The sequence below is a fragment of the Primulina tabacum genome, chromosome 10 (genome assembly GCF_025594145.1).
Source record: "Primulina tabacum isolate GXHZ01 chromosome 10, ASM2559414v2, whole genome shotgun sequence".
Taxonomy (NCBI): domain Eukaryota; kingdom Viridiplantae; phylum Streptophyta; class Magnoliopsida; order Lamiales; family Gesneriaceae; genus Primulina; species Primulina tabacum.
Window position 1 is genome coordinate 24,650,020 of NC_134559.1, and position 72,089 is coordinate 24,722,108.

The following is a 72,089-nucleotide window of genomic DNA, read 5'->3' on the forward strand; positions in this document are numbered from 1 at the left end:
GTGTTGTTTGGACAAACGACAACGGTTTTAGAAAACCGTTGTCGATTAGCGTGTTTTTTGGATAAACGACAACGGTTTTAGCTAACTGTTGTGAATTAGCGTGTTTTTTTTTTTGGAGAAATGACAACGGATTTAGCGAAGTGACTGATTTAGATAATATTTTCAAAATAGCGACGATTAAAAAAGAAACTGTCGCTAATAGCGACGGTTTCATATACAACTGTCGTTAATAGTGACGGTTTAATAAACAGAAAAACCGTCGCAAATTGTCTATAAATTATCCGTTTTACGTCCATTTTCCTCTACACCGTCCACATCTACGATAATTTTTTATCTCTTAGAAGATTTTAGTTTTGATTTAGGGTAAGTTTTTTCGCTTCAATTCTTGGTAAATTCCTAAGTGTTAGTTAAGATCATAGATATTATTTTAACTTAGTTAGATTGTAAGTTTTTTGGTAGATTTATTAAATTATAAAAGTAAATTTTTTTATTTTACATAAAAAAATTAGCGACGGATTAGCGACGGTGTTTCCCTAAACTGTCGCTAATTAGCGTTGCTAATTTTAGCGACTGTATATTTTAAACCGTCGCTAATTAGCGACAACTTTGTCAAAAACCGTTGCTAATTTTAACGACGGTATATCTAAACTAATTAGGAAAAACCGTCGCAATATGAAGCTACGACAACGGATAAAAATCTTCGTCGTTGAGCGCACTTTCAACAACACAGTCAGTTACAACGGTTTTCTGGAAGCTACGAAATATCCGTTGTCGTTTTGCGTTTTTGTTGTAGTGTTTAAAAATAAAATCCTAATTTTGCATAAGATACAAAATTTAAATCAAGTCCATTAAAAGGAAAAATAAAAGAAAATTTAATATTTTCTTGCTTTACATCAACGGTGGTTGCATGATGTACGCTACCAGCAATCAGTGTCTGGCTCGTAAAATTGGTGAGGCCTGGACGCCAGAAAACTGTGACTTCCACTGACATATTTGATGTTAACTACGTGGAACTCCCATGACTTCGACTCGTAAAATTGGGGGATCTGATGACAGGCCATGTATGAAATATCGACAATGATGGGTCAGGCTCGACATGTGAAGCAAAAGTGGATCATATTATTTGACCCTCCTCAAACGTCAGGCAAAATTAAATGAGGGTTTCAATGAGTTACAATTGGGCTCTACCTTTTAGAAATTGTGATTGACTGATATTATTTGAGATCATAATGTCGCAATTGGGCCTTGCATACTCACTAAAAAATTGGATTTCTCGTTTTCCTCAGAGGGTGGTGAAAATGTCAAAATAGTGAGAGGCAAATAAAAATAAAAGTCCATATTTTACGTCTTACAAAATATTTTAAAATAGTTAGTAAAGTTTTTCTGTTCATGTCGAAATCCATTGTTTGTTATTTTCGATCAAAACAAGTTAACTGGACCTAAATACCACAATTGGCTAAGGAATTTAAAACAATTTTAAATTCCCAAAAATTAGCATATGTGCTCAAGAAAGCTCCTCCAAAATAGGCAGCTCCCAATGCTCCCACTAAGAAATTGGCCCGGCATGATAAATAATGGGACCATGATATTCAAGCTAAGAACTACATGCTAGCTTCTATGTCAAACGAGCTGCAGAGGCGGTTTAAGGAAGCTGTGAATATTGCTGACATTTACGACCACCTACAAGAGTTGTACGGTGAGCAAATGTGCCCACTGAGGTATGCTACTATCAAGGAGTTCATGACATCGCATTTGCGAGAAAGGGCCTCGGTCCATGAGCTTGGCTGTGAGTATAATTGGGCTTATTGAAAAGCTAGTGGGCTTGGACCTTATTATCCCCAATGAATTCTCCACGGACATTCTACTGTTGTCACTACCATCGTTATTTGATGGGTTTGTGGAGAACTTCAAATTGATCAAGTTGGAGGCGAACCTTGAAGAGTTGGTCAACATGTTGGCTAGTTATGAAGCCACGATTAAGAAGGAAAAACATGTTTTCTTTGTCGGCTCTTCGTCTGAGACAAAGAAAGAGCCAAAAGAGAAGGGTAAGAAGCGTTCTCATCTTTACAAGAAAAACAAACCCAGTAAGAAGCAATCTGCAAACACTTATAAAGGGCCCAAAAAGCCTAAGAAAGTAGAAGACGTTTGCTTTCACTGTAAGAAGCCTGGACACTCGAAGCGCAATTGCAAGGAGTATCTTGCCCAGAAGGTTTCTGGCAACAATATGTTTTATTTCAATATTGTAATAAATGTCTCAACTAGTTCAATTTCTTGGGTATTGGATACCGGATGTGGATCTATATATGCAATAATTTGTAGAAAATGACAAGAAGTAGAGGGCTACGGAAAGATGAGACCTTCCTAAGGATGTACAATAGAGCAAGGGTTGCTGCACTGGCCATATGAGATATTTATTTAATATTAAACAACAATCTTAAGTTACTATTGAGATATGTTTTTTTTGTTCCAGATTTGATTAAAAACATTATTTCTACTTCTATACTTGATAAATTTGGATTTTCTTGTTTATTTAGCAAAGATTTTTGCAATATTTACAAGAATGAATGTTTGATTGAAACGGATAAAATATAAAACGGTCTCTATGACTTAAAAATAATATATATTCCAAGCAATCATGTCCAAGTAAACGCGATATCGACAACAATGAACAAAAGAAAACAAGATATTGTAAATCAAGAACACTTGTGGCACGTTAGGCTATGACATATTTCACAAAAAAGGATGCACAATCTAGTGGAATAATGCATGTTTAATTCATCAGACACAAATTCTAGAGACATGTGAGTCATTTCTGAAAGGAAAGATGAACAAAGTCCCTATCATAGGGAAAGTGAAACATACACATGATCTGTTGGATTTGATACATACAGATGTGTGTGACCCGCTAAGTGTTAGCACGATATATGTCCAATCCTACTTCATTACTTTTACTAATGACTGTTCGGGATATGAGTATGTGTATTTAATGAAATACAAGTCTGAAGCCTTTGAAAAGTCCAAAGAATTTATAGCACAAGTAGATAAACAATTAGGAAATAGTATTAAAATATTTCGATCAGATCGAGATGGGGAATACTTGATTGTTGAGTTTCAAAACTAGAATAAAGAAAATGAGATTCTTTCACATTGGAATCCACCTGCCACACCTCAGTTGAATGGTGTGCCTGAACGTCATAATCGAGCATTGATAGATACGGTTCGATCTATGATGAGATTCATTTTTAAATAGTTTATTCACCCCCTCTAAACTCTTTCTTGATCCCAACATTCAAAATATTGTTTTACTATATATTATTTTTTAATTATTATATTATTTTGTGTGTGTGTGTATATATTCTAAATTAATTTTTGAATTACGTGAATATATGTATATTTTTTTTCATTTTTTTAATGATGTTATGATTAAATCTGAAAATAAATTATTAGTAACTTTTTGAAATATTTATACCTAAAGATCAGGAGGTATCCTACTAATTTTTTTTAAAGGAAAAAATACAGTTATTATTTTGTATTTTTCTGATTAATTATTTTTCCTCCCTAATAAAAAATATCTGTATGGATCCCTTATATCGAGAGAGTTTTTGTTTATATTACCAGCTCTTGAATTTTCGTGTATTTTCTCCTAATTTTTATATCAAATAATTATATCAATAATTTTAAAATTATTAAGAAGACCACTAGGAAAAAAAAACATGCAAGCATCAAAGAGAATAAATAAAATCAAATCCGACGACAAAAAAAACATGAAAATTAGATATGATAATATGATTGTCTAATTTAATAAAAAAAAGGCAAAAAATAAAAATAAAACAAGATTAAAAATATACTAAAAGATTCAAAAATGTAGAACGAAGAAACTAACTGTTTAAAATGATAGATAAGTTGTGGAATAATATTTGTTATTGAATAATTTGTGAAAAAATTATGTGTCGACGTTCATTTGCAAATTTATGATCAATATATATTTAGATTCGTGTTGCACATACTCTGATACTAGTATATATATATATCGATTTCAATTATAATTTCTTTGGACAATTGGTACTTTGAGCTTTGAATCACTCTCTTATCTCATGCTTGATCTTTATATACCATACTTTCCAGTATTTTACTCAACTATCAAATGTTTTTTTCCTAGTTCTCAACCTGGCTTGGCATGCTTGATTTTCCTACAATTCTAAGCAACATTTAAAGAAGATACCAAAATTATTGCGCTCTATGAATCACCACCTTGTCACTTCCTAAATCTCTGAGTTGGGTTTTTATTTTCATATGTGTACTTTCACCAATTGAAAAATATTCTTGAAATGTTTTATTTCCTTGAACAGGTTGATTGTTTCAGTGGCTTGGGTTGCACATATTGTGATATATTTGCTGATTGATCCCCCTCTTTCCCCGTTTCTCAATGAGGTCGTCTTCATCAAGTTGGATGATGTTTGGGGTACACCAAGAAATTTCTTTGCATTGTATCTCTGTATTTTCTTTTAAATACTACTGTTAATTGTTGGAATATTTTTACTACTTTTAAGTCTACTGGGAACTGCAGCATTTGCATTTTGTTTGCTTCTATCTCTTAATATCTATGATTTCTGGGGTATTGATGATCGGCATGAAATTAGTTTTCATTACGATCCATCCTATGAAGTACGCTTAGCTATGACTTTTTTTTCCTTTTCAATATTTGTCTCTCTCTCACATTGCAGTTGATAATATTCCCCGATATTTTGACCAGTTTTAGTAGGTGGAGTGCCACACTTATGAAGTAATTTCTTTTTAACGTGGGGCTCATTCTTCTAAGCTCAATCAGGTAATTATCGTAAAATTTTGTTCTTCAGGTGTAAGCAATGCTTGAGGTGTGCATGCGAACAAATCAATGGGAGGACCATGCATTCTGTAATCATCCTTCAATTATGTTTGTTCAGAATTGACCTTTTAAAGCATGATGACCTTATTATCCTCTTCTTCGTGACCAACAAATTGTTGGGATATCAGGGAAATAAACGAGGTAACATCGCAGCGGAACATCATAAGTGATATCAACAATGAATAAGATGAACACCAATATTTATAGTGGTTCACCCCAAGATTGGGCTACGTCCACTCTAAACCTCTCAAGGAGATCACTTCTTTATTAATAACGAAGAAGACAAGAGAATTGAGAATTCAAAGTATTTCAATCAGAACACTCTGATTTTAACACTCACTTTCTCTCCACTAATCCTATTCCTTCCAAGGATAAACACCCCTTAAGAAATCTCACACTAAATCATTTGTCTCACTTCTACACTTATGATTGTAGATGAGAGGATTTTGTGCTTTGGTGTGTTTTTGAAATGAAGAATGGATATGTATTTATAGGTGAAGTTTAGGGAAAAAAACAAAAATTAAAACCTCATTCCTTACATAACCAAACCAACCAGTTTTTGACTAACTTAAACCATGTGTTAATTGTGTTGTTGAATTCGAAATTGGTGTTCTTTGAATTCAAATTTAGGTGGCTTTGAATTCAAAGATTGCTTGATTGATTTCTTAGCAATTCTCCCCCTCAAGCCCATTTTGTGAATTCGATGAAACCTGCAATAGTTCTACAGTATTCCAACTTCCATTTCGGCAATGTCTTGGTCATCATATCAGATCCATTTTCATCCGTGTTAATCTTCTCAAGCTTCAAAAACTTCTTCTCCAATACATCTCGTATCCAATGATAACGAACATCAATAGGCTTTGATCTAGAATGCATTGAATTATTCTTTCCAAGATGAATTGCACTCTGACTGTCACAGAACAACTTGTATTGATCTTGTACAAAACTTAGTTCCTTCAAAAACCCTTTCATCCATAACATTTCCTTGCATGCCTCAGTTGCAGCAATTAACTCCGCTTAAGTGGTTGATAATGATACACACTTTTGCAACTTTGACTGTCATGACACAGCTCCCCCTGCAAATGTAATCATGTATCCTGATATAGATTTTCGGGAGTCAACGTCTCCTGTCATATCTGCATCTGTGTAGCCTACAAGCTCAAGTCTAGATCCTCCAAAACTCAATCTATGTTTAGAGGTTCCCCGTAGATATCTGAATATCCATTTTACTGCAGTCCAATGTTCCTTTCCCGATCTTGAAAGGAATTTGCTCACTACTCCTACAGAATGAGCTAAATCTGGCCGAGTACATACCATGACATACATCAGACTTCCAACAGCTGAAGCATATGGAACACCTTTCATTTCTTCTTCCTCATCCTCTGTAATAGGACTCTGCTTTGAATTCAACTTGAAGTGGTTGGCAAGAGGACATCCAACCGCTTTGGCCTGGTCCATGTTGAATCTCTGAAGTAACTTCTCAATATACTTCTTTTGCGACAACCAGGTCTTCTTGGCATACCTGTCTCGATGGATTTCCATGCCAATAATTCTTTTTTCTGGCCCAAGTCTTTCATAGAAAAAAATCTTGCTTAATTGCTTCTTTAGGCCTTTGATATCAGAATCATCTTTGCCAACAATCAACATGTCATCTACATAGAGTAGAAGCACCATCAAATCATCATCAGAGGTATCTTAGACAAAAACACAATGGTCTGCAGTGGTTTTCTTGAATCCCTGTTGAGTTATCACCAATTCAAACTTCTTGTACCACTCTCTTTGTGCTTGCTTGAGACTGTACAAACTTTTCTTTAATCTGCATATGAGGTCCTCTTTCCCTTTCTCTGCAAACCCCTCTGGTTGCTCCATTTAGATTTCTTCCTCCAACTCCCCATGAAGGAATGCGGTCTTGACATCCATTTGTTCCACCTCCAGATCAAGCTCAGCTGCTAACCCAAGCACAATCCGGATGGATGTCATCTTCACCACAGGTAAAAATATTTCGTCAAATTCGACCCCATGTTTCTGTCCGAAACCTTTAACGACAATCCTAGCTTTGAATGTTGGTTGACTACTGTGTTCTTCGTGCTTCAATCTGAACACCCACTTATTCTTCAAAGCTTTCTTGCCTTTCGGCAACTTCACCAGCTCAAATGTCTCATTCTCATGCAATGATTGCATTTCATCTTGCATAGCCTCCATCCACTTATCTTTGTGTTCACTGGTAATAGCTTCCTCGAAGCTCTCTGGTTCTGCCCCGTCAGTTAGAATGATATATTCATTTGAGGAATATCTGGTTGAGGGTCGCACTTGTCTTCCAGAACATGTGGTCATTGTACCACGAGAACTTTCTGCTGGTGGTTCACTGTGAACACAGATCTCATTATCATCCTCATGACCGTTCTGCAATTCTTCATCTTCAACCGGTTGTGGATTTACCGTTGAAGGCCACCATTCCAGATCTTGTTCAGATCCAGAATTCTCCTTTTCCGCAGTCTCCAAAAATATATTCTCCTGAAATATGGCATCACGACTTCTTATAGGCTTTTTGAGATCTGTATTATAAAACTTGTAACCAAGTAGATTCTCGCCATAGCCTATAAATATGCACTTTCTTGTTTTGACATCCAACTTCTGTCTTTCATCATTTGGTATATGAACATAAGCAACACAGCCAAATACCCAAAAATGATTATAGGAAACTTCTTTGCCTTGCCACACCTGCTCCGGGACATCATAATTGAGAGGAACACAAGGTGAGCGATTCAATATATATGCAGCAGCAACCACTGACCTCACCCCAAAATTCCTTAGTCAGCTTTGCATGTGAGAGCATGCTTCTGACTCTTTCTGCCAAAGTTCTATTCATCCTCTCAGCTAATCCATTGATTTGTGGTGTCTTTGGTGATGTTGTTTGATGTCTGATTCCGTTCCTTTTGCATATCTCATCAAAGGTTCCAATGTACTCCATTATCTGTTCGAATACATTTGAGTTTAATGCATTTTTGCCGTTCAACCAAGTTTAGAAAATTGTTGAACATTTCCGCAACTTGGTCCTTGGTTTTGAGTGTCCACACCCAAATTTTTTGAGAATGATCATCGATAAAAGTTACCCAGTACCTCGCTCCTCCGAGCGACAATGGCATTGAACCACATAGATCTGAGTGCACCAGATCTATAATTTTATCGGCTCTGCTAGGAAGTGAACTTTTGAATGATATTCTGTTTTGTTTTCCGGCTAAGCAGTTTGTGCATTGTTTCATATGAACCTGCTTTATACCGGGCAGAACTTGCTTGCTCACAAGGCGTGTAAGATTATTTTCACTTATGTGACCAAGACGTCGGTGCCACAACTCTGTTGAGTTCTCTTCCTCTGCGTAGTTCACTCCTTCAGAATGATTTTCCTGAACTACATATAGCTTTGACATCTTTAATCCCTTTGCCACCACAAGTGATCCTCTTGAAATCTTACATACCCCATTTCGGAAAGTTGTACAGAAACCTTCTTCATCGAGTCTTTCGATCGATATCAGACTTAGGTGAATATCTGGCACATGCCTGACGTCTTTCAGGATCAGTGTAGAACCATCCACGGTAGTCAAGCTCACATCTCCTTTTCCCACGACTCTGGATAAGTCGTTATTCCCCATCCTCACCACATCAAAGTCCCCTTGTGTGTAGGATGTAAAGAATTCTCTTCGAGATATAACGTGGACTGTTGCTCCACTGTCGATTACCCAACTAGTTACTTGAGTTGCCAAATTTACGGACTCCTGCTCTAGCTCGTGAACAACATTGAATTCGTCAATGACTGTTTGTTTGCTCATCATTGGTTTCATGTTTGTCTTTCAGTTTTCGGCAGTATTTTTTAATATGTCCTTTTTCTCCACAGCGATAACACTTTACGTTGGCATATCTCCCCGAGGACTTGTTTCTTCTTGGTTTCTGATTTGTGTTTTTCTTGATCTTGCTTCTACCCCTTGACTCAGCAGCCAAAACATCTGACTATGAGGTAGAGTAACCCTGAGATCTCCGCCTCATCTCTTCATTCAAGATGCCACTTTTGATGAAGTTCATACTCACGACTCCTCCTGGTGCTGTTTTCGTGAGTGATACTTTCAGAGTCTCCCAAGACTCTGGCAATGTAGCTAGCACAATCAGATCTATGACCTCGTCATCAAGTTTTATGATCATATTTGATAACTGATCCACGAATCCTTGAATCTCGTTCAGATGATCTGCGACCAGAGTTCCTTCTTTGTATCGAACCTGGACAAGCTTGCTCAAATAGAACAATTTGTTGTTGCCACTTTTGGAGGCATATTGTGAGAACCGAAAATATTACAATAATTAATATTGGGAAGAAATTTTATTAGCTAAGATCCTTTTATTGGAAATCCTTGTATGGGAGATTTTATTTTTGAGAATCTTGATGATCAAGTCAACAATATTCTTATGAAGGCATGCATATTTTCGAAATTGGGAAGATATATTGCAAAATTTGGGGAGATATCATGCAAGGCTAAAGGAATCAATGTATGGAGTTAGCAAATTTCGAAAATCAACTAGATATTTTGCCTAAATATTGTATTGCCTAAGGATGTAATGTCATGCTAGAATAAGCCTCAAGAGGGGAAGCAAATCATCCCCTCCTTTGCACCTCAATTTCGAACCATTAGATTAGGAGGGAGGAGAACTCGATTTGGTAGATAATCAGTAGCCATGGAAGGATATTTTTGAGCCAAAAATATGAGATTTAAGCCAATTTTGTGCAAGATTTGAGCACCATATTTAACACCCTTCCCTCCACCTATAAATACTTTACCACTTCCCCTCATTCTCACACTCAAAAAAATTCGAAAACCCTTGCTGAGGCTCTCGAAATTCAGCATCCTCTCCTCAGCCTGAAATCCACTCAAAGTCGTCCAAGGAAAATCGCGCCGAAGTGCCGCCGAAGTGAGGATCAAGGAGCGACCTATCTTCTAAGCCAATCATCCACGTTTTTAGCATCAAATATTCAGTAAGTGGGCTATTTTTAAACTTTAGCATCGAATTTATGCATACATGTGTTCGATTTTTTCAAGAAAAATAAATAGTCGAGTACAATCTTCTTTCTACTCTTTTCGTGTAATTGTCATACGATTTCAAAAGCACTGTGAGGAGTCGACTGTATACGGGAGGGAATCCCAACCACGAAGTACCCTTACGCGGTGGGGGACATAACCGCTATACGGCCTCGCCCCCTTAGAGGAGTAAAAATTAGGGACTGACGTCAGTAAACCGTAGAAGGTAGATGAGTCGCAGTGCTGTGTCGATGTTATACCTGTTTATGAAGTATGTATGCAAGTCATGTTTTATTCTCGAAATTTATGCATGTTGTCTTCATTGTGCTCGATTTTCCTCCATTTACTGAGTATTCCCAAAATACTCACCCCCCTTACAACCCTTCCCAGATAAGCCCGAAGAAGAACTCGAGGATGAGGAGTCCGAACAGTTCTGGGGATGGTGAAAGCTCAAGGAATTCAGTTTAAGTTATTATTAAGTAGAGTTATGTTTCCGCATTAAAACTATGTCGTCCTATTTATTTTGGTCACTGTAAAGACATTGGTTATTTAATTTGAGATATGAATCTTAGACTGGTTTCGGTGTAAACTGTACTACAAAGGCTTGTTGTTTTCAATTGTGTGGTTGTAAACGACGTCGGTGTCAATCCCGAGTTTCGGGGCATGACATTTAAGTGGTATCAGAGCCGCCAGGTTCATAGTCCGGTTGGGAAAAATCGATTTTCAAAAAAAAAAAAAAAAAAAACCCTAAAAATTTTCGGTGGAATTTTAACTCGAGGCCGATGCTACCCCCTCCGAAACGGCCCAACGAGCAAGGCTCACCACCCTAAATTCATGAGCACCACGCTGAAATCGCGAAAATCCTTCGTTTAGGCCTCCGAAACGTCGTTTTTGCCGTTTTAGGAAAGTTTTGTAACCCTTACAACCTTTCGTAGGAAACTCCGAATTCGATTCCGTCAACTGTTCTGGAATCCTCTCGACATATGCTTCGAACCCATATGTCTAATTCCAAACTTTCCATTTTTGAAAAAAAAAATTATATATTTATTTAAATTTCGAAAATTTCATATATATTGCATATTCTCACTTGTTATATACTGTCTATTTCGGATTCTGAGCATTTTCATTTTTGATTTCAGGAAATGGCTCCATCTACTCCCATGCGACCCCGTACTCGTGTCCAAGCTGCCCTTCGTTTGAAGGAGCTTGCCCTTCACAACCAGTCACGCCAGATTCGGCGACTTAGAGCCCGATTAAGTGAGAGGAGGAGTGAGGTCGAAACCTTAACCGCTGAGAAAGAAGAGATTCATGTCCGCCTTAATCAGTCTATCTATCAAGGTGAACTAGTTAGGGGAGATAACATGGACCTACGGGACGTCATAGAGCAATGCAAATATCAAAATGGAAAGCTACTAGAGGATGCGGAGCGCTGTCGCAAGGAACTTGAAGAGGAGAAACAGCAGAATGCCAAGGGTAAGAGGAGACTCGAAAATCTAAGTGAGGCGATAAGCTGCATTGCCAAAGTGAACCATCAGCTGACTCAACAGGGTGAAGCGCTGAAGAACAAGATCAAGGAGAATAAGAACGGGTACGAACTACGCCACCAGAGCACCATAGATCTGTTGGACGAGGCAGAGGCAGATGTTCAAGAGTGGAAGGCGCAGGTGGTCCAGCTTAATGCAGAGAATGCCCAGGTTAATGAAGAGAATGCCCAGCTCACCCACATGGTGGAGATACTGCAAGAGGAAGAGCCGGAAGAAGAAGAGCCGATAGAGATCGATGAGCCCATAGCTGCCATAGGAGATGGAGAGATAGATGATTAGAGTTCCTTAGTTACCTTTCCTTATTACTAGGAGTTTATCCTTCCATTGTTGCTATTTTATTTTCAGTCAGCATGACTTATTTCCATTCAGTACGCTTTGTTCATTCAGTTGTTTCTTTAAATTCGAAAATTAATAAAATATGATTATTATTTATCTCAGTCGTGCATCTATATCCAAATTATGTTTGTTTATTTACTCAGTTGTTCCAGCATAACTTACCTATTCAATCTTGTCGATTTATACCACAAATTCTTAGAAGCGTTTGACTTGTAGGAAATGGCCGGTAGACCACCAAGACAGAACCGCAACCCCCGTTATGCTAACAACAACAACAACAACAACAACAACACTAATGAAGAAGGCAACGGACCTCCACCTCAGTTCAATCTCAATCAAGCAGACCTAATGGCCATAGCCACGATCGTGGCGACGACACTTCAGGGGTTAGTGAACCCCAATGCTAATCAGCAGCCTCCACCTCCACCACAGCATGGGGTCAAGTTTCATTACGAGTCACTGCGCAAGAACAGGTGCCCAACCTTCAGTGGCGCTGCCTAGCCCGAAGTTAGCCAGAGTTGGCTAAAAAGCGTGGAAACTCAGTTGAGACTGTTGGAAGTCCCGGATGCACTAAAAGTGGACGTGATAGTGCCCTTCTTGGAAGACAAGGCAGCTAAATGGTGGGAAGCAGTCTCACCAGCTATGACCGCTGCTGGACCAATCACATGGCGAATCTTCCGAGAAACGTTTCCGAAACAGTACTACCCAGCAGAAGTCAGACTGCAGAAGCTAAGTGAATTTGAAAATTTCAGTCAGGCTCCAGACATGTCAGTGGTGGAATACACCTCTCAGTTCAATGCCCTCGGATCTTATGCTCCAGCAATCATGGCAGACGAAGTTCTGAAATTGCACCGCTTTAAGAAAGGGTTGAACAGCAGGATCCAGTCAGCTCTAGCGGTCTACCAACCTGCCAACTTTTCAGATTTGATGGGTGCGGCTATCCGAGCCGAGGCTGATATTCGTCGAGGAGAAGGGGAAAACAGGAACAAGCGACCCCTTAACAGCCAGCCTTCTCAAGGGAGACCAGTGTTCAAGAGGCCCAATCAGTCGGGTGGACCTCCCTCAGGGAAATTCCCCGCCACTAACTATCAAGGACTCAAGCCATGCTCAACATGTGGCTTCAAGCACTCCGGGGAATGTCGAAGGGCCAGCGGTGTATGCTTTGGATGTGGGAAAGCGGGGCACCGAATTGCAGAATGTCCTACCGCAGCCAACCGACCAGCAGGGCCAAACAGAGGAGCTGGGCCAAATACGGGAGCAGGTCCTAGTAAACCAAAGGAGGACAAACCCAATGCTAGGATCTTTGCCATGACTCAGGAAGAGGCTGATGACGCAACTGAAGTCGTGTCAGGTACCATTCTAACTCAATCAGTGCCTGCTTACGCATTATTTGACTGTGGCGCTACGCACTCCTTTATGTCTAAGAGGTTTGCTAAGAAATTAGGACGTAAGCCCGATAAGCTAACCGAACCTTTCCGAATAGTCCACACCTACGAGTAGAGCCATGGAAACTGATGAGATTTACAGAGATTGTGAAATCAGTATCAATAACCAGAATTTTAGCGCCGACTTGATACAGTTGATCATGCTTGATTTCGACATCATCCTAGGGATGGACTGGTTAGAAAGAAACAACGCAGTAGTAGATTGTAAGGGAAAAGAAGTCAAACTCCGAACCCCAAATCAGGAAGAAGTCGTGTTTCACGGTAAATCCAAGGGACGAAAATCACTATTGTCCGCATCTCAAACTTGGAAAGCCATGAAATCCGGAGAAGACATCTACCTAGCAATGGTCAATGAGGCAAAAGAAGAAGTCGAGCTGAAACTGGAGGACATCCCGGTGGTGAGAGATTTCCCAGATGTTTTCCCAGAAGAACTCTCAGGGATGGTCCCGGACCGCGAAGTGGAGTTCGAAATCAACCTGGTTCCCGGTGCGGCACCGATCTCTAAGGCACCGTACAGAATGGCACCAGCCGAACTCAAGGAGTTAAAGGAACAACTCCAAGAATTGCTAGATAAAAAGCAGATTCGACCAAGTGTGTCCCCGTGGGGAGCTCCAGTACTCTTCGTAAAGAAGAAGGACGGTAGTATGAGATTATGCATCGACTATAGAGAATTAAACAAGATCACAGTCAAGAACAGGTACCCTCTACCTCGGATAGACGATCTGTTTGATTAGCTTAAAGGAGCCGCCGTCTTTTCTAAACTGGATCTGAGGACAGGTTACCATCAGTTGAAGGTCAGGGCTGAAGATATCCCCAAGACAGCCTTTCGAACCAGGTATGGGCATTATGAATTCACAATGATGCCTTTTGGTCTGACCAATGCACCAGCAGCATTCATGGACCTGATGAACAGAGTGTTCAAGCCATTCCTGGATCAGTTCATAGTGGTATTCATCGACGATATCCTCGTCTATTCTCCTGACGAGACGAGCCATGAAGAGCACCTTCACCTTGCACTGCAGACCTTAATAGAGAATAAACTATACGCTAAGTTCAGCAAGTGTGAATTCTGGCTAAGGAGTGTGTCGTTTCTAGGACACGTGATTTCGAGAGAAGGAGTGTCAGTGGACCCAAGGAAATTAGAGGCAATTACCGAGTGGCCGAGACCTAAGAACGCCACCGATATCAGAAGCTTTCTTGGATTGGCGGGTTACTACCGAAAGTTTGTCGAAGGGTTCTCCTCGATAGCCGTGCCACTGACGAAGCTCACACAGAAGAATTCTAAATTCATCTGGGATGACGATTGTGAGAAGAGTTTCCAGACATTGAAGGAGAAACTCGCATCCACACCAGTGTTAATATTGCCTGCAGAGAATAAGGATTTTACCATCTACAGTGACGCATCTAAGGAAGGTCTGGGATGCGTACTCATGCAGGAAGGAAGAGCGATCGCCTACGCATCAAGGCAGTTGAAACCGCATGAGCAGAATTATCCTACTCATGACCTGGAACTAGCAGCGGTTGTCTTCGCCTTAAAGATTTGGAGGCACTATCTCTATGGTGCTAAATGTGAAATCTTCACAGACCATCAGAGCCTCAAGTACTTGTTCACCCAAAAGGAACTTAATATGAGGCAAAGGCGATGGATCGAACTTCTGAAAGATTATGACTTGACCATAAGCTACCATCCGGGTAAAGCGAACAAAGTGGCCGATGAGCTAAGTCGGAAGGGCCGTGGCAAGGTAACTCTAGCGTCCCTCTCTACCCAGCCATGCCTACAGGAGACCGTCAAGTTAAACCAGGATCGAGACCCGGTACTGACTAAACTTAAGGAGCAGGTCAGAGAAGGGAAGTCTCAAGATCATCAGATTGACGATAAGGGAATCTTGTGGATGAAAGGGAGACTGTGTGTGCCCGATAGTGATAACCTTCGCCAAGAGATAATGACAGAGGCGCACAAGTCAAAATTCTCAGTCCACCCAGGCAGTACGAAAATGTACAGGGACCTCAAGAATAGTTTCTGGTGGAATGGCATGAAGAGAGATGTAGCTGAATTCGTCTCCAGATGTCAGGTATGCCAGCAGGTCAAAGCAGAACACCAGCGACCTGGGGGATTACTGCAACCTTTGGAAATTCCCGAATGGAAGTGGGAGCATATCTCCATGGATTTTGTGGTAGGATTGCCAAAGTCTAGGCAAAGCCACGACGGTATATGGGTGATCGTGGACAGACTCACAAAGACGGCACACTTCCTACCCGTCCGCATGAATTACAACCTTGACAAGTTGGCTTCACTGTACATGGACAACATCGTGAAACTGCATGGAGTGCCAGTTAGCATCTTATTTGACAGAGACCCGAGGTTCGTTTCGCGTTTTTGGAAGAGCTTTCAAGAGGCCATGGGAACGAAAGTGACCCTAAGTACGGCCTATCATCCTCAAACCGATGGGCAAACGGAGAGAACCATACAGACCTTAGAAGATATGCTGCGAGCGTGCGATCTTGAATTCAGTAGCAACTGGAGCACTCATATACTCTTAATTGAGTTTGCTTATAACAACAACTGTCACAGCAGCATCGGAATGGCTCCGTACGAAGCCCTTTATGAAAGGAAATGTCGGTCACCACTTTACTGGGATGAAGTGGGAGAAAAAGTCGTGGTGGGACCCGAGCTAGTACAGATGACAGTAGATAAGGTTAAAATTGTCCGAGAAAAGCTCAAGGCAGCTCAAGACCGACAGAAGAGCTGGGCAGATCTTAAAAGAAGACCTGTAGAGTTTAACGTGGGCGAGAAGGCTTATGTGAAAGTCTCGCCTATGAGAGGAGTTGTCCGATTCAATAAGGCCGGGAAATTGAACCCTCGATATGTTGGACCCTTTGAAATCTTGGAAAGAGTGGGCACGCTAGCATGCAGACTGGCATTACCACCAAGCATGTCAAGGATACACAACGTGTTCCATGTGTCCCAACTAAGAAGGTACATTCCAGACCCGAGTCACGTATTAGAAGTAGAACCACTCGTGATCGAAGGGAACTTGGGAGAAGAACTGAAATACGAAGAAGTTCCTATTAGAATCGTGGACACCAAGGAACAAGTCCTCAGACGACGCATCATTCCCTACGTCAAAGTGCAGTGGTCCAATCACACTGAGCGGGAAGCAACTTGGGAAGTTGAAGAGAAGATGCGAAAGGAATATCCCTACCTATTTGGAGACCAAGCCAACTCCAGTTTCGAGGACGAAACTCCTCATAAGGCGGTAGGGATGTGAGAACCGAAAATATTACAATAATTAATATTGGGAAGAAATTTTATTAGCTAAGATCCTTTTATTGGAAATCCTTGTATGGGAGATTTTATTTTTGAGAATCTTGATGATCAAGTCAACAATATTCTTATGAAGGCATGCATATTTTCGAAATTGGGAGGATATATTGCAAAATTTGGGGAGATATCATGCAAGGCTAAAGGAATCAATGTATGGAGTTAGCAAATTTCGAAAATCAACTAGATATTTTGCCTAAATATTGTATTGCCTAAGGATGTAATGTCATGCTAGAATAAGCCTCAAGAGGGGAAGCAAATCCTCCCCTCCTTTGCACCTTAATTTCGAACCATTAGATTAGGAGGGACGAGAACTCGATTTGGTAGATAATCAGTAGCCATGGAAAGATATTTTTGAGCCAAAAATATGAGATTTAAGCCAATTTTGTGCAAGATTTGAGCACCATATTTAACACCCTTCCCTCCACCTATAAATACTTCACCACTTCCCCTCATTCTCACACTCAAAAAAATTCGAAAACCCTTGCTGAGGCTCTCGAAATTCAGCATCCTCTCCTCAGCCGAAATCCACTCAAAGTCGTCCAAGGAAAATCGCGCCGAAGTGCCGCCGAAGTGAGGATCAAGGAGCGACCTATCTTCTAAGCCAATCATCCGCGTTTTTAGCATCAAATATTCAGTAAGTGGGCTATTTTTAAACTTTAGCATCGAATTTATGCATACATGTGTTCGATTTTTACAAGAAAAATAAATAGTCGAGTACAATCTTCTTTCTACTCTTTTCGTGTAATTGTCATACGATTTCAAAAGCACTGTGAGGAGTCAACTGTATACGGGAGGGAACCCCAACCACGACGTACCCTTACGCGGTGGGGGACATAACCGCTATACGGCCTCGCCCCCTTAGAGGAGTAAAAATTAGGGACTGACGTCAGTAAACCGTAGAAGGTAGATGAGTCGCAGTGCTGTGTCGATGTTATACCTGTTTATGAAGTATGTATGCAAGTCATGTTTTATTCTCGAAATTTATGCATGTTGTCTTCATTGTGCTCGATTTTCCCCCATTTACTGAGTATTCCCAAAATACTCACCCCCCTTACAACCCTTCCCAGATAAGCCCGAAGAAGAACTCGAGGATGAGGAGTCCGAACAGTTCTGGGGATGGTGAACGCTCAAGGAATTCAGTTTAAGTTATTATTAAGTAGAGTTACGTTTCCGCATTAAAACTATGTCGTCTTATTTATTTTGGTCACTGTAAAGACATTGGTTATTTAATTTGAGATATGAATCTTAGACTGGTTTCGGTTTAAACTGTACTACAAAGGCTTGTTGTTTTCAATTGTGTGGTTGTAAACGACGCCGGTGTCAATCCCGAGTTTCGGAGTGTGACACATATAGTGTCTCCAACTTCGTCCAAAGTGTACGAGCATGTGTCTCGTTACAAATATGATTGTATACGTTGTCATTGACAAATTGTCGGATGTACCCACAGACTTGCTCGTGCTCGAAGTTCCATTCGGCATCTGATTTATCATCTGGTTTAGACTCGTTGAACACCGGTAGGTGCATCTTGGTGACGAATAGAAGATCTTCCATCTTACTTTTCCGAAGTTGATAATTAGAGCCATTAAGCCTAATTATCTTGCTTGTGCGTACCTCCATCTTTTGTGACTACTACCAACGAATTAATCGTCAAAGCCTGAACACAAAAGAACCACTTCCCTGATACTGTCTAGAAAGCCCTTTCTGATGTGGAAGTTCAGATTAAGCTGCAACCACAGAACATACGAGGACTTCCTATAGTATTTGAGAATCTAGCTCTGATACCAATTGTTGGGATATCAGGAAAATAAACGAGGTAACATCGCAGCATAACATCATAAGTGATATCAACAATGAATAAGATGAACACCAATATTTATAGTGGTTCACCCCAAGATTGGGCTACGTCCACTCTAAACCTCTCAAGGAGATCACTTTTTTATTAATAACAAAGAAGACAAGAGAATTGAGAATACAAAGTATTTCACTCAGAACACTCTGATTTTAATACTCGTTTTCTCTCCACTAAACCTATTCTTTCCAAGGATAAACACCCCTTAAGAAATCTCACACTAAATCCTTTGTCTCACTTCTACACTTATGATTGTAGATGAGATGATTTTGTGCTTTGGTATGTTTTTGAAATGAAGAATGGATGTGTATTTACAGGTGAAGTTTAGGGAAAAAACAAAAATTAAAACCTCATTGCTTACATAATCAAATCAACCATTTTTTACTAACTCAAACCATGTGTTAATTGTGTTGTTGAATTCCAAAATGGTGTTCTTTGAATTCAAATTTAGGTGGTTTTGAATTCAAAGATTGCTTGATTGATTACTTAGCATAAATTGCGCAATTAGTAAATTTTGTTATACACAGTAGTAAAGTATCACATTTTTTTCACATTTTTTGCAGAATTTTGAGTGATTCAATGCTTACATTTGACAAACTCAACGCCCACGACGACTTTTGAAATGATCATTTTTTGTTGTTTTGATGCAGTGTAATTCAGTTCTGTGCCACTACATTTGGATATTATGCCCAAGCTACTGCTGCTTAAGAAAGTTTTGGTATACAAATCAGTTTCCAGTCCCCGTATTGTGGTTAGTCCATAAAGTATCCAAGTCTTGTGGTTTTAACATTACGTTTGCTGTTGCAGGAACAATGTGCTCAAAATTGCATTCATTGTGTGAAACGTCCACTACTCGTTTTTTTTTTAAATGTACTAGAATTTTTTGCTTTCTTAAGCTTTCGGCCGAACACATACACATATATATAAATGTTTTGCATCATTTAAAAATAAATCAACCAACCTAATATTTTAAAATCCAAAACACAATTCGAAACATGAGATCCTATACGTCAACCAATCTAAATTTAGCATTTTTCAAAATAAAATATAAATATATTAATCCCTCAAAATCTCTCAATAGCGTCATAAGTCATAAAATTTTTAAAGTAACTTTAATCATAAACGTAATGCGAAAAACGAGCAAAGGTCATCGGGTTATGTGCACATTAGTCACGCTAGTTCAACCATCAAGTCCTCCATCAAAATTATGCTCACCTGCATCTATCACACCTAGTGAGTCTAATCATTCAACAAACATTAATCATGATAACAAGTAGTACATATACAATCACATGCATCAATAAAATATCTTTACTAAAAATAGTTTTGCATGAAAATGCATAACTTTAAACCTTTCATAATAAACATTTCCTTTCATCATATACGTATACGTTTTTTTTTTTATTGAATTCAGATCGTTAATTGTGACTTCGTTTCAGCTATAGGTCGATGGATCCATCTATGTATAACCATGGTACCAGGCGACGAGGACATCAGCGACACTCTCACCCGTCAACTGAACCTTGGCCTTACATATCATCATATCCTTTTGATGGAAATACGATCATTAGGCTCACTTTTGGGCCTTCTCCCGTAAACGGGCTCTCTCTGGGGCCTTTTCCTTCACAATATCCCCAATCATATCCTTTTATATCACAATCAAGTCACCTCCTTCAACCTTTCATTATTTTCATCACTTATAAAATTCATGCATATATATATATATCATTTTCTTTTAAATCAAGCATGCAACATGTCTTTTAATATTAACCTTTCATCATAAATTTCATAAACATTTAAAATAAACATATTAACATTTATTATAGCATTCAGGACACTGCCATGATGTCTAACAATTTTCAGGCGTAAAATGAACGTTTTGTCCCGAAAACCCTAACTTTCCCAATTTATCCTTAGACCTTAAAACGATGACCCAAATCCATCCAAACTTAACATTACACCTTAAAATATACCTAAAAATATTTCTTAGACGTAAACTTATGTTTCTAGACTACTTTTCGAATTCGTTTTAATAGCTTAATTGTATGTCTCGGTTTTAACCCGAATTGAATCGAAACTTAACCAAAATTTACCAAACTTGAACCATAGCTTATTAACACCTAACCATACCTTTTATCACCCAAATCAAGCCAATTAAAGCCCTTACATAAGCTTAGAACAACCTATGAAAATCTGCACTATTTCATTCGAATCCTAGCTTGATCAACCGATATGTCCCTCGACTCCAGCCCTTAACCACTATGTCCAGACCCTAACCACCCATCCTAGGACCTAGACCGAACCTTTAGGACACTCCTGGACCGGCCTATACAGCCCTTACACGACCAGCCCTCAAACCCATGCCCTTAAAGCCCTATGCGACCCCCAAACGGCTAACAGCCTTCCACCTCCCCTTCCAGCCCTTGCACAGCCCGTCTAGGACTATGACTAGACCACCCTAGGACCCTTGAACACAACCCAAACGGAAGCCCACACCTGTGCCCATCTAGAACCCAAGTTTTAAACCCTAGTCCCATGCAAACCCAATTTCCATTCATCATGTCACCATATCTTGTCCAGCCCTTAAACATGTACCTAAGGACCCTTAAACATCTAGAAAAATGTTTGTTCTAGTAACCCTACCATGGCAGCCCCTTTGTGCATTGTAAACAAGAGTTTTAAAAGATGAAAACTCTAGTTTTGTTCTTGTTATGCCATAAAAATGAAAATATACAAAGTGTATCATGTTTTTCATGAAATCATGTATCAAAACATATAATATGGTGTGAAAGATGAGTGAAGGAAGATTAAGACGTGTCTTTGCATATTTTACGCACGAAAAACAATTTGAGATGCGAAGAACGTCGACGGAGAGGGACGGAACTTGCTGCGTTTTCTTCAAAACCCTGGTGAATAAGATTGAAAGTGTAAAGTGTGTGCGTGTAGTGCTGCTGATGGAGAGTCCTAGCTCTTTTTGTGATGTGTGCGTGTGTTTTAGGTGTAATGGTTAGGGTTTTAGGCCTAATGTTTTAAATAAAACACTTGGTACGAGTTTGGGCCTAGTAACTATAGTATATTATGCTTATTATGCTCATTAGATAGTAATTAAAATATTTTGTTTAGGAAACTTTTCGAAAATACTAGCCGAGCCTCCAAAAAGTCCCTATTTTCGTCAAAAATTGATTGCCGGTTTAAAATACGACTCGGCGCGTAAAAACATCTCAAAATACCTCATTTTCGAAAATACATATTAAAATATATCATATATTAAATAATTAAAGATAACATTTAATAAAATAATTTTTTCCTTCGTGGTATCCGGTCTCCGTTCCTCGATCGCGTTTCGAATTGCCTTTAAAACACAGTTTTATGCATTCTAATATAAAACCATCTTTTAGACATGTAACAATGCTGACCATAATTAATTTATGCAATTAAAACAATTTAATTAATCATTTTTCATTTTTCTTAGGTTTACATGCAGTTCGCATTTGGATCTTATATTGTGGGCTCACATTTATTTATTATGCAGCCTTTGTAAGTTCTCAACTTTTTAAATTTCCCTGGGGTTTATTTATACCTCCTATGTTTCTTTCAAATCACATCTTAATTTTATTCCTGATTCCTTTCGTACTCCGAGAATCTCCAATGTCATTTTTTTTAATCCGTTTAGCTACATGTGCTTCTCTGAGAATTTCAAATACCTATTTTTTGCACTCAGCATCAAGTGAACGCATATTTTGACAAAAAAGTTTCGTCGCAAATAGTAAGTTCTATCGATTTAAGATAGTACGCACACGTGCATCGAGTGTGCGCCAAGGACAAGGGCTGAGCTAAAGAATCTGTTACCTCTTCACTTTCCAGGGATGGAGAAGAAAATGGTCCAGTGGCAGGTTACAATTCTCAATATAAAAATGTAGCCATGAACAGGGACTTAATTGTGGATTCATTTATAGCTCTACTGTTAATTCATTGCTGCGTATGGCTCCGGTTTCTTTAATTTGGCTGCTGGACAGATAACACCGCCCCGAGAACACGAAAATTGCCCGACCATTGTGTTAGTCTTGCTGCTCCTCCTGTTACTGCCCCTTTCACTTGTTCTCCGCCAAGTGCGTGTATCATTTGTTCAATCATGCTTGTATTTACCAATATGCGAGAGAAAGAGAGAGTTGAAATTTTTGTGAATTATCTTCAATGATGTAATATAGTTGGTGTGTGTAAATTAGTGAGTGACCTCAAATTTCTCTACATTCTTTGAATCAAGAATTGAATTTCTGATTTTTGGAGTACAAATGTAAGCGACTAAACCAATTATGCTTCGGCATAAATTTTGGAATTGCTATGGCTTGTGATGAAATGATCGTGTAGCTTGATTATTCGAAACTTTTATTGGTAGGCTACAATTTTATTATATATAGGACTAGCAAGTTCGGAAATGATTGGATCTATGATCTATTTCCATTCATCCGAACGGATCATCGAGCCATAAATCTCGTTCAAGACGACGCAGTCTTTGGTAGTTTTTGCACGAGGATCAACCATGTACTCTGAAAATTCATTTGGCATAGACTTCCAATATAAGCTTGGTTCCCATTCAGCCTCATGGAGTACCTTCAAAATCTCCTTCACTACTATCTGGCTTCCTTCAGAGCTCAGATGGATTCCATCCCTACGCGAACACAACAACATTCAGAAACTTAGAGCAATTGGGAATCAAATTGGCAAGATCCAAACTAATATTTTTTATGATGTACTCACAATAAGTAAGTTTTTCCCCAGTCGTCTCTGTTCTGAAACGCTCTCCAAAGGTTGATGACTTTAATATCCATATGTTTGCCTAGTTCTAGCAATGCTTCAGCGTATGCGCGGCAGGTTTCATTTGATCGAGCTTGGCTGACGAATGTATCACTGGATTTGGGACATGGGTATGAAACATTTCAGTATTCATGTTTACTTGAGAAGCTAAAATGAAACCTTGATTTAAGTTCGGGTCAATGATCACCCGTAATAATCGTAGATCATTGCCTCATCCACAGGGGGAGAAGTAAGAAAAACGATCCTCGTATTCTCACAGAGACTCTGTAAATTGGCCAAAAATTGCAAGAAGATATTCCTCCTTGTCAGAATCTTGAAGCACACATTTTGACAATGCATAGTAATTATCAACCAAGATCAAATAAAAGAACAGGGAAAGAGTAGGCAATTGTAGTAATGATTTTTAGAGAGCACCTCGAATAAGATGTACCTTGATATGAAGGGCGATTTTCTTCATGTTTTCAACGTATTCGAGAAGAGGAACATGAGGGCCTAATCCACTCGGATGCGGATGAATTGCATCGTTACCTCCATAATATGCTATAACCAGAGAAGGCTGAACAGCTGCATCCTGGATTTTTTATATAAGTATGGCATGAAGATTCAAAGGTTCATACTTCTGTGCAGTGGATATCTGAATTAAAGATACCTGCGGGAAAATCTGATTCAACACTTGAAGGGCGTTCCTCGAATTCCAACCAGCGTATCCTCGCAATACTATGTCTGCCTAAAGAAAAAGTTGTGGACAAAAAGGAAAATAAATCAATCTTTCAAAGACGATAATGATTCATTTTTCCATGATTCCTCTGGATCTTTCATTTGTCGTCTACTAGTACTACCGAGCCCACCCCAATTTCGATTAAACTTATTAGACAGGGTCTCCAAATGTCCCATGATACATCAAGGGGAAAAGGCATCTTTTGTCCTAAATACATCACAAATCGTTGCTCAAGAAAACTAGAAAAGTGAACCTTTTTTTGAAAAGAATAGAGGGATGAGAATCGGAGAAGATGAAAGCAAGCACGGTACCGATGCTAAGAATTATAACAAGTGAAGGATACCAAGAATACCTTCCTACTATAGAGATCGGCAAGAATGGCTCCCCAGCCTCCGACGTGGAAGCTCATCTGCACAATGGACGACCCGAACAGAACAATCTGGGGCCGACTCGGACCCACCATTTTCCCACTGATCAGTGGCAACCAGTGAGTCTCTCCAGATTCCGTGTTTCAGTGAAGCAAAAATATACCTCAATGGAAGACCTACAAACGGAAGAGAACAAAATGGAGAAAGGAGAATGTGACCCTCGAACGATGATGGAGCTGCCGGTGGATCTCGGTTTTCTACACGCTCAAACGCAGTGAAAGTTTTAAAAATTTTATTTTATTTTGACAATCAAAATATGTTTTGCTTTGGGCACTCGTATGATTTTAACATAAACATTCATAGGGTGTTGAAATTTTATACCTTTGTGAATTAGATCACGTGGCTCCAACTAATCCGGTATAAACGAATTAGCTCTTGATGAATCCCTACGAACTTTTTTCAAGAGACTCCTTTCTTCTAATCAGGTCCACGACTAGATGATTTGTTCCTCTTCTAATTCGCACTAGAAAAATTAGATGAAGTTTTACGTTGGAAATTGAAAACGATAGACGACTCAAAGTTTTCCTTCAAAAGGAGATGGCCGAAATTTTGAGACTTTTGGGAGATGGGATTTTCGAAATTCCTTAGGAGATGGAGGCTAGGGTTTTCAAAAATTATGAATGAATTATTTTTAAACCTAAGCATAATACGCACACATATATATAAGCTTAGGGCCTATTAATTAAATTAAAAACTTAATGAGCTTAATCAATTAATTATCCTAGTCCAACTAGTTTAATTAATTAATTAATATTTTAAAGTTTAATTAAGAACTTTAATAATATCTATGTTGGTCTTGTACTCCTACAAGCCCATTATACATATACCTATTACATTTAATTTAAATCCCTTATAAATTCAACATTTGAATTTAATATTTAAAAGTATAAATTCAACTCCTTGAATTTATCAACTCCCAAATTTATTACTTAATAAACTCAACTTTTGAGCTTAATAAATTAAATACATTATAAATTCAACATTTGAATTTATTATTTAAATTATAAATTCAACTCTTTGAATTTTATCACCTCCAAAATTTAATATTTAATAAACCCAACTTTTGAGTTTAATAAATTAAATTATCAAATTTTATAAATTTAACTCCTTGAATTTATTCTCTCCAAATTTAATAAATTCAACTTCTTGAATTTACTATATCATAAATTCAACTCCTTGAATTTATTTTCTCAAAATTTAATTATCATAAATTCAACTCCTTGAATTTACTTTATTATAATATAAATTCAACTCCTTGAATTTATTCTCTCAACGGGAACAAACAATCCAGTGCTTGTGTGACCCTCAATGGTTTAGGGATACAGCTAGCCGTGGGTTCACAACTCTTTGTGATTCAGGACATAATCCTTTATTCGGGCTTACCCTAGTTAGCCCCATTCTTTTCATCAATACCTTGATCAAGAATGTCAGAACTCATTTCTGATTGTACCCATCGGATCATGGTAAAAGCGTCTAGTAGCATCGCCCCATGATCCCCTATGTATCACTGATAGTGCCTGCAAGAACCAGTCGATTATGATTAACGTACAGTACGGTCCCTTCATCTCATATATCCCGATCGAATCTGCAACCATTGGTTCATCGAGGGTTGCATATTAATTCGATAACTATGTGATAACTATAATAGTGGCATCGTGTATACTATTGGAGAACTCCTTCTCCAACGTACATCTCATACTCTGGCCAGAGATTCCATGCACTATTATTACATTAGATCACATAGGATATCCATACCCGTAGGTGAGCGGTGAATCCCCGACTACAATGCACTGGCTCCTATATGTGTCGCAACTGTACCCAACCTCGTCACCTGATGACTCTCCTGGAGCTGGTAAACGAGTCAAAGCACAGCCCTAGCATATAGAGCCTCAGTGTTATCCCGGGTCGTAAGGACTAATGGTGTACAATCATAATCACGGACTTATCCTCTCGATGAATGATAACCACTTGGAAAGTCCGAGGGAGGGTTGTTCGGTATAATCATCATATGACTACCCATCTGCATGTTTGGACATCTCTATGCCCTTAACAAGAAACGCATTACACAACATTACAAATGCTAGTCTCGAGCTCAAGCGGCTTTTATCCCTGTTTTAGGCGGCTGAATCGACTAGGAACGAATTTAGAATATGCAGTGTTTACAAATGAGTTTCAACATCGAATTACGATTCATTTGTATTAAAGCATAATCAAGGACTTTATCTATGCTGTTTGCATGGGTATACAGATAAAGTATAACAAGACCATAAAAAGTTAAATTATATTAAAATAAAGATTGTTTACTTCACTTGAGTCAATAAATTCCCTAGCCAATCGTTGGCTTGCAGGGCATCTACTCTAACAATCTTCCACTTGCCCTAGAGCCAACTATCCTTAATCCCATTGCTTCGCGATGCTTTTCTAACAATGGTCTTGACAAGGGCTATGTAAGTGGATTAGCAACATTATCTGCAGAGGGAACTCTTTCGACTGATATGTCTCCTCTTCCCACAATCTGCCGTATGATGTGGAACTTCCTCAGTACATGTTTGGATCGCTGATGAGACCTTGGTTCCTTTGCTCGTGCAATGGCACCAGTGTTGTTCCAGTACAACGGGACTGGATCAACTCCATTAGGAATAACGCCCAACTCTTGGACAAAATTCCTCATCCAAACTTCCTCTTTGGCTGCATCAGATGCAGCAATGTATTCAGCTTCAGTGGTGGAATCCGCAACGGTGTCTTACTTGGAACTTTTCTAAGAGACAACCGCACCATTAAGCATGAATACAAAGCCAGAGGTCGATTTCGAATCATCTACGTTACATTGAAAGCTAGAATCAGTGTAGCCTTCCAATTTCAATTTTCCACCCCCATAGACCATGAACAAGTTCTTAGTCCTTCTCAAGTACTTAAGAATATCTTTCACGGCCTTCCAATCCATTGGACCAGGGTTCGCCTGATATCTGCTTGTAACATTTAGAGCGTAAGCAACATCAGGACGTGTCTATATCATACCATACATGATACTACCAATGGCTGACGCATATGGAATACGTGTCATCATCTCTATCTCTTCATCACTTTTGGGACACATTGCCTTAGATAGAGTAACACCATGACACATTGGTAAGTATCCTCTCTTGGACTCTTCCATAGAGAATATTTTTATAATGGTATCGATATAGGTGGCTTGGGTGAGTCCCAACATCCTTTTTGATCTATCCCTATAGATTTGTATTCCCAATACATAGGATGCTTCACCCATGTCCTTCATGGAGAATTTACTTGCCAACCATACTTTAATTGATTGCAGGAATCCTGCATCATTCCTAATGAGCATGATATCATCAACATAAAGTATTAGGAATGTCACTGCACTCCCACTAACTTTCTTGTACACACACGGTTCCTCAGGATTCTTAGCAAAACCAAACTCTTTGATAGTGCTATCAAATTTGAGGTTCCAACTCCTTGACTCCTGCTTGAGACCATATATTGATCTCTGAAGTTTGCATACCTTATGCTCACTTCCTACTGATGTGTATCCCTCAGGTTGAGACATATAAATTTCCTCTTTGATGTCTCCATTGAGGAATGCAGTCTTTACATCCATTTGCCATATCTCATAGTCATACTATGCTGCTATGGCTAGTAGTATTCTAATGGACTTAAACATAGCAACTGGTGAAAAAGTTTCTTAAAGACAACTCCTTGCCTTTGAGTATAATCTTTTGCAACCAGCCTTACTTTGAAGGTCACTACCTTCCCATCCGCCCAAGCTTTCTTTTGTAGATCCATTTGCACCTTATGGGAACGACTCCCTCAGGTTGATCCACCAATGTCCAGACTTGGTTTGAATACATAGAGTCCATTTATGACTGCATGGCTTCAAGCCATTTGGTTGAATCAGTATCATATATTGCTTCTTTGAAATTCATTGGATCACATCCAACACAAGACTCATCATGGCCTTGTTCATGAAGAAGCGTATATCTTGCAGGTGGTCTAATAACCATATCATACCTTCTAGGAGCTTGTACTTCAACTACTGGTTGTTGGGGATTAGGTTCAACTACTATAGTTGAGGGAGTATCTTGAATTTCTTCAAGTTCTATCATCTTGCATTTTCTATCTAATAGAAATTCCTTTTCCAAAAAGGCGGCATTTCTTGAAACAAACATTTTTGCTTCATTGGGATGATAGAAATGATATCTAACAGAATTCTTTGGATATTCTACAAAGTATCACAAAGTGGATCTACTATCCAATTTGTCTCCCACTAACTGCTTCACGTAAGCAGGATATCTCCATATTCTCATGTAAGAATATTTGAGAGTTTTTCCCATCCATATCTCATATGGTGTTTTATCTACTGCTTTAGTATGGATATTATTCAACAACATTGCCGTAGTTTCAAGCGCAAAGCCCTAAAACGGTGTAGGCAATTCAGTGAATCCCATCATGGATCGAACCATGTCCAACAAGGTTTGATTACGACGTTCAGAGACACCATTCAATTGTGGTGTTGTTGGTGGAGTCCACTGTGAGAGAATCCCATTCTCTTTTAGATAACCCAAAAATTCAGCACTTAAGTATTCTCCACCTCGATCAGATCGAAGTGTCTTAATACTTCTTTCAAGCTGATTTTCTACTTCAGATCTGAATTCTTTGAAATTTTCAAATGCTTCAGATTTGTGTTTCATCAAATAAACGTACCCATACCTCGAATGGTCATCAGTAAAGGTAATGAAGTAGGAATGCACAAATTTTGTGCTAACACTTAGCGGGCCACAAACGTCTGTGTGGATCAAATCCAGTAGACCATGTGCACGTTCTACGTTTCCATCGAATGGAGTCTTGGTCATTTTTCCTTTCAGACAGGACTCACGGGTAAGTAGAGAATTTATGTCTGACAAATCAAACATGCATTCTCCCACTAGCTTGTGCATCCTTCTTTGATAAATGTGACCTAGTCTAGCGTGCCATATTTGTGTGGGATTTGGATCATCTAAATTTCTTTTGTTTGTTGTTGAAATCTTGTTTACTTGGACATTCACTTATCATTTCCAGAACATTTCTGGAACACATAATTTCTTATGTCCGGACTTCTTGCAGTTAAATAAATATGTTCTAACTTATCGGGCTTTGTAGGCCTTTTAAGTGTCTTTCAGAGTTTGCCTCTTATTGGGACTGTTTTTCTTGTGAGGGGCAGAACATTTCTTTCCCTTACCTTGTGGGTCATTTTTCGTCTGACGAAAGGCCCATTATAAAAACAACATTTTTTCTTATTTTATGGTGATCTCATAAGTTATAACCATATTGACTAACTCTTCAAGGCTATCAAATATCTTTATTAAACTTAAAGTTCGCCATAACCCCGTCAAATGAGGAAGAGAAAGACAACAAATTGATGTTATCAATTAACTCGTTAGGAATCACATATTCTAGGCCCACCACATTTTCAATAAGCCCAATCATATGTACACCACGCTCATGGGCCAGAGCCCCATCTTGCATGCATGTAGTCATGAGCTTTTAAAATGGTGTGCATCACTGTACGAGTTTCATGTACCATGCAACTCTTGCATGTTTATTCGAATATCAGCAACATTCAACATTTCCTCAAACTGTCCATACAGTTTATTTGACATAAAAGCGAGCAGATCACACTTTAGCTTGCATACTATGGTCCTACCATCTTGCATGCTTTGTCAGTTCAGCAGGACTGACATTAGTGTGCATGTAATTTTCTCCGAATTTAGAACAATTTTTCCAACCAGTCTTGAAAATTAGATTCGGTTAGCTTGTTAATAAAAAATGGATTACGTGACGAAATCGAAAATATACTGATATGGAAACAGAATAATGGTTGCTGATTATTTTAAAATAATTTTAAGATATAAAATATGGATTTCATTTTATAAATCTCCCTCCCACTATTTTGACATTTTCACCACCCTCTGATGAAAAAGGGAAATCGTATTTTCTTAGTGGGCACGTAGAGTCCAATTAGCCAATTATAATCCCGAATAATATCAGCCAATTATAATTTCTAAAAGGTAGAATCCAATTGCATCCCTATGCAACCTCCGCGTGTTTTGCTCCACGTTTAATAAGGACCCAATAATATGACGTCATTTATTTTCGCGTGTCAAACCGACCCATCAATGTTGAATTGTAGTAGACGGTCGCCATGAGTTCCCCCAATAATATGAGCCGAAGTCATGGGAGTTTCACTCAATTCACATCATATGTCCGGTGGAAGTAACAGCTTTCCGGCGTGCAGGCCTCCCCAATAATATGAGCCAGACACTGTCCGCGGGTAGTGATCAACATGCAACCACGGTTGATGGAAGGCAAGGAAAAATTAAACTCTTTTAATTTTTACTTTTACGGTTTGATATAAATTTTGAATCATATTCAAAATGAGGGATTTTAATTTTAAAATTTGTCTTATCATTTTAATTTAAAAATCGCGTGCCATGTTTGATGTTTGCCGGATTCATGCAACTATATTATCTAATAATATACATACATGCATACTACTATATATCACATATATCATAATATGACATTCAACAATAAATAAGAATGATCGATCGCCAACACTATTATATCCATGTGAGCCAAACATGGATCCAGGTCCAAAACCTAGGTGAATGCAGGGATGCAAATGCAACTATTACAAGTGATTCCAATATTTTACATGTCTTCATCTCGTCCATCGGGCCCACCATCTTCCAGTCTTGATCTCCCACTATTTCTAATAATTACATTTAAATAGTCATGGCACATAAGGGATACATCTCATGGGGTGAGAACGGGCCATAAACCAGGCCCACTTTAATAATATCAAATATAAACAAAATGAATGAAAAACAGTAAAATATCCTAACATACACCTAACACATTGGTCAAGGCTCTCGATCATCCTTCATGCATTTAATATCAAATATTAACATCATTTTAATTAAACAATTTAATTAATTGATAAATCATATATCTAATTTTATCACTAACCACCACAATTATTAAAGGATTTAATAAATTAAATAAACTCCTTTATTTAATTTTCAATTAAATCAATAATAATTGATTTCTTGTAAAAACTCATTTTTACCAATAATAATAAAAATCATATTCTAATTATTTATTTTACAAGAAAATTATTAATTTTCCAAAAATTAATTTTCCAAAATAAAAATTGAACCAATTTTAAAAAATATCAATTTTACCAGAAAATTTGAAAAATCAGAAAATTGCACCCTAGGCCCAAACAATTCAAGCCCATCATCCAGCACGCTTCCCGAGACTATCCCGTACAGCCGCCCGCACTGCCCGCCCGCTGCCCGAACGTTTCGGGCAGTGGCGGCAGCCCAAGTGTGCGCTGGCATCCAGGACGCCGTGCGCGCTGCGCGCGCGCGGCGTAGTGCACGCGGGCGTCCGACGCCACACGCGCCCGCTGCGCGCTGCCGTGCGCGTCCCTGCGCACACGACTGCCCGGAACAGTTCCGGGCAGATTAAATTTTTTTTTGTTTTCTGAAAAAAATAATTTTATGGTGTATCAATTTTCTGAAAAATTTTCTTGTGTGGTTAGAAATAAATTATTCAATATATAAACCATACGATCTAGAAAAAACCTGGCTCTTATACCACTGTTGGATCTCGGTTTTCTACATGCCCAAACGCAGCGGAAGTTTTAAAAATTTTATTTTATTTTGACAATCAAAATATGTTTTGCCTTGGGCGCTCGTATGATTTTAACATAAACATTCATAGGGTGTTGAAATTTTATACCTTTGTGAATTATATTACGTGGCACCAACTAATCCGGTATAAACGGATTAGCTCTTGATGAATCCCTACGAACTTTCTTCAAGAGACTCCTTTCTTCTAATCAGGTCCACGACTAGATGATTTGTTCCTCTTCTAATTCGCACTAGAAAAATTAGAAGAAGTTTTACGTTGGAGATTGAAAACAAGAGACGGCTCAAAGTTTTCCTTCAAAAGGAGATGGCCGAAATTTTGAGACTTTTGGGAGATGGGATTTTCGAAATTCCTTAGGAGATGGAGGCTAGGGTTTTCAAAAATTATGAATGAATTATTTTTAACCCTAAGCATAATACACATATATATAAGCTTAGGGCACATTAATTAAATTAAACACTTAATGGGCTTAATCAATTAATTATCCTATTCCAACTAGTTTAATTAATTAATTAATATTTTAAAGTCTAATTAAGAACTTTAATAATATGTATGTTGGTCTTGTACTCCTACAAGCTCATTATATATATACTCATTACATTTAATAATTAAATCCCTTATAAATTCAACATTTGAATTTAATATTTAAAAATATAAATTCAACTCCTTGAATTTATCACCTCCCAAATTTAATACTTAATAAACTCAACTTTTGAGCTTAATAAATTAAATACATTATAAATTCAAATTTGAATTTATTATTTAAATTATAAATTCAACTCCTTGAATTTTATCACTTCCAAAATTTAATATTTAATAAACCCAACTATTGAGTTTAATTAATTAAATTATCAAATTTTATAAATTCAACTCCTTGAATTTATTCTCTCCAAATTTCATAAATTCAACTTCTTGATTTTACTATATCTTAAATTCAACTCCTTGAATTTATTTTCTCAAAATTTAATTATCATAAATTCAACTCCTTGAATTTACTATATTATAATATAAATTCAACTCCTTGAATTTATTTTCTCAACGGGAACAAACGATCCAGTGTTTGTGTGACCCTCAATGGTTCAGGGATACAGCTAGCCGTTGGTTCACAACTCTTTGTGATTCAGGACATAATCCTTTATTCGGGCTTACCCTAGTTAGCCCCATTCTTTTCATCAACACCTTGATCAATAATGTCAGAACTCATTTTTGATTGTACCCATCGGATCATGGTAAGAGCGTCTAGTAGCATCGCCCCATGATCCCCTATGTATCACTGATAGTGCCTGCAAGAACCAGTCGACTATGATTAACGTACTGTACGGTCCCTTCATCTCATATATCCCGATCGAATCTGCAACCATTGGTTCATCGAGGGTTGCATATTAATTCGATAACTATGTGATAACTATAATAGTGGCATCGTGTATACTATTGGAGAACTCCTTCTCCAACGTACATCTCATACTCTGGCCAGAGATTCTATGCACTATTATTACATCAGATCACATAGGATATTCACACCCGTAGGTGAGCGGTGAATCCCCGACTACAATGCACTGGCTCCTATATGTGTCGCAACTGTACCCAACCTCGCCACCTGATGACTCTCCTGGAGCCGGTAAACGAGTCAAAGCACAGCCCTAGCATATAGAGCCTCAGTGTTGTCCCGGGTCGTAAGGACTAATGGTGTACAATCATAACCACGGACTTAACCTCTCGATGAATGATAACCACTTGGAAAGTCCGAGGGAGGGTTGTTCGGTATAATCATCATATGACTACCCATCTGCATGTTTGGACATCTCTATGCCCTTAACAAGAAACGCAGTACACAATATCACAGATGCTAGTCTCGAGCTCAAGCGGCCTTTATCCCTGTTTTAGGCGGCTGAATCGACTAGGAACAAAGTTAGAATATGCAGTGTTTACAAATGAGTTTCAACATCGAATTACGATTTATTTGTATTAAAGCATAATCAAGGACATTATCTATGCTGTTTGCATGGGTATACAGATAGAGTATAACAAGACCATAAAAAGTTAAATTATATTAAAATAAAGATTGTTTATTTCACTTGAGTCAATAAATTCCCTAGCCAACCGTTGGCTTGCAGAGCATCTACTCTAACACCTGCAAGGATAGAAAAATCATTTGCCTCAAATTTATTCTGTCCTTTTCATGGCCTTTTTTGATCTAATGGTCCCTCTTGGATGAATGATGATTGTTAGGTGAAGAAAGATGAAAGAAAGTTTCATTTTCTTTGTATACGTATTGTTATATAATAATAATAACAGTGTAGAATGTTGCTACAAGCATTGTCCAAATGGGTGTAACGGATGAGTCATTCATCATGAGTTCAAATACTCTACTAACTTTCTTAGATCTGCATAAATTGCTCAATGTAATCTATTTATTTAGCATGATTTGCAATTAATTGCATTAACTTGAGTTTTATCTAGTGCAACTTAAAGAAATAACTTATATATATATAAAGAAATAACTTATATCTAATGAAACATATCAAAATTATACATGTAATAGGTGAATTTACATCATCGATGCTTACATAAGTGTGCACAGTTATATATATGAGTTTTGACATGTTGTACATCAACCGTGCACACTTATGTAAACATCGATGATGTAAATTCACCTATTACATGTATAATTTTGATATGTTTCATTACATCCAATTTATATATATATATATATATATAATATATATTCCTTTATATAGATGATATTGATTCAAAACGATATATGTGTTTTATCTTGAGATCGTTTTGAATCGATATCATCTATATGGAGGAATATCATAATGATCTTATAATAGTGGCAAATACAATATCTTCTACATGTTTTATAATATAAGATATTTTATTTGGCACTCATATAAGATCATTATGATATTCATATATATATATATATATATAATGTTAGGTACAAACAAGCTAACATGTAGAAGAAACGATCTGGGAGGGTAGTTGATGTCTTCTATTATGAGCAAAATGGCGGCAAAATTATGTCCACGAAATTATCTTATTACCCGATCCTTAGGAAATTGGACAAACATTTGTTGAATTAAGTAGAGAATAGATCAAACAAATAAATTTTGGACGCAAAGGAGAGTGACAAGGCTACCGAATATTTTGTAGAGAGAGAGAGAGAGATAGACCATATTTAGATATGCTGTGGTGGGTTGGTTCTTTGTTATATAAATTTGAGGTAAGGAAAGAAAGAATATGGGCACTGATATTGCAATAAAGAAGATTGGTGGAGCGGAGGGGAGTGGGCACGATTTCTATTTTTTTGGTTAACATATTTTCAGTTAAGTTCGTCACATAAGATTTGTTCAGTACAATATTATGATTCATCTAACTAACATGATTTACAAATTATTACATTAGTCCTAAGATTTATCAATATTCAACGAACGATAACAAGTGCAAATTTCTACGCCATTAAAAAAAACAAAGAAATGTTTTGTTTGCAATTAGGAGATTGTATATGTTAGTAAAGGGATAGGAAAGACCATTTTTGAGTTAAAGCACTTTTAGGATTATTATTATATATTTGATTAACACTAACTGAGAATAATATGTAGCTTACAAACCACGAAACTTATTTTATTTTGAGCTTTAGAAATTTACAATTTAAAATTTATATATGCGCAACATTTTCCAAACTCGTGAAATCAAAAACTAATACAAACTTCTGGTGATCGGACTGATTTGACATTACATAAGACAAATAGAAAGACAGACAAGGCCACACGTGTCACCGGGCTTTAATTATTTACTTTTCTATACTTTGATAAATTTATTATTTTTCATAATTAAAAGAAAACCTAATAATAGTTTGTTAATAAATCATACTAAATAACTTGATAATAATAATAATATTTATAAAATCAGTTAAAAATAATAGTAAAATGGGTATAATTCAAAAATTAAAATAAAACAAACCAAATTAAAATATATCATTTTATTTTGTATCCAAAATAACCAAATTTTGGGGTGGGAATATAATAAAAATTAATATAAACAAATTAAAGCTTAATCTTGTTCAGCTTAACCCATCTTTGTTAGAAATGAGAATGTAACTAAAAAGGTGAATAAACACCTTACCAAAACTTGCGGTTTTAAACAATCATAAGAGATTTCATATGGATTAGCAACTAAAGCCAAGATCTCAATTAGTTAGGTACATCAAACTCGTGAAAATATTGCTCGGTAGATAGAGCTAACTGGTCAAATAACAAGTTCCATACATCAAGAATAAATGAACTAGAAATTTAAAATCATGATGTAAGCATTGTTTATAAAAGTTGGAAGACAATCATTCTTCATCTACTTGTCTTTCTGATTTGAAAGAGATTCATTTTGAAGACTTTCATTTACATAACAACTTGTACAAATTCATTTGGTTGAATATAAACCCCACCTTTTAATATTGTCGCTGATTTGAGACAGATTTGATGAAAGAATATTGAGATCATCGTTTGTCCATGAATCCATTTTCGAATTCATTTCAAAAACGAAATGAAATGGAAGAGGAAGAAATCTTGATTTTTCAGAATTAAAATTGAAGAAATCATGATTTTTTTGAAGGTGTAAATGACGTCAATTTATTAGAGTATGTTTCGATTTTCAAAAATATGGATATTACAACATTTTCAGAATTTTAAAAAAATCATTTTTTCCCAATTTTTTCTGATTTTTAACAATTTTAAAATATTTTTAAGGCCGGAATCAACGTCCAAATAATTCCAACAATTTTTTTTTTAATTTCTATTTTTATATTTTTTCCATAATTAATAATAGCCTGATTTCTTTGAGATCAACTGCCAGATAAATCTACCCTATCAAAGCTAAAAAAAGCGGGCTTCACCGCACAGAGTCCACCCACATCCTCGCACGCGGGACATTAGCGTACATTGTTCTCGCCCCGAAACAAAAAGGGTTTGCGCGTTTCATCGCTCGTTGGCCATGCTTAGATTTGGAGTCAAGAAAAACATAAGTCATGGGAGTCGATTTCACGGGAAAGAAATAAAGATTATGCTACATGTACAATTGGATTTTTATTGCTAGAGACGTTAGGAATTTAGAGAGGTGCATAAAGACTAATCAATTTTATTATAGATTAATTTTAATTTTTGATAAACCCATATTTTTTCCTTTCTAGCAAGCAATAAACCCATGTTTTGTCCTCTCATTAAATCACAAATTTCTTCATGAAGTGCATAAAACCAGTTTTTCTTCTCAGCAGCCTAGGAAAGCAATTAACTTTATAAGCCACAAATCTTCTATACTTGCACTAACATTTATCGGTTGTCACAACTCATGAATTGGAATTCCACGGCAGTCAATGCGTCATTTGGCAACTGCCAATTAATCTCCTTAACTCATCAAATTTTATTGTTAATCTATGAAAAACAATATAATTGAAATAGAAGTTTAGTTTTATTTAACGATGATTTAGTTTTGTTGTTACTATGACGTAAAATTAATTTTAAAATCATAAATCACAATGTTTAAATTAATCCCCTCAACTCATCAAATTTGTAAATAATTTATGAAAAAATAATTGAAATAAAATATAGTTTTATTTAATGAAGGTTTAGTTTTGTTGTTACTATTACGTAAAATTAATTTTAAAACCATAAATCAAAATTTACAATGAACTACTCCCAATATCATTGTCGCTGGTCAGTAACAAAAATTGAGCAGTAATGAACTGTCGCGTTATTGTGCTTTGGCTGAACTGTTATTGAAATTTTAAAAATTAGCAACAACATTTATCTCAATTTATTTTACCAAAAAATAAACAAAAATATAATTTTATAACTTACATGTCATTTGCGACCCATATCGGAGTTCGACCATCATGCAGAGGTAGTTCGTGCTGCTGCTCTCCCATATACGTACAAAATCTATGTATGCAAACGATTAATTAATTTTGTGCATAAAATAAAATATATTTTTTTCAAATTACAATTCAATCATAAATAAACTCAACCTTATTTACTTTCGTTGTAGATGTCACGAACATCGTCGCTCGAATACTGAACCTCTTCTGTTTACTTTCAATGCTGTTCAAATCAATTTCGTTGTCGTACATAACATTAACATTGACTAGATTTTGGGACGTCAAAAGAGATTGAGTTGAAATTTCATGAGGTCCACTTTCGTTGTTTTGAAATGCATCGTTCACATATTTTTGATTCTGCTCAGTATTTGGCTCAACATCAGTAGTGACATAAGCTCGCCCTACATAGACTAATCACATACATCCAATCTGATTCAGCTCTCTTCGTTGTTGGATAAGTCAAATACACAAATTGCGATGCTTGCGTAGGAAACACAAATGGTTCGTAGTATCCCAGATTCCTTTGTCATTTAACTCGCATTTTTTAACAATTTATTGAAATATGTAAATAAAATTGTAATTTGTCATTTTTACATATTGACGAAACCACTGAAATAAATTTTTTAGATGTACGCCTCGACTGAAGAGTCTTCCATCTCTGGATATTCCATACGGATATTGTTCTAATACATACTGCAATACATTGAATACAATTAAAAATCAGAAACGAGTGTTTATATATTTTAATGAATGACATATGCATAATACCTGACAAATGACTTTATTTCATTGCAATTTTGCAAAACATATGTTGAAACTGCATGATATTCTTCATTTGTTAGCCATTGCAATTTTGTAGCTCCAATCTTCTTACCACGAGTGCGGAATATTGAAAGAAGTTCTGAGTTATTAGTGTCAACGTATGTGCTTCCATGAGCTTTCCCAGTTTTCCGCCTTCTAATGTCCTGTTGAATCACTGAAGTAACGCTGACAGAATATAGCAGCCTCCTTAACCAAGTACGCATTGCATATGGAACCCTCTACTCGTGCCTTGTTACGCATCGTGTTTTTCAATTTATGTAGATATCTTTCAAAGGGATACATCCACCTAAATTGTACAGGACCCATGATGCGTGCTTCATATGGTAAGTGTATGCAAAAATGCTCCATCGAGTCGAAAAAACTTGGGGGAAAAATCTTTTCTAACCTGAACATTATGATGAGAATTTGTTCAGTTAAACGCACCATATCTCTTTGTTTAACATTCCGTGCCGTTAAGTTTGCAAATAATATACTCAACTCGGTAAGAGCCTCCCAAACATCTCGTGGTAACAACTCTTTGAATACTACAGAAATTAGTCGCTGCATGAATACATGACAATCATGACTCTTCATACCAAACATCCGCAACTTGTTCATGTCTATACAATGCGCCATTTTAGAAACATACCCATCATAGAATCTAAATTCTTTGAGCCATCTAAAAAGCACTTGTCAGGCATTCTTGTCAAGTGTGTAATTTGCTTTCGGATATTTGCCGTCTGTTGTAGATGGATGCAACTCGGTTCTAATACCCATCTGAACAAGATCAGCCCGTGATTTGGCATTATCTTTCGTACGCCCTTGTATATTAAAAACCGTATTAAAGACATTTTCGAAGACATTTTTCTCAATTTGCATGACATCCAAGTTATGTCTTATAAGGTTCGTACTCCAATATGGAAGCTCCCAAAAAATACTCCGTCTTCTCCAACCACATCTCGTCAGAATACACATTTCTTTATTGATTGTGTCAGAGCCAATCTCATACGAAGGTCTAAAACCAAACTCGTCCAACTCATTGAGTAATTCATCCCCGTGTTTAGTGATAGGATCTGACTGTAACACTTGTCTACCTCTTAGAAACATTGTCCTATTACGACGCAATGGGTGATCTTCAGGTAAAAATTTCCGATGATTGTCGAACCATGATGTCTTGCCACTACATGGCAAAGTAAAAGCGTCTAAATCAGACATGCGGTGAGGACATGCTTGTTTTCCGGCAGTGCTCCAACCAGACAACATTGCGTATGCGGGGAAATCGCTTATCGTCCACATCAAAACAACCCACATATTTAAAATTTTGTTGGGCATGAATGTCGTACGTGAGAACACCATTACACCACAAAGATTGAAGCTCGGCAATTAACAGCTGAAGGAATACGTCCAGTTTGTCTTTTGGGTTACTCGGTCCAGGTGCAATCACAGATAAGAACATGTATTTGTCTCCAAGGTGGTATATTGTATGGAGTAACAATGATAGGCCATGACGAATACTACTGGTCACTTTGTCCAAACGGTTGAAATCCATCTGTTGATAATCCTAATCTCACGTTTCGAATCTCTGATGAAAAAGATGTGTTGGAAACTAAATTTTAGTGATTTGACAAACTAAGCTTCGAAACGTATTTGAATAACTGATCAAAGGCAACGAGCTTAACTGACTCATATAATCACAACTGTTAGCTGAAGATTAATGCGTACCAGCTAAATATTATCCACGTCATCAGTTGAAGCATAATCTAACTAACTGATCAGTTGAAAACAATCAGTTATGAGTTTTCCAGCAAAGTATCTTTCGACTGATCTCCCTGCTGTACACGTCATCAGTTGAGAACGACAACCGACAAATAGTACAACAGACTGCAACTAGTAGTGGAATGCTGCATTTCAGAGATTGCGGTGTACGATTGTCAGAGAATATCGACGTGACAATCAACGGATATAAAGATTCAAATGATATTTAATATTACCATTGAGAGGGAAGCCTATAAATAGGTGAAGAGAGCAGCTGAGAAAATAACACGCGAACTACTATTCTATTCAAGCTTGATGTTACTCTGCTAAATTCACCACTCGTATTTGAATATCAAGAGCTCACTCTTATCTGAATTATCAGTAACAATCAAAGCTATCTTTATGAGCTTGTTAGCACTTTGAAATCTTTGTTAGATTTATATTCAGTTGCTTTATATTCAGTCACGCACTGTAAAAGCTATTGTGAACTAAGAGTTTCAGTTTGGCAGTGTTTAAGTCCAAACTGAAGTGGGTCAATACAACATTTGTATTCGATCAAAGTCTTTTAGTGATAATCCTATCTTCGTGATAGAAGGGGTGACGTAGGAGTTATTCTATTCTCCGAACATCCAGAAACAAATCGTGTGCAATTTACTTTAGTTACTATCAGTTATTCTATCTTTCAGTCAGTTTACTTCCGCAACTGTTTTTCAGTTAAAATGATTGTTATCGACTGACGAGATACCATATGTCAGTTTGTCACTAAACTGAACCAATTATTCGAAAAGAATACATAATCAGTGAGTGTTTATTCAACCCCCTCTTTCTAAACACTTATCACCTACTAATCGATCATTTCAAGTGGTATCAGAGCGGTTGTATCTTGTCTAAGAATATCTCTACTCAAACTATTCTTCATGTCTTCCTTCAACAAGATCCCAGTGTTTTCCAGAGAAGACTTCGACGATTGGAAAATCAAGATGCAGGTTCACTTAGCTGCACAAGACGATGATATATGGTACGTCATCACTGACGGACCAATGAAGATTCTGAAAGCCAATACAGCAGTTACAATCACAGATGGGGCACCTCATAGAATTGAAAAGCCCAGAGATGAGTGGACTGCTGAGGACAAAAGAAAAGCAAATCTGGATAACGTGGCAAAGGATATACTGTACAAAACGCTGGATAAAATAACTTTCAGCAAGATCAAAATGTGTGAGACAGCTAAAGAAATTTGGGAAAAGCTGATCCAGCTTTGTAAAGGAAATGAACAAACCAAAGAAAATAAACTTTTTGTTGCTGTTCAGAAGTTTGATAATATCAAGATGAGAACTGGAGAATCGATGCATGAGTATGATGAAAGAGTCAGCTATATTATCAATGAACTAAATGCACTTGGAAAAGTGTATACCAACAAAGAAGTTGCATTAAAAGTGATCAGAGGTCTTCCCAAGGAGTGGGACGTTAAGACCATGGCAATGAGGGAGTTCAAGGATCTAAACAAGGTTGAGCTTCATGATCTATTTGCTGATCTGAAGGCCTATGAGTTTGAGCTGCAAACTCGAGAAGGAGAACCCTCTACTCCATCAGTCCAACTGCCTTAGCTGCTGTTAGAACAGAACCAAATGGTTCAGTCGAGAAGGTTGCTGATCAACTAAGCAATGATGCCATGTCATTGTTCATCAAAAAATTCGGAAGATTTATGAGGAAAAATCAAGGGAGGTTCCAGAAGCATTATCAGAGAAACAATTCTAAAGAGGAATCAAACGCTTGCTACAACTGTGGCAAACCCGGTCACTTCATTGATGACTGTCCCAAACCTAAGAAGGACAGTCAAGGCTCGACTGAAAGAAAGAAGAAGTCATATGAGCACAAGAGGAGACCCAAGGATGATAAGAAGTCTTTCAGGAAGAAGCATGAAGTACTCTTAGCTGAAGAGAGTAAATCAAAATGGGCAGAAACTGAAAACGAAGAGTCAGAGCCAGAAACCTCATGCAGTTCCAGTGATGGTGAAGAGGAAGTGAAGTGTCTAATGGCTGGTGATACATAAGTAAAGTCAAGCACTCAACAGGTATTTGACTTTAGCTCAACTGATTTCACTAGAAAAGAACTCATTTCAACTCTTCATGACATGGTTAGTAAGTACCACAAGCTTGCCTTATCTTTTGAAAAGGTTAGAGCAAAGCAAAATGATCTCATAGACAATAAAACTAAAACTGATGTATCAGTTGATGTGTTGAGTCTAAAAGAGGAAATTGCTGAGCTCAACGCTGAAAGAAGCAGGAATCAATCAATGATTCAGAAGTTGATGCTTGAAAATTCAAAGCAAACTGAGCTTATTCAGGCTTGGAACAAATCATCTGCTGCATTAACTGATATACAGAACTCACAGAAATCAGTTACTGATAAAACTGGTTTAGGGTTCAGTAACCAAGATGAAATGCCTTCCAATGATACTCGACCAAAACTGAATATGGATAAAGGGAAATACATTCACTTTGTTAAATCAGTTGTGGCACAAGAACAAACTGAGCCAAGTAAACTAGTTGAACAACCTACTGAAATTACGAACAAGGCTAAAAGATATGGTATCAGTTATAGCCCAAAAGTTTTAACTGACTCACGCAGTTAGTCGTCAAAAAGATTCAGCAGGAATTATTCAAATGGCTACTCCAATTACTATAACAACAATCCAGTTCAGAAAAGATATCGGCTGAACAATCAGTTGAACAGAGCCAAATCCCATGTTGTCTCATCTGCATACTATACACACCAAGCACACACAAATTGAGAAAGGCCATCTGGAATACAACAACCGGACAGTCAGTTAGACTGATCCAAGTCTGGATTCCTAAAGGACTAATCAATTTTGGACCCAAATAGAAAAGGGTACCAGAATTATATCTTGTGTGTGATTGCAGGTAATAGGTACAAACAAGGAATCAATCTGGTACTTGGATAGTGGATGCTCACGACATATGATAGGAGATGCAAATTTGCTATCTCAACTGATCAAGTACACTGGACCAAACATCAGTTTCGGAGATAATTCCAAAGGTAAAACTGTGGGTAAAGGTAAGCTTATCCATGGTAACTTTATCATTAATGATGTTTTATTAGTTGAGAATCTCAAGTATAATCTGATTAGCATTAGTCAGTCATGCGATAATGGATTCTCAGTTCAGTTTGACAAACATTCTTGTTCAGTCAAAGATGCAACTGATGAGGTCATACTAACTGGCAAACGGTGTGGAAACACTTTCAAAGTCAGTTGGAATGATCAACCTTATGCACCAGTATGTTTTATTGCTTCAAAATCTTCTAAAAACTGGTTGTGGCATAAGAGATTAAACCACCTGAACTTTAATTCTATTGCATATCTGAATAATCACGATCTAGTCACTGGTTTGCCCAAAATGGATTTTACTAAAGATAAAATTTGCTCAGCATGTCAGTTTGGTAAACAAGTTAAATTTTCTTTTAAAAACAAGGGTCGTAAATCTTCTTCCCGATGCTTAGAGCTGTTACATATGGATCTATTTGGTCCAATACCAGTCATGAGCTTAGGGGGAATGAAATACACCTTGGTAGTTGTAGATGATTTTTCAAGATTTATTTGGGTTATTTTTCTCAAATCCAAAGACCAAACTGCTGCTCAACTGATCAAGCTTTTCAAAAGAATATTAAATGAGAAATCAGTTGGAATTGATAGAATCAGATCCGATCGAGGAACTGAATTCATCAATCCAATTCTTTCAAATTTTTTAGAAAATGCTGGAATTAGGCATGAGCTATCAGCAGCTATAACTCCTCAGCAAAATGGTGTAGCTGAGAGGAGAAATCAGACCCTTAAAGAAGCTGCTAGAACAATGCTTGCTGATTCTGGTATTTCTCAAAGGTTTTGGGCAGAGGCAGTAAACACTGCGTGTTATACTCAGAACAGATCGATGATTAATAAAAATCATTTGAAAACACCTTATGAGATATAGCATGGACGAAAAAGTGTGGTTTCTTACTTTAAAATATTCGGCTGCAGATGTTTTATTCTTGACAATGGAAAAAATCATTTAAATGCCTTTGATGCTAAATCTGCATATGGAATATTTTTAGGATATTTGTCAGTTAGCAAAGCTTATAGAGTCTTTAATAAGAGCACTTTAAATGTTGAAGAGTCTATACATGTTGTTTTTTATGAAACTGTTCTAACTGATAAGCCAACTGATCCAGTTGAGCTAGCTGATCGATTTACAGCTATCAGTTTGGAGGATGATCATGAAGAAGAAAATCATATCAATCGAAACATCCTTCAAACACCTAAACCTGAAATTGCGGATCAATCAGTTGAGCAAGAAGTAGTTCCTGAAAATCAGTTGGAAGAGCAAAGAAATGATATTCAGTTACCAACTGAAATAGCTCCAACTGAAACTGAAAACATTCAGTCACCTACTGAAGAAATTGCTGATACAGAAGCAACAAACGCTGAACTCAGATGGAAGAAATCACATCCTCCAGAATTGGTGATAGGTAATCCATCTGACCCGGTAAGAAAAAGGAATCAAATGCTCAATCTATTCATTCATTCAGCTTTTGTATCGCAATTGGAACCGAAGAAAACTGATGAAGCTCTTGCTGATCCAAACTGGACAAATGCAATGTAAGAGGAGCTAAATCAGTTTACACATAACAATGTCTGGAACCTAGTTCCAAGACCAATTTCAAAACTGTTATAGGTACAAAATGGGTGTATAGGAATAAACTGAACGAAGATGGTTCAGTTGTGCGCAACAAGGCGAGACTGGTAGCACAAGGATATATGCAAGAAGAAGGAATTGATTACGATGAAACATATGCACCAGTTGCAAGACTGGAAGCTATCAAAATATTCCTTGCCTACGCATCATTAAAAAATTTCAAAGTCTACCAGATGGATGTAAAGAGTGCATTCCTGAATGGCCAGATGCAAGAGGAAGTCTATGCTGAACAACCTTCAGGTTTTGTCAATCATCATTTTCCTGATCATGTCTACCATTTGAACAAAGCCTTATATTGTCTTAAACAAGCTCCAAGAGCTTGGTATGAAAGTTTTTCAAAATTTCTAATTGATCATGATTTTTCTGTTGGATCAGTTGATAAGACAATTTTCAAAGAATGATCACATTTTACTCGTTCAAATTTATGTTGATGACATCATATTTGGGTCAACTAGCCCCAAGTTATGCGAGAAATTTGCTAAGTTGATGCAGGAAAAATTTGAAATGAGCATGATGGGTGAACTAACATTCTTTCTTGGATTACAAGTGAAGCAACTGGAGACATGCACTTTTATTAGTCAAACTAAATACACGAAGGAGTTGCTGAAGAAATTTGGCATGAAATCGTGTTCAGCTGCAAGTACTCCCATGAGCTCATCAGTAAAACTGGACACTGATCAAGGGGGAATATCAGTTGAGGTGACACTTTACAAAGGTTTAATAGGTTCATTATTGTACCTAACTGCTAGTCGTCCTGATATTGTATTTGCTGTCTATATGTGTGCTAGATTTCAGGCAAACCCTAAGCAATCACATTTTTCAGCTACCAAGCGTATTTTAAAATATCTTAAGGGCACACAAACTGTTGGGTCATGGTATTCTAAAGACTCCACTTTCAATTTAGTTGGATATTCAGATGCAGATTATGCAGGATGTAAGCTTGATCGTAAAAGTACAAGTGGCTCATGTCAGTTTCTAGGAGACAGACTTATCTCTTGGTTCAGCAAGAAGCAAACATCCATGGCAACTTCCACAACTGAAGCAGAATATCTTGCTGCTGGAAGCTGCTGTGCTCAACTGCTCTGGGTTCAGCAACAACTGAGAGATTATGGAGTTGACGCTAAAGAATCACCCATATTTTGTGACAATACAAGCACGATTGCTATTACCTACAATCCAGTTCTTCACTCGAGGACCAAGCACATAGATGTCAGGCATCACTTCATCAGAGATCATGCCTTGAAGAAGGACATACGACTGGAATATGTCTCAATTGAGTAGCAAGCAGCTGATATCATCACCAAACCATTGCCCGTGACTAAGTTTTCCCACTTTCGCAATATACTTGGATTAATTAATTTATCCTAATCAGTTTTACTGTTGATATCAGTTGTTAATTAATTTGTGTCATCTAACAGTTCTATTGTCATTTACTGTTCTTTCAGTTCGTCTTCCATTCATTTGAATTTCAAATGATGTCAGTTAATGATTTGTCAGTTATTATGTTCAGTTTATAAATTACTTATCAACTGATGAGATTAACTACTGCAGGAAAATAAAAGACAAAGATAAACGAAATAAACATTTTATTCACTTGAAGAAATTGGTGCGAATTACATCGTACAACTCTTCCTGAACAAAAGACCTCCACTTGTTCAACCAACGGTTTAAATCACCGGTGGAAGTCTTAAGGAAGCTATCGAAGTCAGCTATACGCTCTAGGATCCTCCTTTCCTTGTAGAGAATCAGTTGGTAGACATTGTCTTCGTCAAAGATGTCCACCGTGTTAGCACAATGCAAGCGTTCCCGATATTTCTCCAGCTGTTCCATCAGTCTGGGAGTGGTAGCCATCCCACACTCCTGGAGAAACTGGAGTCCTTGCAGCTCCTCCGAGAAGCGAAGGATTTTATGGAAGACTTCATCTTCCATCTCAGCTTTTCGTTTTTCCACAGCTAAGCTCATGAAGTCTTCAGCCATGTCTGGAGTCTTTGAGCTACCTGCACCTGCCATTCTAGCTGCTGAATATTATTTGCTGATATGTTTAAGACTAACTGAGCTACTCTTATTTATAAGCACATGGTCGAGGAAGATGAAAGGACAAAGTCAATACGGAAGACGATTAACCTTCTAAGCATAAGATTTTATTTAATTCGTCTTGCTTAAATTCCCGTAATATTTATATGCATTTATTAAGGGAGAATATTGGTTTAAAATGTTAACAAAGAAGACAGCAGTTAGTAAATCTTCAACTGAAAAGACACAGTTTCACAACTGATCGTTCAGCTGATTATTTCACTAATCTTCTCACATAATTTAACAAATTAACCATTTTTTATTCCAAATTTAGTGACAAGACTGATTATCAAGCATTAAATGCTATCTTTCAACAAATGACAGGTTGAAACGTGGACCCTTTTAATCCATGTGTTTTCAACACACTATTTTACCACACGAACACACGTCCTTTATTCAAAATTTCCTGGACGGACACGTGTCCAATAATTCGAACAATCACGTACATTAGTACTTTACCCGCTCCATTTCAGTTCTTCTTCCTTACGCTTACTAAAAATTCTCAGAGCAAAAGCAAACTCAAGATTTCTTTTTCGCAGGAAATCATTCAGTTCAAATGGCAAATCAAATTACCGCACACATGTTGAATGCTATGGATATCAACTTTGGATCAGTTCTATCAGTCGGAGAAGCCGATGTCAAAAATGTATTTTTGAAGCTAGAATCAGCTGGACTGAGGAAATTTTTGGGGTATTCTTCACAGGAGATTTATCCAAAGGAACTTCTTGACTTCTACTCCAATGGAAATATCAATTCTGATGGAAGCATCATTTCTACTGTCAATGGTCAGTTGTTGACCACTTCTGAAGATTCTTTTGAAGAGATGATCTTATTGCCTTCTGATGGGTTAGCACACCTTGCTGAAGTCAAAGCATCCAATGTCGAAGAGATGCAAACTCTCCTATCTGCTGATGGACGGAAAATCAAAGTTTCCGATCCAAAGAAAGAGCTGAAGCATGAAGTTCAGATGCTGGCTGATATAGTAGCCAAGGGGCTATTGGCGAAGGCAGGATCTTTTGCTGCTCTAACTTTGGAGAAATTTCAAGCCATCACTGTTATCATGGCTAGACGAAGACTAAACTGGAAGCACCTTATCTTCAACATCTTGAAGAATATGTTTCAATCCACCAAGCAGTCCAAAGGATTTGCAGTTCAGCTGAGTTATTTGCTCGAAGTCAAAGGGTTGGTGGCTGATGATTCAGAGATATCATCAAAATTCAAAGTTTTCAATGCCAAAAATGTTCAGCCACCAAAGACTAAACTGGAAATCTCTCCTGATCAGTTCGTTAAGATCAAAAAGGAGATTGGAACTCAGCAGGCTGCTCCCAAATCAGTTAAAAAGGCCAAGACTCTGGCTCAATTGAAGACTACCAAGAGAAAACTGATCGTCAGTGGATCAGATTCTGAGGAAACACCTTATCAGTTGATTACCAAGAAACAAAGGACGCAGAAGACAAAGCCAGTAGCAACGTTGCATCTTTCACTGCTGAGAGGTTGAACCCATCAGATGCTCAACAGCCTATTCAGGCTATTCCGCTGAAAGCTATTCCAGCTGATGTTTCAGCTACACATCAGTTACCTCCACCAACTGATCCATCCAAGAAGGCTATATCTTTAGCTGATAAGAAGAAGGAATCAGCAAAAGCTTCAGCTCCTTTGATCCAAATCAAACGTCCTACAATTCTTGCTCCTGCTCGACCCAAGGGAATCATCATCTAGGAACAAGTAGACACTACTCACTCTGGACTGAACATTCCACATATTCTTTCGGATGAGAAAGGAAAGTGCAAGTTGATTGAAGAGCCCAGGACATCAAATGCCATTCAGACTCACATTGACCTCATCTGGGAACAAGTCAATGCTTTTGCTGAATCAAAACTGAAGGTTTATGATGCATGGACGAGGGTTAGAACGCACACTTTTGCTAAACAGCTGAAAAAGAAGTCAAAGCTGAATACATTCATCAAGCTAGAGACAACTGTTCTCAGAATGGTCAAAGCTGCTACAATAATTCAGGCATTGGGGAGAGAGAACTATTTCTTTGATCAAATCAGAGCCAAGAAGTTGGGCCAACTGATTGAAAAGCTCAAAGCCAACTATATTCCCACAAGTCCAACTGCCTATAATGATCGAGCTGTGCTCACTCAGCTGGAAAACGATCTTATTGCTCTGCAATCGCAGATAAAATTTTGGTAAATGGATCAAGAACTTATCAATCATGAAGGTATTTTTGATGATGAAGAAGATGAATCGCCATCTCAGCACAGAGAGCCATCCCCTGTACAAGCTGCTGCTACATCAGTAGAGCCAACTCAGGATGTGCCACCATCTTCTGCTGCTGATCATCAACTTTACTCGGACGCTGACTTAACACTTGCCAATATCGATGAGATCATTCAGTCAGTTGCCCGAGAATTTCAAGCAAATGTGCCTTCAACAGAATCAGTTGATCTCTCAACTGATCAAGCAGCTACATATGCTCTTATCCCTGTCTCTGCTGAACAAGAGGTTCAAACTGATGTGCCCATTCAGTCAAATGTTGAGCCAACTGTTGAAAATGTTCACTGAGGAAGCTCAGTTGCATGTTGAAGAACCGCAGCAAGATTCAGTTGACCAACATTCAGAACCATCAGTCACTGACCATCCAACTGATACTACCGCAGATCCGCAACTGAATCAGCAGGTCAGTCCATCTACTGCTCCTAATCAATCCTCTTCTCCTCCAGTTCAACAAGAAGTCAGTGTGGAAGAAGTGCCAGAGCTGACACATGAGGAAACAGAGGTTTCTGACCGAACTTTGGTGATATTTGATCAATCTACCAAGGAACAGGAACCAGGGCTGTCTGGACCAGTATCTCCTCATCCATCATCAGATATGGATTTGGTCCTTGAAGAAATTCATGAGATTCAACTCAACACGTCCAAAATAATGCAAGAAATAAAGGAGATTCAAAGCACTCATCTTTCTCATTCTCTGAAGTTGAACCCCTCCAGTGAATTTAATTCAGGCAAATTGAAATCTATTCAAACAGCTGTGACTTCCATTTCCTTTGCAATCGACGAGCTTAAAAAGAACAGAGGCCTAGCTGAAAGTCTTTCTCTTACTCAAGACTCAATCAGCAAGAGAGTTGAATCCATAGAGCTATCTGTCTCAAAGAAAATCGATTTGCTGCAGACTACTGTATTGACTGCTGTCAAAGACATTGCAGCTGATGTTAGGATTCTATCTCTCAAGGTCGATGTGCTTCATAAAAAGGGGGAAGCAGCTAGGTTGATGAAAGAATAAGAGAGGATACAGCTGAAGAGACATTTTTGTCAGTTATTTGTTGAAGATTATTTGTTTTCTATACGAATCTGTACATTAGAAATTATTTTATCTACAATGATTCAAAGAATTCTTTTACTTCAAAAAGATCAGTTTATTATATTCTGAGTTTTGTCAATCACCAAAAAGGGGGAAATTGTTGGAAACTAAATTTAAGTGATTTGACAAACTAAGCTTTGAAACGTATTTGAATAACTGATCAAAGGCAACGAGCTTAACTGACTCATATAATTACAACTGTTAGATGAAGATTAATGCGTATCAGCTAAATATTATCTACGTCATCAGTTGAAGCATAATCTAACTAACTGATCAGTCGGGAACTGATCAGTTGAAAACAATAAGTTATGAGTTTTCCAGCAAAGTATATTTCGGCTGATCTCCCAGCTATACACGTCATCAGTTGAGAACGACAACCGACAAATAGTACAACAGACTGCAACTAGTAGTGGAACGCCGCATTTCAGAGATTGCAGGGTACGATTGTCAGAGAATATCGACGTGGCAATCAACAGATATAAAGATTCAAATGATATTTAATATTACCTTTGAGAGGGAAGCCTATAAATAGGTGAAGAGAGCAGCTGAGAAAATAACACGCGAACTACTATTCTATTCAAGCTTGCTGTTACTCTGCTAAATTCACCACTCGTATTTGAATATCAAGAGCTCACTCTTATCAAAATTATCAGTATCAATCAAGGCTATCTTTACGAGCTTGTTAGCACTTTGAAATCTTTGTTAGATTTATATTCAGTTGTTTTATATTCAGTCACGCACTGTAAAAGATATTGTGAACTAAGAGTTTCAGTTTGGCAGTGTTTAAGTCCAAACTGAAGTGGGTCAGTACAACATTTGTATTCGATCAAAGTCTTTTAGTGATAATCCTATCTTCGTGATAGAAGGGGTGACGTAGGAGTTATTCTATTCTCCGAACATCCAGAAACAAATCGTGTGCACTTTACTTCAGTTACTATCAGTTATTCTATCTTTCAGTCAGTTTACTTCCGCAACTGTTTTTCAGTTAAACTGATTGTTATCGACTGACGAGATACCAAGTGTCAGTTTGTCACTAAACTGAACCCATTATTCGAAAATAATACATAATCAGTGAATGTTTATTCAACCCCCCCTTCTAAACACTTATCACCTACTAACCGATCCTTTCAAGATGGATGCAAAGCGTCAAAATAACGCCACGCAGCACAATCAGAAGGGTGTGTCATAGTGTCACCGTCAAAATGGTGATCATTATACCAATGCATATGTAATGTTGTAGCTTTTGAAGCATACAACCTTTGCAAACGTGGAGTGATCGGAAAATAATACATCAACTTATATGGAATTCCTTTCTTCTCAGGATTTTGAGATCGACTTCTACTACGTTTGTACCGAAGATGTTCACATAACTTACACTCTGTTAAAACATCGTCGACACCCCAGTATATCATACAATTATTCTTGCATGCATCAATCTTTTCAACCGGAAGCCCTAGATCTTTGATAATTTTCTTGGTCGCATAAAAACTCTCAGGGACGTAGTTATCAGAAGGACATAACTCTGACATGAGTTGACACATGGCATTGTAATTGCGCTCAGACATGTTGTGTTCATGTTTCATCTTCAGTAACCGAGCGAGCACAAACAACATAGAATGACCGTGTGGATTTCCATCCCAAATTTCTTTCTCGGCTGATTTAATGCATTCATACAATGATTTAATATAACTGTTTGGACTTTCAGGAACTTCGGGAACGGTATTTATTGCTGGATTTTGTTCACCAAAATTCTCATTCTCATCTTCAGGGTTCTCTTCAAAGTTAACATTTTCTTCAACAGTATCAAAAAATCCGGAAATGTAGTTTGAGCAATTGGTGGTGCAACAAGAAACGAAAATGATGAAGGAGCTTCCATATTAAGATTAGGATATGACGGATTAATGTATTCTTCTCCATGAAAAAACCAATTGTAGTAATCCGGTACAAATCCATAACGACCGAGATGTACCTTGACGGTATCTTCATCTAAATATATTTTGTTCTGACATTTTTTTCGATTGCAAAGACAACAAATATTTTCATTTAATAAACACTCAGGATGACTAAGTGCGAATGTTACAAACGACTCTACACCAACACAATATTCAGCCGTTAAAAATCCATTCTCCAAACGACGATACATCCAATTTCTATCGTTATCCATTTTATCCTACAAAATAATAAATAAGATATATTTTACTTAATCGCTATCATTTACCAATTAATTAAAATTAAAAATATTAAAATTCAACAACATAATTAGACAAATTTATTAATTTTAATGTTGAAAACTTATATAAATTAAATTATATAATATTTTTAATAAAAATTTAAACATGTAATATATTATTTAATTTCTAAATAACATGCAATAAAAACAAATTAAACGTGTATAAATCTATATAAAAAAACTTACAAACTGGTCATAGAAGACGTCGGAGCAATGTGCACATTCCAAAAATCAGGTGAAAAACGACATGCACTACAAGCTAACAAAATTCATGATATATACCAACACTCAGAAATTTCCAAGAATTGAAACGCAAAAAACTTACCCTAAATCGAAACTAAAATCGTTCAAAAGAGAAATTTATCGCATGTGTGAAGTGGTGTGGACGGAAATGAACTGAAAATCCGGGTATTTATAGACAATTTGCGACGGTTTTTTCTTAAACCGTCGCAATTTTAAATAAGCCGTCGTTATTAGCGACAGTTTTTCTAAAAGCGTTTCTGATCTAAAGTAGCGACGGTTTTTCTTACATCGTCGCTATATTTAGCGACGGTTATAGTTTGAAATGTCGCTTTTTAAAAAATTGCGACGATTTAAATAAAACTATCGTTTTTATAGCGACGGTATAAGCACAACTGTCGCCAATGCATGACGGGTATATAAAACCGTCGCTATGATAATCGTCTCTCATTACCGATGGTTTTATAAGCTGTCGCTATAGTTAGCGACGGTTTTAATAAAATCGTCGTAATTTTGTAAATAGCGACGGTTTTTCATTAACCGTCGCTTTAAATAGTAAAGAGACTTAACCGTCGCGAAAACATATTTTTTTGGTAGTGTTATCACATTACACGTATGCTGATGGATGAATCATGATCACTTATTCATACATCATGATTGAATGAGTGAACATGAATTGCCTATTCAGCACACATATCATGTGCTGAGTGGGTAATCACACTATTCATGTGAGTAGCATGAACAAAACCAGGAGGCTAGGCTTTTACAGGGATTTCAAACCAATTTTCGTTTCAGCCAAATTTCAATTTTTAAGTGAACTTACTGTTTTAAAAGTATATACATGTTTTAAATTGATTGAGCATGTTATTATTCGATAATTTTTGTTTCTGAAATAAAAGTTGGTTTTTGAGTATTGTTATGATTGAAAATCTAAGTGGAAAGGAACTCCGAAATATGATATGACCCTAATGTAGTGTGTTATAATAATTTATATAAGACCTTGTCCCTTAGTGAAGTAACAATTAAATGCTGATCAGTAACCATGGAAAATTAGAGGAATTTCAGTCCTTTAAGATTCTATCTTGTTTATGAAATTCTTTGTAAGAAGATATGTTATGTTATGATAAGAGCTATGATGATTTAAAAATATATATATATACCTTATTCACGTTTGATCGAACGCTAAACAGTCACTCCTTACTCCTCTCTCTAGATAAGAATGAAGAAGAAGTAGAAGAAGATCTTATATAGTTTTGGGGTTGGTGAAAAGGAGAAATTTAGAATTTATAGTGTTCTTTGATTTTCGCTGCCATTATTTTGATGAATTTTACCTTCCGCTGATATTTTTTTTTTATATTTTGTATTTGAGATGTAAGAGCATATTTCATTATCAAATAATACATTGGTTTTTGGTTAATTTATGTAATACGAGGCTTGTTATTTCCGAATTTTATTTTGAAGCAATGTCTATTCCGCTCCTTGGGCTCAGAGCTTGAATTCTTTATGCTAAATATTCCGTCCAATGCAGCCTTGTGATTTTCATTTAAGGCACGTCCTCACGTGTGATGAACGTGCGACTTCCTAGTAATATGATATAACATAATCTCAATTACTTTAATTATTCAAGACTTGAAACCGTCTTGTAACCAACAAATGAGACAAATAAAATTCAATAAAAAATAATTTTTTTAAATAAATAATATTAAAATTTTAATGATAAGTTTTATAAAATGGTTCCAATGTTCATTAATTAACGTTAATATTGTGCTACAAATATTTATTGTGAAAAATTGCTTTGATTATTAGAAGTAGGAGTTAGGAGCTATTGAGTCATTGACTTCACACACACGCACTCACACCTTGTATAAATACATTGACATTTGTTGTCTTTCATTAATTTGTATCATTGTATTCTTTAGCTCAGAGCTTCAGCTCTGCTTGCTCATCAATTGAATCCACTTTGTTCTTCTAATATAGTATCAGAGCAAAGGAGAAAACTCCAATCGATATTTTCTTGATCGATCCTCGTCGATCTTCAGCTCGCTTTTGCATCAACTGCCATACTTCTCGATCTGTTCTTTTTTTTTTTTGAAAATGGTGAAAGGCGGTGGTCAAGCGGTTAACAATAACACAAATCAAGCTTCCGTCAATCGCACCTTTGCTGAGAACTCGAGCAATCCATAATTTATGTAGAATTGTGATCATCCAGGTCTTGTTCTCGTATCTCACCAACTTTCTGGCTCGAATTACAACACTTGGAGTAGAGCTATGGCCATGGCATTGACTGCTAAAAATAAGTTAGGTTTTGTGGATAATACTATAACTCGTCCTTCATCCGATGATCTGCTATACGGTGCTTGGAATCGATGTAACAATATGGTCACTTCTTGGATTTTAAATGCTATTGTTCGCGAGATTGCCGATAGACTGATGTACATGTCGACTAGCCATGAGGTATGGCTCGATCTACGAGATCGCTTTCAACAGAGCAATGCTCCAAGGATTTATCAAATTTAAAAGTTATTTAGTGCTCTTAATCAAAGATCATTGAGCGTCAGTTCCTATTATACAAAATTTTTAACGCTTTGGGATGAATTGAAAGACTATCAACCTGCTTCAGTCTACCACTGTGGATCGATGAAAGATTAGGTGAATTTGAGATCCACATGAACCACGTGCGTGAAAATTATTAAATTCCTTATATATTTTATTAAATGGTTTTAATTCATTGATTTGGGTTTTAGTTCACGATTTAAGAATTTGCATTATTTTAATATTTATGTTTAATTGATGCACGTTAAAATGCTTTTCCAGTTTCATGTTTCAGGCGATTATTCGATGCGGGATCGAGGAAAAGAGCGGCGACGATTTTTGGCAAATTTTATTGTGGTATTTTATTTTAAGTTAAGAATGGTGCATTTTAAATGATTTAGTTAGTTTTTAGCATTTTAAAAGCCTAATTTAATTATTAGGTAATTTTATGATTTTAAACTTTTAGAGATATGACACTTGTGCCTTTTATTTTAAATTAAGAGATTTTGTTAAAGTTAGAGGTGTGTTAGTATTTTTAATTAGTTGTTAATTACTAACTAAGAAATTTATTTTTCCTAATTAAACTTCCCTAATCCACTCCCCACTACCAAACTCACGCACACCCCTCCAAACACACACACACACATCCACGTTAAAACACACAACACACACATACACATTTCACATTCATATTTTTAGAGGAAAACCTAGGGTTCTAAAGCAAGAGCAGCAGCCGCCCCTCCTCTAAATACTTCCAGCAAAGTTAGTGAGTTTTATTTCAAGAAATCGTGCAACGTTCATCCCGGTTCAACCCTCGCATCCATCCCGCTTCGGTGTCGTCATTCGGTAACGTTAAAGATTTAAAGGCACGTATAACCTGTTATTTCTGCATCGATCTTGTCATATTATGCGGTGTGTTATGTTTATGCGTAAAATTTTATGTGTGACGTTCGTCGTTTGAGCAGAAAATGGTTTGGATCAGTTTTGAAATAATTTTAGATCTGAAAACTCTTTTTTACTGTCTTTTTAAATACTGCGACTTTTCGGTCGTGATTTTTAGAAAACTTTCAACACGGAAATTGTAGAACTTTTTGATACCTTCGATTTGACAGTAAATTAGAAATATTTGGATAAAAATTGAGTGAGTTATGACGTTTTTCGTGGGACTGCTCAAACTGCGTTTTTCAGAAAAATTATGTATTGATGTGTTCTTGAGATTTTATTGTTGCAGGCTTCGTTGAGGATCGAAGGGTGATCGTTGCTGCATCTAGGTATGATCAGTATGAGGTTGGGTTGTTATTTGTCATGTTGTTCGGTGTTGATAGGCACTCGAATACACTAGAAGTCGTAGGAACCAATTTGGTGTCAATTGCCACGTTTTTGTATTTCAGGTGTTGTAGGATGAGCATCGTTGTTTTGGGTGTTTGTACGCATTCGGCTGATGTTATGGCATGCTAGGATGTGTCTCGGGGTGTCGGTTCATGGTCCGTACAATCGAGTCTAGAATGATAGGCATTGTGCGTTCAGAATTTTTCGTGGGTTTCAGAATCGCGCAGGTACACGGACCCTGGCACGGGGTCCGTGCCTTTGTCGTCCTTTGAAGTGTCAACCAACCGAGTCTACACGGACCCTTTGATGGACCCTGACACGGGGTCCGTGTCCCCACTTCTTTCCGAGTTTCACTTTTGCGCACCTACACGGACCCCCACCCGGACCTTAGCACGGGGTCCGTGCCTTCCCTTTTCTGCACGACACAGTTTAGCGAACCTACACGGACCCAGAGCCAGACCTGGGCACGGGGTCCGTGTCCTTCATATTTTGGGAAAGTTTTATAGTATGCTTGGAGTTGATGTCATGGGTTAGTACAATGATTTACAAGGTCGAGTCATGGGAATTTTAGAACGTCCTAAGGAATTGAATGAACTCGTAAGTAAGTCTGACCACCTACATCTAAGTTATGCAAGTTAAGTATGTCAATTCATGATTAGTATGTGCAGCAGACGCCCCCGATCGAAGTCCAACGAATCCCTCAACGCCAAATAAGTATGTTCGACGTGCAAGGAATATTTTAAAGTTTTGAGGTATGCTAAATGTCTTGTGACCAATTTATGAATGGGTTTGGAAGTCGGTGAACGTGGCCGAGGACCTCTCCACGCCATTAAATTATGAACGGGTTAGATCGAGGTTGGAAAGCGTTAAATTATGAACGGGGACGAACCAACCCGTTAAATTATGAACGGGGATCTCATGTATGTGGCAGTGGATACGTCCCTGTCAGCCCAGTACTGTGGTTTGTCTGATCAGGCGTTTATTATGTATGGGTCACTTGCTTTGAAACATCCTCTACGCAAAATGAAGTCATGTATGTTTGAGTATGATCAAGTATGTAAGCATGTTTATGAAAGCTTTCACGTTATGACACGTCTATGTATGTATGCAAGTTCAAGTTCATTTCAAATCCTAGCTTCAAGTATGTATGTTCTATTTTAAAGTTGCATGCGATTTTGTTATGTATTACTTGCTATTCCAGTTTATACGTGTTGAGTCTTTAGACTCACTAGACTTGATTGAGCAGGTGAGGATGATCATGATGAGACGCGGGGTGGGGACCAAGGAGCAGGCTTGGACTGAGCAGAAGGCTAGACCCGAGGACCGCCCACATTATTTTAAGATTTTAAGCATGAAAATATTAATACTCTGATTTTATGTTTTGATACGAGATGTTTTGAGCAAGCTTTTCTTTTAGCAAAATTTTTATTGGTGATGGATGATTTCAAAGGTATTTTTATGAACGATGAGTTGACGACCGTACGAATGTTTATATTTAAGAAAATTTTTAATTTTTCCGCAAATTTTAAGTAGTAAAAAGTACGGTACGCTACAGTTGGTATCAGAGCGGTGTTCTTGTAAAGGGTTACGCCTACTGCCAGTTGCGAGAAGCTCACGAAGTCACACCTCAAGTCTGTAAGTTTTAAGGTTTTAAATTATTTCATGTATTAAGCATTCAAGTTGTTGGAAACTAAATTCCGGCGTTTGACAAAATATGAATCAACTGAAAATACGAACCAACTGATCGAGTAAATTAAACTCAGCAACTGGACTTAATAACTGAAATCAACTGACTGATCAGTTGGAAACTGATCAGTTGATATATTCAGCCGTATGCTAAGCACCCTTCAACTGAAGATGTCTCGTGAAAGAACATAGCAGATTGCAACTGAATATTAAAGCCGCACCTTAATCAAGACAGCTTAGAAAAACGCATTTCGGCGAAAGCAATTAATACGCCGCATCACAATAAATGAAGCAAACAATGTCCAAGGAATAATCAAGTAGAAATCAACGGATACAAAGATTCAAATTCATCTCAAGTTACCGTTGGAGAAAAGAAGCTTATAAATATGACAGAAGAACAGCTGAAGAAAAAATAGTGAACACTATTCAAAAGCTTGTTGTCACTCTGTCAAAATCCCAGCTCACTCTTACATGATATATTCGTAGCAGTTAAGGCTACAATTTGAGCTCACTAACAAGTTGTAATAATCGTTAAAATTCGATAGTGCTAAGATCGGTTACGCACTGAGAACATTCTGTTAAACTAAGAGTTTCAGTTTTTGACAGTGTTAAGTCCAAACTGAAGTGGGTCAGTACAATTCTTGTATTTGATCAAAGTCTTTTAGTGGATATCCTATCCTTGAGATAGAAGGGGTGACGTAGGAGTAATTAAATTCTCCGAACATCCAGAAACAACCATTGCCTACTTTATTTCAGTTTCGTATTCTATCTTTCAGTCAGTTATTTTCCGCAATTTCAAAGGTATTTTTATGAACGATGAGTTGACGACCGTATGAATGTTTATATTTAAGAAAATTTTTAATTTTTCCGCAAATTTTAAGTAGTAAAAAGTACGGTACGCTACAGTTGGTATCAGAGCGGTGTTCTTGTAAAGGGTTACGCCTACTGCCAGTTGCGAGAAGCTCACGAAGTCACACCTCAAGTCTGTAAGTTTTAATCTTGAATACTTTTGATCTAAAAACTTGCCAGCATGACTTCATTCAACAAAATTCCCATGTTCTCCAGAGAAGAATTTGATGATTAGAAAATCAGAATGCAGGCTCATTTGGCTGCACAAGATGATGACATGTGGTATGTCATAACTGATGGACCCATGAAGATTCTAAAAACAAATACAGCAGTTGCCATTACAGAAGGAGCACCACAAAGAATAGAAAAGCCCAAAGATGAATGGACAACTGAAGATAAAAGAAAAGCAAATCTTGATAATGTGGCTAAAGACATTCTGTACAAAACGCTGGACAAAGTAACCTTCAGCAAAATAAAAATGTGTAAGACAGCCAAAGAAATTTGGGAAAAGCTGATCCAGCTCTGTGAAGGAAATGTCAAACCAAAGAAAATAAACTTTCTGTTGCAGTGCAAAAGTTTGATAACATCAAAATGAAAGCAGGAGAATTGATGCACGAGTATGATGAAAGAGTAAGCAGTATCATCAATGAGCTAAATGCACTTGGAAAAGTGTATACCAACAAAGAGATTGCACTGAAGGTAATAAGAGGTCTTCCCAAGGAATGGGATGTCAAGACCATGGCAATGAGGGAGTCCAAAGATCTGAACCAAATCGAACTTCATGATCTGTTTGCTGATTTAAAGACCTATGAATTTGAGCTGCAGACCAGAGAAAGAGAATCATCTACCTCTGCAGCCACAACTGCTCTAGCTGCTGTCAGAACTGAACCAATTAGTTCAGTCGAAAAAATCTGCTGATCAGTTGAGTAATGATGCTATGTCATTGTTCATCAAAAAATTTGGAAGGTTCATGAGAAAGAATCAAGGGAACTTCCAGAAGCCATACCAAAGGAACAATTCCAAAGATGAACCAAATGCCTGCTATAACTGTGGCAAATCAGGTCACTTCATTGCTGATTGTCCTAAACCCAAGAAGGACAGTCAAGGCTCAACTGATAGAAGAAAGAAATCATATGAATGCAAAACAAGACCCAAGGAAGATAAGAATTCCTTCAGAAAGAAACATGAAGTACTCTTAGCTGAAGAAAACAAATCCAAATGGGCAGAAACTGACAGTGAGGAGTCAGAACCAGAAAGCTCATACAGCTCCAGTGATGATGAGGAAGTAAAGTGCTTGATGGCTAATGATGCAGCAGAAAAATCATCTAGCCAACAGGTATTTGATTTCAGCTCAACTGATTTCACACGAGAAGAACTCATTCTAACACTACATGATATGGTAAATGAGTATCAAAAGCTTGCATCATCATTTGAAGAAATCAAAGAAAAGCAAACTGATCCCACAGACAATAAAACCAAAACTGATGAATCAGTCGATGGGTTGAGTCTAAAAAGAAAAATTGCTGAGTTAAAAGCAGAAAGAAACAAAAATCAGTCATTAATACAGAAGTTGATGCTTGAAAACTCAAAACAGACTGAGCTTATTCAGTCTTGGAACAAATCATCTACTGCACTAAATGAGATGCAGATTTCACAAAAATCAGTTTCTGATAAAACTGGTTTAGGGTACAACACTCAAGGAGAAATGTATCCAAATGATACTCAACCAAAGCTAACAATAGACAAAGGGAAATACATTCACTTTGTCAAATCAGCAGTTATACAAGAACAAATTGAGCCCAGTAAACTGATTGAGCAACCTACTGAGAATATGAACAAGGCTAGAAGATATAGGATTTGTTATAGTCAAAAATTCTCAACTGATTCACAAAGTCAGTCATCAAAGAGATTTTTCAAAAACTATTCGAATGGCTATTCCAATTGCTGTTCGTCGGAGCGTAGCTCGTCCAGCGAGCCAAAATTTCTTCACTATTTTTCAAACCATGAACCAGTTAAACTCATCTTCCCCCTCCAAGATGAGATCTCTGATGGCATAGAACGGAGGCAGACAAAAGCTGCTGAGATTCAATTCCAACAACTTCTATTAGCTCCTACTTCTGTGTTTGTAAACACACGCAGGTAGATGGAGTTTGCGGCAAGGTTGCCTGACCTTGGATTCCGGGGAACTCTGCGTGTCTCAACGAAAGTATCAGATGCTTCTTACAATCAATTCATTCAGGGTCACGGCGCAAAATTTCTTGCGATTAGGAGTTTTTAAATCTTCTATGTATATTTGTAGAAATTAATCGAATGAATTCTTTCAATAATTAGCTTGTATTTTTTTCTGGTCCATGAATATGGATCTTCGGTAATCTCTTGAGATGTTTTGCTAATCATCGTTGGTTAAAACAAGAGTTGGTATTATTGTTTAGTTTGAGAATTGAATGTTATTTGGATGTTGATGTGTGCGCGAGCAGACTGGTTCGCTGGAGCTTAGCACGTCTGACGGGCCAAACTTTTTAACTGTTTTCCAAACCATATTCCCAGTTAAACGCATCTTCCCCCTCCAAGCTGAGATCTCTGATGGCATAGAACATATGCAGACAAATGCTGTTGAGATCCATCGATTCCAACAACTTCTGTTAGCTCCTACTTCTGTGTTTGTAGACACACGGAGGCAAATGGAGTTTGCGGCAAGGTTGTCTGCCCTTGTATTCCGGGAACTCTGCGTGTCTCAACGAAAGTATCAGATGATTCTTACAATCAATTCATTCAGGATCACGGCGCAAAATTTCTTGCGATTAGGAGGTTTTAAATCTGCTACGTATATTTGTAGAAATTAATCGAATGAATTATGTGAATAATTAGCTTGTATTTTTTTCTGGTCCATGAATATGGATCTTCGGTAATCTCTTGAGATGTTTTTCTATTCATCGTTGGTTAAAACAAGAGTTGGTATTATAGTTTAGTTTGAGTACTGGATGTTATTTGGATGTTGATGTGTGCGCGAGCAGACTGGTTCGCTGGAGCGTAGCACGTCCGACGGGCCAAAATTTTTAACTGTTTTCCAAACCATGTTCCCAGTTAAACGGATCTTCCCCCTCCAAGCTGAGATCTCTGATGGCATAGAACAGATGCAGACAAATGCTGTTGAGATCCATCGATTCCACCAACTTCTGTTAGCTCCTACTTCTGTGTTTGTAAACACACACAGGTAGATGGAGTTTGGGACAAGGTTGCCTGCCCTTGGATTCCGGGGAACTCTGCGTGTCTCAACGAAAGTATCAGATGCTTCTTACAATCAATTCATTCAGGATCACGGCGCAAAATTTCTTGCGATTAGGAGGTTTTAAATCCGCTATGTATATTTGTATAAATTAATCGAATGAATTCTGTCAATAATTAGCTTGTATTTTTTTCTGGTCCATGAATATGAATATTCGGTAATCTCTTGAGATGTTTTGCTATTCATCGTTGGTTAAAACAAGACGTTGTATTATTGTTTAGTTTGAGTACTGGATGTTATTTGGATGTTGATGTGTGCGCGAGCAAACTGGTTCGCCAGAGCATAGTGCGTCCGACGAGCCAAACTTTTTTAACTGTTTTCCAAACCTTGTTCCCTGTTGAAAGCATCTCCCCCCTCAAGCTGAGATATCTGATGGCATAGAATAGATGCAGACAAATGCTGTTGAGAACCATCGATTACAACAGCTTCTGTTAGCTCCTACTTCTGTATTTGTAAACACACGCAGGCAGATGGAGTTTGCGACAAGGTTGCCTGCACTTGGATTCCGAGGAACTCCGTGTGTCTCAACGAAAGTATCAGATGATTTTTACAATCAATTTATTCAGGATCACGGCGAAAAATTTCTTGCGGTTAGGAGGTTTTAAATCTGCTATTTATATTTTTAGAAATTAATCGAATGAATCCTGTCAATAATTAGCTTGTATTTTTTTCTGGTCCATGAATATGGATCTTCGGTAATCTCTTGAGATGTTTTGCTAATCATCGTTGGTTAAAACAAGAGTTGGTATTATAGTTTAGTTTGAGTACTGGATGTTATTTGGATGTTGATGTGTGTGCGAGCAGACTGGTACGCCGGAGCGTAGCTCGTCCTGCGACCCAAAATTTCTTCACTGTTTTCCAAACCATGATCGCAGTTAAACGCATCTTCCTCCTCCAAGTTGAGATCTCTTTTGGCATTGAACAGATGCAGAAAAATGCTGCTGAGATCCATCGATTCCAACACCTTCTGTTAGCTCCTACTTCTGTGTTTGTAAACACACGCAGATAGATGGAGTATGCGGCAAGGTTTCCTGCCCTTGGATTCCGGGTAACTCTGCGTGTCTCAACGAAAGTATCAGATGCTTCTTACAATCAATTCATTCAAGATCACGGCGCAAAATTTCTTGCGATTAGGAGGTTTTAAATCTGCTATGTATATTTGTAGAAATTAATCGACTGAATTCTGTCAATAATTAACTTGTTTTTTTTTCTTGTCTATGAATATGGATCTTCTGTAATCGCTTGAGATGTTTTGCTAATCATCGTTGGTTAAAACAAGAGTTAATATTTTAGTTTAGTTTGAGTACTGGATGTTATTTGGATGTTAATGTGTGCGCGAGCAGACTGGTTCGTCGGAGCGTAGCTCATCCAGCGAGCCAAAATTTCTTCACTGTTTTCCAAACCATGATCGTAGTTAAACGCATCTTCCCCCTCCAAGCTGAGATCTCTGATGGCATAGAACGGATGCAGACAAAAGCTGCTGAGATTCAATTCCAACAACTTCTCTTACCTCCTACTTCTGTGTTCCTAAACACACGAAGGCAGATGGAGTTTGCGACAAGGTTGCCTGCACTTGGATTCCGAGGAACTCTGCCTGTCTCAACGAAAGTATCATATGCTTCTTACTTCATTCAGGATCACGGCGCAAAATTTCTTGCGATTAGGAGTTTTTAAATCTGCTACGTATATTTGTCGAAATTAATCGAATGAATTCTGTCAATAATTAGCTTGTATTTTTTTCTGGTCCATGAATATGGATCTTCGGTAATCTCTTGAGATGTTTTGCTAATCATCGTTGGTTAAAACTATAGTTGGTATTATAGTTTAGTTTGAGTACTGAATGTTATTTGGATGTTGATGTGTGTGCGAGCAGACTGGTTTACCGGAGCGTAGCTCATCCGGCCAACAAAAATTTCTTCACTGTTTTCCAAACCATGATCGCAGTTAAACGCATTTTCCCCCTCCAAGTTGAGATCTCTTATGGCATAGAACAGATGCAGAAAAATGCTGCTGAGATCCATCGATTCCAACACCTTCTGTTAGCTCCTACTTCTGTGTTTGTAAATACACGCAGATAGATGGAGTTTGTGGCAAGGTTTCCTGCCCTTGGATTCCGGGTAACTCTGCGTGTCTCAACGAAAGTATCAGATGCTTCTTACAATCAATTCATTCAGGATCACGGCGCAAAATTTCTTGCGATTAGGAGGTTTTAAATCTGCTATGTATATTTGTAGAAATTAATCGATTGAATTCTGTCAATAATTAGCTTGTATTTTTTCTGGTCCATGAATATGGATCTTCGGTAATCTCTTGAGATGTTTTGCAAATCATCGTTGGTTAAAACAAGAGTTGGTATTATAGTTTAGTTTGAGTACTGGATGTTATTTGGATGTTGATGTGTGCACCAGCAGACTGGTTCGCAGGAACGTAGCTCGTACAGCGAGCCAAAATTTCTTCACTGCTTTCTAAACCATGATCCCAGTTAAACGCATCTTCCCCCTCCAAACTGAGATATCTGATGGCATAGAACAGATGCAGACAAATGCTGTTGAGATCCATCGATTCCAACAGCTTATGTTAGCTGCTACTTCTGTATTTGTAAACACACGAAGGCAGATGGGGTTTGCGACAAGGTTGCCTGCACTTGGATTCCGAGGAACTCTGCCTGTCTCAACGAAAGTATCATATGCTTCTTACAATAAATTCATTCAGGATCACGGCGCAAAATTTCTTGCGATTAGGAGGTTTTAATTCTGCTATGTATATTTGTAGAAATTAATCGAATGAATTACGTCAATAATTAGATTATATTTTTTTCTGGTCCATGAATATGGATCTTCGGTAATCTCTTGAGATGTTTTGCTAATCATCGTTGGTTAAAACAAGAGTTGGTATTATAGCTTAGATTGAGTAGTGGATGTTATTTCGATGTTGATGTGTGCGCGAGCAGACTGGTTCGCCGGAGCGTAGCTCGTCTGGCGAACCAAAATTTCTTCACTGTTTTCCAAACCATGATCGTAGTTAAACGCATCTTCCCCCTCCAAGTTGAGATCTCTTATGGCATAGAACAGATGCAGAAAAATGCTGCTGAGATCCATCGATTCCAATACCTTATGTTTGCTCCTACTTCTGTGTTTGTAAACACACGCAGATAAATGGAGTTTGCGGCAAGGTTTCCTGCCCTTGGATTCCGGGTAACTATGCGTGTCTCAACGAAAGTATAAGATGCTTCTTACAATCAATTCATTCAGGATCACGGCGCAAAATTTCTTGCGATTAGGAGGTTTTAAATCTGCTATGTATATTTGTAGAAATTAATGGAATGAATCCTGTCAATAATTAGCTTGTATTTTTTATCTGGTCCATGAATATGGATCTTCGGTAATCTCTTGAGATGTTTTGCTAATCATCGTTGGTTAAAACAAGAGTTGGTATTATAGTTTAGTTTGAGTACTGGATGTTATTTTGATGTTTGTGTGTGCGTGAGCAAACTGGTTCGCTGGAGCGTAGCTCGTCCGACGAGCCAAATTTTTTTAACTGTTTTCCAAACCATGTTCCCAGTTAAACCCATCTTCCCCCTCCAAGCTGAGATCTCTGAAGGCATAGAAAGATGCAGGCAAATGCTGTTAATATCCATCGATTACAACAGCTTCTGTTAGCTCCTACTTCTGTATTTGTAAACTCACGCAGGCAGATGGAGTTTGCGACAAGGTTGCCTGCACTTGGATTACGCGGAACCCTGCGTGTCTCAACGAAATTATCAGATGCTTCTTACAATCAATTTATTCAGGATCACGACGCAAAATTTTTACGATTAGGAGGTTTTAAATCAGCTATGTATATTTGTAGAAATTAATCGAATGAATTCTATCAAGAATTAGCTTGTATTTTTTTCTGATCTCTGAATATGGATCTTCGGTAATCTTTTGAGATGTTTTGCTAATCATCGTTGGTTAAAACAAGAGTTGGTATTATAGTTTAGTTTGAGCACTGGATGTTATTTGGATGTTGATGTGTGCGTGAGCAGACTGGTTCCCCGGAGCGTAGCTCATCCGGCGAACCAAACTTTCTCCATTGTTTTTTAAACCATGATCCCAGTTAAACGCATCTTCCCCCTCCAAGTTGAGATCTCTGATGGCATAGAATAGTTGCAAAAAATACTGCTGAGATCCATCGATTCCAAGAGCTTCTGTTAGCTCCTACTTCTGTGTTTGTAAACACGCGCAGGCAGAATGAGTTTGCGACAAAGTTACCTGCACTTGGATTCCGATGAACTCTGTGTGACTCCACGAAAGTATCAGATGTTTCTTACAATCAATTCATTCAGGATCACGGCGAAAAATTCCTTGTGATTAGGAGGTTTTAAATCTGCTATGTATACTTGTAGAAATTAATCGAATGAATTACGTCAATAATTAGCTTGTATTTTTTTTCTGGTCTATGAATATGGATCTTCTTTAATCGCTTGAGATGTTTTGCTAATTATCGTTGGTTAAAACAAGAGTTGGTATTATAATTTAGTTTGAGTACTGGATGTTATTTGGATGTTGATGTGTGCGCGAGCAGACTGGTTTGCCGGAGCGTAGCTCGTCCGGCGAGCCAAACTTTCTTCACTATTTTCCAAACCATGATCCCAGTTAAACGCTTCTCCCCCCTCCAAGCTGAGATCTCTTATGGTATAGAACGAATGTGGACAAATGCTGCTGAGATCCATCGATTCCAACAGCTTCATTTAGCTCCTACTTCTGTGTTTGTAAACACACGCAGGCAGATGGAGTTTGCGGCAAGGTTGCCTGCCCTTGGATTCCGAGGAAGAAACTTCCAAGCTCTTCAACTTTGAATGTCCAACCAACGACACTTTTTTCAGCTTGTGAGAATCCACGATGGACAAGTGTTCGAGAACAGTACAATTCGAAATGAAAAACCCAGCATCTCGATCATCTACATGAAGAGAGCATAGAGACAATTTTCTGAGTGACTTGAGGCCCGGAAACAACCCTAAGTCGCCACCTTTGCTCTTAATCAAAGTCCTACGGGGAAAAGTGTAATAGCCAGGCATAGCTTTGTTTTGATAAATTATGCGTATGTCGATGCTTTCTACTTCCTTTTTCCAGCAACAATGGAAGCCTCGTCTTAATATTGCCTCCCTTCAGATAGGGTGAATGAAATTTGAATTCTTCCAAAAAACGAGAGTCTTTGTTTGAAGCCAATAAATCATAAGTCTCCTTCATGTGGTTGGGGAATTCTTTTTCCTGTAATTGTTTAAAATATTTGTCTTTCGATTGTTCAGAGGGATGTCGAGTGCTGAGGAGAGCCGAGTGATGTAAGTATAGAGGTGGCGCCAATGAGTAGATAAGATGCTGGTGGCGATAGCTTCTCGCCATGTCAATCGAGATATTATGGCCACAAGAACATCGTCCGGTAACTGGCTGATCTTGTCCACCTCCCCGTTCTCACTCATTCTGAACAACCCAAAGAAAAGAAAAGGAACTGTAAATATCCAAATAAAAAATCCCGTTACAAAAAGAAAAGAAATATCACCAAACGAGTTTTGGGAGATAAAACAAACCTCGATTCTTGTCTGTACAGCAAAGATATTGAATGGAAGAACTCCGACGGGAGATAAGATAAATACGGCGCGCCTAACCTAAAGATCAATCAACCGACCGAAACAAAATAAGCAAAACAAAACCAAAGTTTTTAGAGAATCTGTAAACTTAGACTAGTTTAAATCCACCTAAAATCAAAACTTAAAGAGAGAATTATCGGTTTTTCGTCGTCTGCGGATTCAAAAGTTAGAGTTATGGCAGTGAAGGGGGAGAATTGAGAAGCAAGGAGGAGACGATGAAAGTGAAGGGGGTGGTTTCCGTGTCTGTTGGTGAAAGTGAGCCCAATATGAACCGACCAATACTCTATATATAAATTCGATAAAAAAAAAATTAAAATCTAATTTTCTTAATAATTTGTTTTATACACGAAACTGATTATGCTAATTTTTTTTTAAATTCAAAAATAATAGAAGACAGAATATTTTCGGAAAACTCAAAATTATATCATGACCACATTAGGTTAGTATAAGGTGCTTATATATTAATACTACTATAACTTTTCGCATATGTTATTTTTTGTGGTGATTTTTTTTATTTTAAATTTAATGCTTCCTTATAATGATTTTTTTATGTAAGGAAATTATCATTTAAAAATTCTAAAATTTGGATAAAGATTGCAAAAATATTTTATTAGTTTTAAAAATTTTGGAAATGGATATGATAGTGGTAAGATGATACACAAATTTAGTTAAATAGATTTTTATAATATTTTTTGTTAAATGAAAATAGAGTATATTTATAATTTTAGAGGGGTATTGTTGGTATTTAAAAAAATCAACATGACACCAAATTAGAAGTGTTTCAAATTTAAAAATAATATATATATATATATATATATAATAATAATGTAGAAAAGTGTAGATATATATTAATTAATAGATTACCAAAACTCATATGAAAGTCTCTCACATGTCAATTTTGTCATGCCAATATTCTATTTGGATTACCCATGAAACATATTATTTTTATGCCAAAAATATCATTTTTTATTGTAAATATAGGCACGGTTGACCTGTCTCAAAAGAGACCTACTATTAATAGATATGCTCAAAAACCGATCGTGCTAATAACATGTTATAAAGTTGCTATAATTTATTAGAGAAAATTCAGAGAATGACTCAAGAATCAGTTGTATTATTTCTTAAACAAAGGTCCCTATTTATAGGATACATAAATATCATCAATCTTAATTATCTACAAATCTAACCATTTATAAAGTCTCGTGATTTAGTTGCTACTTTCGCGTTTTACATTTTTTTTATATGTTTATCTTGAATAGATATAACAGTGTCAATTAGGGTGGATCGAGTTGACATAAGGTATAATTAAAAAATTTCTCAACCCAAACCCGAATCAACCTGAAATGATCAACCCGAACCCGACTAACCTGATCAACACAAACCATCCTCATTTAATTTTGTATTTTTTAAAAAATAATAATATTTTAATTTAAACACGTAATAACAAAATCTCAACTTATATATGATTTATATTTCAAAGTCTGTGTAGAAAATTTAAAATATATTTACTACACCAAATAAACAATTTTAAAAAAAATTCAAAATTTTACAAAATAAATATTACATGATAAAAATTTATAATATCAATATACAATAAATAAATTCAAACGAACTTTATATAAAAATATAGTCAATCTTCGGGCAAATTTGTTTTAAATTCTTAAACTCAAACTAAAATTTGCATTTAGTTCATTTAATAAAAATATGTTTCTGTACTTTCTGATCCACAAAAAAATATCCAGCGCTCATCAGGTTTACATGTCTTTCAAGGGTAAAAATCGGTAGAAACTTTAGAGAATATGGTGTTAATATATGATATTCGAGTAGTAATTAGTTTAGGTCCAGTAAAAATGATGAGATTTTGATTATAAATTTTGAACAATTTTATTAATATTAACACTTATAACACATGTTTGGGTAGTCCATAATCATATATTAGTACCTTAAATATAATGTATTAGTATAATATTTTCAGAAATTTGTATCGATTTTCTTCCGAAGCAAATATGTCATTAATATCAATACTTACATGCATATTTGAATACTCAAAAATCATATATTAGTATCATAATTTAAAACAATTGATGCTCAAATATTATATATTAATACTTTATTTAAATGTTTTTAACAAATTTCATCCGATAAAAAACAAGTGGGTCTAGAGAGTGTAGAAACATTTTTTTGTGGATGAGGAAGTGTATACATATATTTTTTTCCTGATAAAGACTGAATGTAAAATTTTTCCTCAACCCATGTTGACCCGAAACCAGCTCAACATAAGAACTTTTTTCTGTTTCAGGTTTCGGGTCCAACCCGACTCACCAGAATCCGAAAACCTCCAGTCTCAACCCGATATTTTTTTATCAACTCGGGTCGAGTTCATTTTTTACAACCCTAATTGTATTTGTAGAGTCAAATATTACTATTAACTCGAATTTTGGGGGTTTGGTCTCGATTTATTTTCTATTATTTATAAATTAGTTGTTTTGTTGAATTATATATATAATAAAGTCTCTTTAATTAAATGTTTTCTATATAGTCTCTTATTTTTAGCCCTTTATGGTTTTTTATTTACCAAAATGGTCTTCACTTTGTGTCTTTTGGCTTTTTTTATTTACGAAAATTTCACTCACCTTTGTAAAATTGATTTATCTATTGCGTTTTGATGACTATTTATTTACGAAAACAATACATTTTTTTTTATTTTATTATTTATAATTTTGTTAAAAAACGGACTGTACAAGCAATCAACCCTTGCACGAGAGTACTCGTCTGTGTGTATATCAGAAAATCAAATCAATCAAAACAATATAAAAAAAATACAAAACCTTAGCCCACACCCATGACCTCCCGTTGAAACGTCCATTGCCATAGACACCATCCAGTTCCAGCGGAGCCACCATCGTCTTCCCCGTTCACCTGCGATCCTTTTTGAGGTTTCGTTGATCCGATCTATTTTTCAAAAGGTACAATTCACCCCTCGATTTTTATTTGATTAGTTTACTGTTCGTTCACAGGTTTGATGCATAATGCTGTAAAGGATCAATTTTACAAATGTTTAGAATTGTTATGTTGACATTGTACAATGATGTTAATATTTATTTAGTCTCTCGATATTAGGAACCTTGGGATTTTATGATTAATTTTAAAAGAATTTTTGGTGAAATAATTAATTGTAAAGTCACCGGAAAAGAAAATCGACCATAAAAAAATTCTAAAAAGCTAGAATTTCGTTGAGAATATGCTTAAGCCAAACCACATCTATAACTCTCTCTATTAATTGAGAATATGATTTGAAAAGGGATCAATATGATTATTATTTGAAGATTTCACGGTGTATAATTTATTTATCTTCGTTTTATTCCATCTTCCAGAATGAAGAACAAAAGTGAGATCGAGGAGGTGGACGAGATCAGCCAGACGATGTTCTTGTCGCCATAATCTCTCGATTGACATGGCAAGAAGTTGTAGCCATCAGCTTCCTATCTACCCGTTGGCACCAAATATTTATTTGATGGGGCGGTGAAATGAGAGAACGATAGTGTAAGGAATATTGTTCGACAGATACTAGTAA

At 37.2% G+C, this 72,089-nt stretch overlaps 3 protein-coding genes and 1 pseudogene across 3 annotated transcripts; 2 read left to right on the forward strand and 2 right to left on the reverse strand.

Annotated features, from left to right (window-relative positions):
- The first annotated feature begins 12,470 nt into the window (after positions 1-12,470).
- On the forward strand, positions 12,471-13,328 carry LOC142505000 (uncharacterized). The gene has a single exon (XM_075617827.1). The coding sequence runs from the start codon at positions 12,471-12,473 to the stop codon at positions 13,326-13,328; it is 858 nt and encodes a 285-aa protein (XP_075473942.1).
- A 4-nt stretch (positions 13,329-13,332) lies between these two features.
- On the forward strand, positions 13,333-16,542 carry LOC142505001 (uncharacterized). Its single transcript, XM_075617828.1, has 5 exons — positions 13,333-13,864; positions 14,369-14,625; positions 14,710-14,819; positions 14,955-15,419; positions 15,846-16,542. The coding sequence occupies exons 1-5, from the start codon at positions 13,333-13,335 to the stop codon at positions 16,540-16,542; spliced, it is 2,061 nt and encodes a 686-aa protein (XP_075473943.1).
- Positions 16,543-22,687: 6,145 nt separating this feature from the next.
- LOC142506109 (GDSL esterase/lipase CPRD49-like) lies at positions 22,688-24,579 on the reverse strand. Its single transcript, XM_075619258.1, has 6 exons — positions 24,333-24,579; positions 23,912-23,989; positions 23,693-23,833; positions 23,450-23,526; positions 23,206-23,355; positions 22,688-23,116 (listed from the first exon to the last, which is right to left on the reverse strand). The coding sequence occupies exons 1-6, from the start codon at positions 24,441-24,443 to the stop codon at positions 22,900-22,902; spliced, it is 774 nt and encodes a 257-aa protein (XP_075475373.1). The 5' UTR covers positions 24,444-24,579; the 3' UTR covers positions 22,688-22,899.
- A 43,039-nt stretch (positions 24,580-67,618) lies between these two features.
- LOC142505002 (FBD-associated F-box protein At4g10400-like) lies at positions 67,619-68,500 on the reverse strand (annotated as a pseudogene).
- Positions 68,501-72,089: the final 3,589 nt, after the last annotated feature.

Excerpts from the sequence above, each read along its gene's own strand:
- LOC142505000 (XM_075617827.1), top strand. The coding sequence starts at position 12,471 with ATGACCGCTGCTGGACCAATCACATGGCGAATCTTCCGAGAAACGTTT.
- LOC142505001 (XM_075617828.1), top strand. The coding sequence starts at position 13,333 with ATGGAAACTGATGAGATTTACAGAGATTGTGAAATCAGTATCAATAAC. Across the intron at positions 14,626-14,709 it reads AGAAACTCGCATCCACACCA|GAAGGAAGAGCGATCGCCTA; the intron begins GTGTTAATATTG and ends GTACTCATGCAG. Across the intron at positions 14,820-14,954 it reads TTCGCCTTAAAGATTTGGAG|CTACCATCCGGGTAAAGCGA; the intron begins GCACTATCTCTA and ends CTTGACCATAAG.
- LOC142506109 (XM_075619258.1), bottom strand. The coding sequence starts at position 24,443 with ATGGTGGGTCCGAGTCGGCCCCAGATTGTTCTGTTCGGGTCGTCCATT. Across the intron at positions 23,990-24,332 it reads CCGATCTCTATAGTAGGAAG|GCAGACATAGTATTGCGAGG; the intron begins GTATTCTTGGTA and ends CTTTTTCTTTAG. Across the intron at positions 23,356-23,449 it reads ATGATCTACGATTATTACGG|TGATACATTCGTCAGCCAAG; the intron begins GTGATCATTGAC and ends TCCCAAATCCAG.